This window comes from Amblyraja radiata, unplaced genomic scaffold, assembly GCF_010909765.2.
Source record: "Amblyraja radiata isolate CabotCenter1 unplaced genomic scaffold, sAmbRad1.1.pri S67, whole genome shotgun sequence".
In the NCBI taxonomy this organism is placed as follows: domain Eukaryota; kingdom Metazoa; phylum Chordata; class Chondrichthyes; order Rajiformes; family Rajidae; genus Amblyraja; species Amblyraja radiata.
In genome coordinates, this window is record NW_022630161.1 from 6,686 (window position 1) to 78,774 (window position 72,089).

At 46.0% G+C, this 72,089-nt stretch overlaps 1 long non-coding RNA gene across 1 annotated transcript; it reads right to left on the reverse strand.

Annotated features, from left to right (window-relative positions):
* Positions 1–9,394: 9,394 nt before the first annotated feature.
* Positions 9,395–12,303, reverse strand: LOC116969511. Its single transcript, XR_004410803.1, has 3 exons — positions 12,281–12,303; positions 12,064–12,182; positions 9,395–9,443 (listed from the first exon to the last, which is right to left on the reverse strand). It is a non-coding gene; the product is annotated as an uncharacterized LOC116969511 (long non-coding RNA).
* Positions 12,304–72,089: the final 59,786 nt, after the last annotated feature.

Genomic DNA, 72,089 nt, shown 5'->3' on the forward strand with positions numbered 1-72,089 from the left:
GAGAGGTGACGTTTTGGGTCGAGACTCTTCACTCAATCCGAAATGTCACCTATTGAGATTCTCCGGCGATGCTGCCTATTCAATTATTCAAATATTCCTTACACCAAGTAAAGCCTGATGCACCAATTAAGTCGTACAGTGTAGAAACAGGCCCTACAGCCCAACTTGCCCATCCCCACCAACATGCCCCGTCTACACTAGTCCCACCTGCCCCACATTTGGCCCATAAACCTCTAAACCTTTCCTGTCCATGAACCTTGTCCAAGTCAGTCAGTCAGTCAATTTTATTTGTATAGCACATTTAAAAACAACTCACGTTGACCAAAGTGCTTTACATCAGTGCAGGTACTAACGTGCTACATACAATGGTACACAGATCGAACAATACATACATAAACTGTTTACAGCGCTCCCTCAGAGGACCTCAAGAAACGCTAGGGATTAGAAATAGGTTTTGGGCCTCGACTTAAAACAGTCGATGGAGGAGGCAGTTCTGATGAGGAGAGGGATACTGTTCCACAGTCTAGGTGCTGCAACCGCAAACGCGCGGTAGCCCCTGAGCTTAAACCTGGACCGCGGGATAGTCAGTAGCCCCAAGTCGGCCGACCTGAGGGACCTGGAGGTAGAATGGTGGGTTAGAAGATTTTTGATATGGGGTGGGGGGTGGGGGGCGGGGGCGGGGAGGGACAAGCCCGTTAAGGGCTTTGTATACATATAGGAGGAGCTTGAAGTTGATTCTGTACCGTACTGGGAGCCAGTGGAGAGAGGACAGAATCGGGGTGATGTGGCCCCTTTTACGGGCAACCGTCAAAAGTCTCGCTGCGGTGTTTTGGACCAATTGCAGGCGGGACAGGGATGATTGGCTGATGCCAGTGTATAGGGAGTTGCAGTAATCAAGGCGGGAGGAGCTGAATGCTTGGATGATTTTTTCAAGGTCGTTGAATTGGTGGAATTGTTTTATTTTCGCTATTGTCCGAAGCTGGAAGAAGCTAGCTTTTACCACAGCATTGACTTGTTTGTCAAATTTCAACCCTGAGTCAAATATCACGCCAAGCCTTTTGACGTGCGGCTTGAGTAAGGAGTTTAGGCTTCCAAGGCTGCCTGTTTTGATGGAGTCCGAGGGGCCGAGTTGGATGACCTCAGACTTGCTCTCGTTTAGTTGGAGGAAGTTCTGCGCCATCCAACATTTTATATCCTCGAGGCAGTTCATGAGGCTGAGTAGATTTGATCGGTTGTTGGGTTTCAGGGGGAGATAGAGCTGTGTGTCGTCTGCATAGCAGTGGAAAGAAATGCCGTGCCTTTGAATGACTTGGCCGAGGGGTAGCATATACAGAGAGAAGAGAATGGGGCCTAGGATGGAGCCTTGTGGAACCCCGCAGAAAAGGTCAGCTGTGGAAGAGAAAGAGTTGCCTATGGTGGTAGAGAAACTCCTTTCTTTGTGGTGGGAAACGAACCAGCTCAGGGCAGCGCCATCAACACCAACCCCGTACCGGAGACGGTCAATTAGGATGGTGTGGTCCACTGTATCAAACGCTGCGCTGAGGTCGAGAAGGAGCAGGATTGCACAGTCGCCGGAGTTGATGGCAAGAAGCAGGTCGTTGTGTACCTTCAACAAGGCAGACTCTGCTGTGGTGGGCCCTGAAACCTGATTGGAAACTGTCCAGGATGGAATTTTGGTGTAGGTAAGGCATTAGTTGATTTTGAATTACCTTGTCAATGTCTTTTGAAAGGAAAGGCAGTTTGGAAACAGGCCTGTGGTTGCTAGGCAGGGTGGGGTCTAGGTTCGGTTTTTACAGGAGGGGCTGGACCACCGCATGATTGAAACAGGTTGGAACAGCGCCAGTGGCCAGAGAACTGTTGATGATAGAGAGGATGCTGGGACCGGCTATTGCAATGACATCTTCAGAAGGGCAGAGGGGGAAACGTCGAGGGGGCAGGTTGCAGGTTTCATAGTGGAGACCAGCTTTACAAGGGAGTGTAGAGTAACGGGTTGGAAACAGTCTAATTTAGAAGAACAGACCAATGAGACAGCTAGGTCACGGATGGGAGGGGAAATATTCATTCTAACTTTGCTGATGAAAAATGTAGTAAATTCTTCGCACTTAGCAGGGGACCCAGCTAAGCTGGTACTGGGGGCAGGACAAATGACAAATTGGCGTGGTCCAGTCTGAGCCACAGCCCACTGTTCCAATGCACATTATAAGCTCAACTCGTCGAACCCCTTAAGAATTTTGTACGTTTCTATCAGATCCCCCCCCCCCCCCCCCCCCCAATCTTCTAAATTCTGTGAGACCATTTCCTAGATCCTTTCATTGACTCTCTCCCTATTTGGATCCACAGCCCCGGAAGGCCATCCCAGCTGAGAAGGATGTGGTGAAGAGGCTTCTGCTGTTTCTGCTCTCCATTGTTGCTCTGCAGGTCTACCTCACGCCAGTGGCCCACCTGGATGAGTGATTGCCGGTCCCTGAGAGACAGGAGTTGGGACTGAAGTGCGAGAGCTTCCTCAACCCTTGGCCACTCTGGATGGACTATTCCACCACCAGCGGTTTGTGTAGCTCACCACAATGAGTCCAGGTGAATATTACCTGCCTGACCATCCACCCTTCCCACAGGTGTACCTGAAGGCCCAGTCCTGCAAGTGATCAACAGCAGGAAGAGTTGACTGTCATCTTCAGAATCTACTGCCCTCCTCCCATCACGGAGCAATCTTCACAGAGGGAACGTCTCATGGAAGACGGAATGGCTTTTTGGTTTTGTTTCGTTAATTATCACGTGTAACGAGGTGCCGAGAGAAACTATTATGTTGCGTGCTATCCAGTTGGCGGAAAGACAATACAAGATTACAATCGAGCTGTTTACAGATACATGATAAGGGAATCGTGTTTAGTGCAAAGTAAAGCCAGCAAACTCTGATCGAGGAGAGTCCAAGGGTCACCAATGAGGTAGACAATAGTTGAGGATGGCACCACATCCTGGTTGTGGTAGGATGATTCAGTTGCTTGATAACAGCTGGGAAGAAACTGTCCCTGAATCTGGAGGTGTGCGTTTTCACATCTATACTTTTGCGTGGTGGGAGAGGGGGGAAGAGGGAGTGGCCAGGGTGCGACTCGTCCTTGATTATGCTGCTGGCCTTGCCGAGGCAGCGGGAGGCTTTTGATGATTAAAGGGCCAGTCCCACTTGGGCGTCATTTGCACGTCATTTACGCAAAATCATTTATGCGTCACAAGGCACGACGTGCGCAAGGCGCATGGTGAGACGTGGTGGCGTAGGCAGTGACGTGTGGTAACGCGGCGCACCAGGACTTTGGGATTCTCAAAATCCTCGCACAGCATGTCTGAGACGCTACATCTTGAAGATATGAGAATCGTCTTAGCAGGAAAATCAGAGCAATTTTTAAAGACATGGTCTCCTTTAATTGATTCATTACAAGTATAGTATGGTGCAACACAACTCTGGAAATCAACCGATTCACGAACTGGGTGATGGGTGTGGTGAGATATAAAGCAGGTATATCCACACATAAGGGTCCCTTTTTTCTTCTTTGCTCCTTTCATTTTTTTCGCTTTTTAAAAATTATTTTATGGGTTTCCTTCTTTATTTTCCTATAGGCTATCACTTGCTGTCCCCTGGTCTGCACATCTGGCAGTCCAGAGGTTTACACATCTGGAAAGCACTGCAGAGGGTGGTGAAAATTGCCCAACGCATCACCGGTTCCTCACTCCCCTCCATTGAGTCTGTCCAGAGCAAGCGATGTCTGTGAAGGGCGCTCAGCATCGTCAAGGACTGCTCTCACCCCAGCCACAGACTGTTTACCCTCCTCCCATCCGGGAGGTGCTACAGGTCTCTCCATTGCCGAATCAGCAGGTCCAGGAACAGCTTCTTCCCTGCGGCTGTTACATTACTTAACTCTGTACCTCGGTGATTGCCAGTCACCCCCCCTCCCCCCCCCCCCCCCGGACACTCCTCCCCCCAGAAAAATTGCACTACTACGACTGTATGTACGTATATATATTTATTGCTCATTATTCTATGTTCGCTCTTCTGGGTGAGATGCGAACTGCATTTCGCTGTCTCTGTACTGTACACTGCACAATGACAATAAAGTTTGATTCTGAATCTGAATCTGAATCTGACATCACTACTTCCTTCACGCTTTCTCTTTCTCGTTCTTTCTTTCTCGTTCTATTTCTTTCTTGTTAAATTTAAAATAGAAGTTGTACACAAAATGTATTTTGTCGTATGCTGCGGTTTATACTACTTTAGATTGCTTCTAATAAAAATACAAAACAAAAAAAAAAATCCTTGGTTCTTGGTCCTCCAAAATATTCCAACTGGAATTTAAACTGGAGGTGGTGAAGGATGGGATTAAGCCAGAAAGGGTTATTCGGAAGAAAGAGCTACTTTAAATGTAGTTGCATCTGGTTGGGTAACTATAGTTGGGTGGAGATTATTCCATGCTTTAATTGTGCGGGGGAAGAACGAATTGCTGTACACATCTGTCTTTGTAGCTGGGATCACAAATTGGATCGAATATCCTCGTCTGCTCCTAATTGGTTTGGGTTTGGTGTAGGTCTTGTAATCTATGTCGAGCTGACCATTTAACATTTTGTAAAAACAGGTCAAACGGTGAGCTTCACGTCTGTCTTGTAGAGGGTTCCACCCCAGAAAATTCAGAAGTTTGGTGACACTCGCTTCTCTCTCATTGGTGTTAGTAACAAATCGAGCTGCCTGTCTTTGGACACGTTCGATGGAAGAAATGTTTGTATTTGTGTATGGGTCCCATGCTGCAACTGCATAGTCCAAATGAGGTCTAACGAGGGTGAAGTATAGCTTCTCCTTGACAGAAGTTGAACAATGATGAAAGTTGCGCCTCAGAAAGTTTAGGACACCTGTTCCTTTCACTTGCGTGACGCGCAAATGATGCCCAGGTGGGACAGGCCCTTAAGGGATTGGATCCAGCTTCATATCCCAAATAACTGCCTGTTACTTTGGATTTATTGCACTTGGATTTTCCTGAGCTGTGTGTCACATCATAGGTGGAGTGGGTTTGTTACACCCAAGGGTCTCACTGTTATCCTAACTGCTTTAAAATAAAAGCATTCAGCTGGACTTAAGAACAATGTTCGATGTTATTAAAAAAAACTTCACACAATGAAGATATTTGAGTACATAAAGCTGGAGAAACTCCGCGGGTCAGACAGCTTCTCTGGAGAAAAGGAATAGGTGATGTTTTGGGTCGAGACCCTTCTTCACACTGAGAGTCAGGGGAATAGAGGGAGTACAGAGAAGGTTCACCAGACTGATTCCTAGGAGGGCAGGGCTTTCATATGAAGAAAGACTGGATAGACTCGGCTTGTACACGCTAGAATTCAGAAGATTGAGGGGGGATCTTATAGAAACGTACAAAATTCTTAAGGGGTTGGACAGGCTAGATGCAGGAAGCTTGTTCCCGATGTTGGGGATGTCCAGAATTATGGGTCACAGTTTAACGATAAGAGGGAAGTCTTTTAGGACCGAGATGAGAAGATCATTTTTTATATAGAGAGTGGTGAATCTGTGGAATTCTCTGCCACAGAAGGTAGTTGAGGCCAGATCATTGGCTATATTTAAGAGGGAGTTAGATGTGGCCCTTGTGGCTAAAGGGATCAGGGGGTATGGAAAAAGGCAGGGATGGGATACTGAGTTGGATGATCAGCCATGATCATATCGAAGGGCCGAATGGCCTCCTCCTGCACCTATTTTCTATGTTTCTATGAAAGGGAAACAAGAGATATAGATGGCGATAGAGGAAGATATAAAACAAATGAATGAAAGATATGCAAAAAAATAACAATGATAAAGGGAACAGGCCGTGGTTAGAAAAAGGCTAAATGTTGGAAAAATGTTCCCGATGTTGGGGGAGTCCAGTGACAGGTGTCACAGTGTGATACTAAGTGGTAGTCCATTTAGAACTGAGATGAGGAAAAACTTTTTCACCCAGAGAGTTGTGAATCTGTGGAATTTTCTGCCATAGAAGGCAGTGGAGGCCAATTCACTGGATATATTCAAGAGGGAGTTAAATATAGCTCTTGCGGCTAGGAAAGAACTGCAGATGCTGGTTTAAATTGAAGGTAGACACAACATGCTGGAGTAACTTGGTGGCACAGGCAGCATCTCTGTAGAGAAGGAATTATTTCTCTCCAGAGGTGCTGCCTGACCCGCTGAGTTACTCCAGCATGTTGTGTCTACCTAGCTCTTCGGGCTAATGGAATCAAGGGATATGGGAAGAAAGCAGGAACGGGTTACTGATTTTAGATGATCAGCCATGATCATATTGAATGGCGGTGCTGGCTCGAAGGGCCTAATCGCCTACTCCTGCACATATTTTCAATGTTCTTGGTTCGTGCTTCTTGGTTTCTTGGTCCTCCAAAATATTCCCAATGGAATTTAAACTGGAGGTGGTGAAGGGAGGGCTTAAGCCAGAAAGGGTTATTGGGAAGAAATGTCCATGTTAGCTGCGGGCTGGATGCGAATGAGTTACAGACAATGAGACTCAACAAGACGGCTTTGAAGCTGGTAGAAGTACTTGTGTGGGGAATGGACAGAGAGAGAGGGGATGCAGAGGTTAGGGTGCTAGGGGAATCAATATTCATACCGCTGGGTTGTAAACTGGATTTTTTACTGTAATTTAAAAAATGGTTTGCATTTTACTGCCATCTAGTGTATTCATTTGACATTATTGTAAGGGATTGATAATGAAAATTCCTGGTACTATATTTGAAATTTCATAATTGTGTAAAAAATGTGTAGCATATTTAATTAATTTTGGTGTAATGCTTTTATTCACATTTGTTGTGCCATGTCTGGCCCTGGTTTTGTAATTTGTTTCATTTGGTTTAGAGATACAGCACGGATACAGGCCATTCGGCCAACTGAGCCCGTACCGACCAGCGTTCCCCGCACAACAACACTATCCTACACACACTATGCACAATTTACATTTATACCAAGCCAATTAACATACAGAACTGTACGTCTCTGGAGTGTTGGAGGAAACCGAAGATGTCGGAGAAAACCCATGTAGGAATGTACAAACCTCGCATAGACAAGTACCCGTAGTCAGGATTGAACCCGGGTCTCTGGCGCCGTAAGGCAGGTGATCTAACGCCAGTTTAGTTAGTTTAGTTTATTGTCACGTGTACCGAGGTACAGTGAACATCCTTTGTTGCGTGCTAACCAGTCAGCAGAAAGACAACACATGATTACAATTGATCCATTTACAGTGTACAGATACATGATAAGGGAATAACGTTTAGTGCAAGGTATAGCCAGCAAAATTCGATCAAGGGTCATCAAAGAGGTAGATAGTAGTTCAGGACTGCTCTCTGGTTGTGGTAGGATGATTTAGTTGCCTGATAACAGCTGGGAAGAAACTGTCCCTGAATCTGGTGGTGTATGTGTTCACTCTTTTCGCACTATGCCACAATTCTTTATAAAGTTATTTTATTTTTGCTCCAGCTAAATTATTATTATTATTTTTATTTTATTTTATTTTTATTTTATTTTAGAAGTAAAGTACATTACATTAATAAAAGCCAAATATAACTTATTACATTTCTTGTACCACTTCATTTTTTAAGCTTTAAAAAGAGAAAAAAGTAAAGAAAGTCGTGATTGTGTGAAAAAGTGATCAAGAAAAAAGACCCATTATGCGAAGTTAGAGAAAAAAGTTAAGAAATAGGCCGTAGAAAAGACAAAAGAGAAAATGAAACAAAAGCCCTATTAAGAAGACAGAGCAGAAAGGAATATACCAACTTCGTATTTTTCATCCCCCCTTACCAGATCCTGAAACCATTTCTTTTCAGAGTACTGTTGCACCTTATACTTGTAGTAAGTCGATAAATGCAGACCACGTCTTTTGGAAGTGGTCTAATTTGTCTGCAGGAAGGAGTCTCATATCTTCCAGGTGTAATGTTTCGAACATATTTGAAATCCACATATTTATTGTTGGTATAGGGGCGTTTTTCCATAATTTAAGCATAAGTTTTTTTCCCGTTATTAACCCGTCATTAAATAGATTCTTTTGAAACAGTTAGTTCAGGGCTGTCCTCCATTGTTCCAAAAAAAATAAATTCTGCTTTTGGCATCAATTTTATTTTAACTAATTTTGTGAAGATTTCAAAAATTTCAGTCCAAATTTTTGAATTTTTATACAAAAAACAAATGAGTGCGTACAGTTTTGCTCTCCTAATCTGAGGAAAGACATTATTGCCATAGAGGGAGTACAGAGAAGGTTCACCAGACTGATTCCTGGGATGGCAGGATTTTCATATGAAGAAAGACTGGACAGACTCGGCTTGTACACGCAGAAATTTAGAAGATTGAGGGGGGATGTGATAGAAACTTACAAAATTCTTAAGGGGTTGGACAGGCTAGATGCAGGAAGATTATTCCCGATGTTGGGGAAGTCCAGAACTAGGGGTCACAGTTTAAGGATAAGAGGGAAGTGTTTTAGGACCGAGATGAGAAAATCATTTTTTTACACAAAAGTGGTGAATCTGTGGATTTCTCTGCCACAGAAGGTAGTTAAGGCCAGTTCATTGGCTATATTTAAGAGGGAGTTAGATGTGGCACTTGTGGCTAAAGGGATCAGGGGATATGGAGAGAAGGCAGGGATGGGATTCTGAGATGGATGATCAGCCATGATCATATTGAATGGCGGTGCAGGGTTGAAGGGCCGAATGGCCTACTCCTGCAACTATTTTTCTATGTTTTCTCTGTTTTCTATAGTAGCTCCAGCAAATTATGGGGTGAAATGATTCTCGGAATAGTTTGCATGATCCGGTGTTGTGCAATGTGTTGGAGAATTGAGTAACGGACGGGGTGACGCCAGGTGGCAGCCTGTTCGAACTTCCTCATTTTTTTTACACACCCGGAGCGGAACCGGAGCAGATTCTCAGCCACTCGTTTAGACTCTCAGGCCAGAAGAGAGGATAAAGTTTCTCCGTGAATTTATTCCCAGTGAAGGTGTGGAGATGGGACTTGGTGTCCGCGTCGTGAAATGAAACAGTCCCGGACTCGTAACTGAGATAAACTCCCACCTTCCCGGGGATGGGACGGGCGGGGAGAGGGGATGGAGGGGAGGTGAATGCAACAAACCCGCCAACCCACCACCCCCGCCCGATGCTCCAGACTCCAGTCTCCGGGGTCAGGTCGACCCGTCTCTTCCTCTCCACAGACTCTGCGGCGACTCCCAGCCTCCACCACTGACTCCCCGCCACCTCCACCTCCCAGTAATGTCTCCCCGATGTGAATCCCTCTGATCCCAGCACACACTCCCAGCCTGTAAACCTCTTCCCGGTGTCAGGGAGACTCCTCACGGTCCCGGTCCATCTCACCCTCTTCCGATCCTCAGACACCTCGAGCTCCGGATGCGCTGTTTCCACATCCAGGGTGACGGAGACTGGGGGGAGAAGCAGAGAATCAGAGAGTCCCCGGGGGTCGGGGGGAGACTCGGGCAGCGCGGCCCCGGGACCGGGGGAGAAGCCGCTCGGCCTCAGGCACAGGCGGGCGGACAACTGGAACCGTGCCCGGGGTTTCACCCACAACCACATCCGGTGGACAACAGACATCTTTCCCACAGTTTTAATCCAGGGAAGCAGAGGGGAATTTCGCGAGGTGGGGGAGGGTGGACGGGGAGGACGAGTGCGGAGAGTGAGGAGGATTGCGAGATTGCGGTGGGGATGGAGGAATGAAGCGGGCTATTCAGAAATGGAGGCAGATCGGAGCAAGAGGATATTGAGGTGAGTGGTAGTTTTGAGGTTGTTAAAGAGGAGGTAGAGGTGTGGGGTGGAGTCGCCATGACCATAGTGAATGGGAGGGGGAGACATGAGGGGCCAGAGGACCGGCCCCTGTTTCTTTGAGTGGAGGGTGAGAGAGAGGGAGGGGTGGCTTGGACCATGGGAGGAAGCAGAGGTTGAATGATCGGGTGTTGGACAGAATATGTGGGGACTTGTGGTTGTAGGGTCGCTGACAGAGAGTGGATTCACGGGTGGATTTGATGGGTGTGTACAGCTAAGAAGACACTGATCTCATTGTGAACCAATATATGAACTTCACTGAGGGACTTGACAATGTTCCACATGTAACGCTGCTCCAGAAAGTGAAGGCAGATGGGATCCAAGGCGAGCTGGTGAAATGGATCCACAATTGGCTTGGTGGTTGGAGGTAGAAGGTAGCGGTAGAAGGATGATTTTTCTGCTTGGAGGTCTGTGACTGGTGGAGTGCAGCAGAGATCGGTGCTGCAGCAGGGATATCAGATCAAGAGTGCAGGTTTATCTTGAGAGCAAGGAATTTTAAAGTGGATCTGAGTAGGAAGTTTTCTTTACACTGAGAGTGGGTGATATCTGCAACATGCTACAGAGGAGGCGGTGGTGAGATCTAATCATTATATTTGAGGCACTTATCTAGGTGAGGTGCAGAAGAATACCAATGTAATCTGGGCAAATCGATTAGTAAAGATGGGAAATAGGTGGACATGGACATGATGGGCCAAACGGCCCGACGCTGTAATGTACAACCATGGCTCTCAGCTCCAAGAGCACTGAATGACTGAGTCTCCACAGCCACCTGTGCAGGGAATTCCAAAGGTTCCCCAGTCTCTGCGTGCAGTAATGTCTCCTTATCTCTGTCCTACATGTTGCAGCCCACATTCTGAGAGGGTGCCCGTTCTCCAGACCCCACAGACAGGGGAAACATCCTCCCTGCATCCAACCCACTGAGCCCTGTAAGAACTTTGTGTTTCACTGAGATCTCCTCCTATACACCCAAATTCTAGAGTACACAGGCCTAGTCTACTCAATCTCACCCCGCACAGCAAACTCATTGTCCCAGGAACAAGTATTGTTAATCTTTGCTTCAATTCCTCTGTGTCAAGTCTGTCAATTTATCGGTACACAGGAGCATAGGAACACAAGAAAACTGGAGCAGGATTAGAATCCGCTCCTCAGGCTTGCCCCTCCATTCAATGTGATCATGGCTGATCTAAGCTGGCACCAATTCCTCTTCTGTGTGAGTTCCCCATAATCTTAAATATTGGATCTATCAAATATTTATTTGTAGCCAAGTTGCACATATCCAATAACTCAGCTTTTCACCACCACCTTGGGCACAACATGCCAGATATTCACTGCCCTCTGAGAGATGCAACTTCTACACACCGCATGAGAGGCTGCTCTGGAAGGTTGGATCTCATGGAATCCGGGGTGAATTAGCCGATGGAATACAACATTTACCGGAAGGTCGCAGACAGAGGATGTTGGTAGAGGGTCGTGTTTCAGACTGGAGACAGAGTCCACTGTTGTTCCTTATTTATATACACAATTGGATGTGTATGTAGGTTGTACGGTTAGTCAGTTTGCAGATGGAACTAAAATTGGTAACATTGTGGAGAGTGAAGAAGGTTATCTGAGAGTAAATGGGATCCCTGTGAACTGGGCCAATGGGCTCAGGAACGGCAGGTGGGATTTATTCATGTGAAGGTGAGGTGATGCACTTTGCTGAGACAAACCAGGGCAGGACATGCACAGTAAACGGGGAACTTTATAGAACTGAGAGATCTCGGGCTGCAGGTACACAGTGCGATGGAAGATGCAACAGTGACAGGCAGGTGTGGTGAAGAATGTGTTTGTCACTCATGCTTTCATAGGTCAGGATATTAAATTTGACACAATATGGTTGTTAGTAAATTAGAGAGGGTGCAAAAGTATTTACGACAATTTCATCAGGTCTGAAGGGCTGGATTATAAGGAGATGTTGGCCAGGCAAGAACATTTGTCTTTGGAGCCCGTACAGGTGTCTTTATAGATGTGTATAAGATCTATATAAGGTACACAGATAGAGTGAATAGCCACAGTATTTCACCCAAAGCAGGAGAGTATGAACGTCTGACTGTGATGCTTCCCAGCTGATGGGTTTAGAGGTGGATCCAATTTCCCTTCAGTCCAAAAGACCATTAATGTTTTCATCTAGGAATTGCTTAAAGATATCAGAAACAAGAATAATGGTGAAGGTACAAGCTTTACCTCGTTTGAAGTCATCAGATGTATCTTTGAATACCGTGTTGAACGAAACAGGGCAATGAAACTTTTCAATCAGCAAGGCTTCATCTACCACCGACAGCGGTTTGGCTTCATCACGAACCCTGCAAATATTAAACAGCTGTTTATAAACTAAGCATTAGAAATGTTTTAAGGTGTTCCACAAAACACTTACAATGTTTCCGTCAAGACAATGTCCTACCTTCGCTTGCGACCAGCTTCCTCCTGAAAGAAATAAAACACAAATCTCAATTGACTGAGATGGACCGTCCTCATCCCGACAGCGGGAATTTCACCAAATTTCTACAACCCTCTGATAATTCCCATTTCCCAACTCTTATCACCACTGTCATGCAGAGCGAAAGCGGATATTGTCGCAGAGATGTAGAACGATGGGGGAAAGCACAAGGAATGTTCATGAGAATGATGCCATAACTGAGAGAATGGAACTTAATGAAAAGATTGGGCAGGTCATGGGATTTCATCTGTAGAAGTTTTCAGGAATGATGAGAGGGAATTTAATATTATCGGTGGATTTAAATGTGTGGGGATGAAATAATATCTCAAATTGAAGGGGAGACTAATAATCAAAGTTGAAATGTAACGCGGTCTTCAATAAATACCCAAAGGAATGCAGTCATGAGAACATGGACCTCACTTGCATTGGAGGGACTGAAGCCAACAGCAGAGATAAATTTAAATGCAAGCGGTGATAATTGCTCGGTTCTAAGCTTCCCCCCCAGTCTAGTTTCAGTAAAAGCACTGAATCAATTAATTGTATTCTACCAAAAGCACGTCACAGATCACACACTGTACCTATCCCACCGTGGGTTCGATCCCTGCGTCTATCTGTTCAAGCCCTCTAGGCCTCGCACAGACAGAGGCACTCAAGAAGGATACCTGATCCTGAGCGCTCTTCCAGATGATCGGCCCTGAGCCTCGTGACCAGGGACTTTTATCTGTCCCACAAACTCGAGGGGCCGAACCACATGGGGGTTGTCTCTTAATCACCCAATGACAAATATCGATTAACCCCATACATAACAGGCATTTCCCTAACCACGGGAGAGAGACATGTGGGTCACGCTAAGGAAGGGCAAGGGGCAGAGGCAGGAACGAGGGAGTACTCCAATGTCGGTACACCTTGCAAATAAGTACTCCTGTTTGAGTACGGATGGGGGTGACAGCCTACCCGGGTGTAGCGACAGCGGACAGGCCTCCAGCACAGAGACCGGCCCTGTTGCTCCGAAAGGTAGGGAAAAAAAGAAGAGGGCAATTGTAATTGGGGACTCTATTGTTAGGGGGTCGGATAGGCGTTTCTGTGGACGCAGTCGGGAGACCAGGATGGTGGTCTGCCTCCCTGGTGCCAAGGTCTCGGACGTGTCTCAACGCATCCAAGATATCCTGAAATCAGAGGGAGAGGAGCCTGAGGTCGTGGTTCATATTGGTACAAATGACATAGGTAAAAAAAGTGAAGAGGTCCTGAAGGGAGGATTTAGGGAGTTGGGAGGAGACTTAAGGAAAAGGACCAAAAAGGTAACAATCTCAGGATTACTGCCTGTACCACGCGACAGTGAGAGTAGGAATGGAGCGAGGTGGGGGATAAATGCGTGGCTGAAAGACTGGTGCAGAGGGCAGGGATTCAAGTTTCTGGATCATTGGGACTTCTTTTGGGGAAGGTGGGACCTGTACAGAAAGGATGGGTTGCACTTGAACCCGAGGGGGACCAATATCCTGGCGGGGAAATTTGCAAAGGTCATTGGGGAGACTTTAAACTAGAATGGTTGGGGCGAGGGACTCAAATAGAGAAAGCTAGTAGACAGAATGGGAGGCAGGAAGCAGAAAAGGGAAGCACTCGGACACAAGAGGAGAAAGAAAAAAAAGGAAATAAACAGAGGAAGAGACGGGGGGTTTCTTAAAAAATGTGCATATTTTAATGCTAGGAGCATTGTAAGAAAGGTGGATGAGCTTAGAGTCTGGATAGACACCTGGAAGTATGATGTTGTGGCGATCAGTGAAACATGGTTGCAGGAGGGCTGTGATTGGAAACTAAATATTCCAGGATTTCATAGCTTCAGGTGTGATAGAATTGGAGGGGCAAGAGGTGGAGGTGTTACATTGCTAGTCAGGGAAGATATTACAGCAGTGCTTTGGCAGGATAGATTGGAGGGCTCATCTAGGGAGGCTATTTGGGTGGAACTGAGAAGTGGGAAAGGTGTAGCAACACTTATAGGGGTGTATTATAGACCGACAAATGGGGAACGAGAATTGGAAGAGCAAATATGTAAGGAGATAGCAGATATTAGTAGTAAGCACAAGGTAGTGATTGTGGGAGATTTCAACTTTCCACACATAGACTGGGAAACACATTCTGTAAATGGGCTGGATGGTTTGGAGTTTGTAAAATGTGTGCAGGATAGTTTTTTGCAGCAATACATAGAGGTACCTACTAGAGGAGGGGCAGTGCTGGACCTCCTGTTAGGAAATGAGACAGGACAGGTGGCGGAGGTATGCGTTGGGGAGCACTTCGGGTCCAGTGATCACAATACCGTTAGTTTCAATATAATTATGGAGAAGGTCAGAACTGGACCTAGGGTTGAGATTTTTGATTGGAGAAAGGCTAACTTTGATGAGATGCGAGATGATTTAAAAGGAGTGAACTGGGACATTTTGTTTTATGGGAAAGATGTAGAAGAGAAATGGAGGACATTTAAAGGGGAAATTTTAAGAGTACAGAATCTTTATGTTCCTGTTCGGTTGAAAGGAAAGTAAAAATTGGAAAGAGCCCTGGTTTTCAAGGGAAATTGGACATCTTGTTCGGAAAAAGAGGGAGATCTACAATAATTATAGGCAGCATGAAGTAAATGAGGTGCTTGTGGAGTATAAGGAATGTAAAAAGAATCTTAAGAAAGAAATTAGAAAAGCTAAAAGAAGGTATGAGGTTGCTTTGGCAAGTCAGGTGAAAGTAAATCCAAAGGATTTCTACAGCTATATTAATAGCAAAAGGATAACGAGGGATAAAATTGGTCCATTGGAGAGACAGAGTGGGCAGCTATCTGCAGTGCCAAAAGAGATGGGGGAGATATTGAACAATTTCTTTTCCTTGGTATTCACCAAGGAGAAGGATATTGAATTATGTGAGGTAAGGGAAACGAGTAGTGTGGCTATGGATACTATGAGTTTCAAAGTAAAAGAAGTACTGACACTTTTGAAAAATATAAAAGTCAATAAGTCTCCAGGTCCTGACAGGATATTCCCTAGGACATTGAGGGAAGTTAGTGTAGAAATAGTCGGGGCTATGACAGAAATATTTCAAATGTCATTAGAAACGGGAATAGTCCCCGAGGATTGGTGTACTGCGCATGTTGTTCCATTGTTTAAAAAGGGTTCTAAGAGTAAACCTAGCAATTATAGACCTGTTAGTTTGACTTCAGTGTTCAAAAGGGAACTGCAGATGCTGGAATATCGAGGGTACACAAAATGCTGGGGAAACTCAGCGCGTGCAGCAGCATCTATGGTCTGAAGAAGGGTTTCGGCCCGAAACGTCGCCTATTTCCTTCGCTCCATAGATGCTGCTGCACCCGCTGAGTTTCCCCAGCATTTTGTGTACAGTTTGACTTCAGTGGTGGGCAAATTAATGGAAAAGATACTTAGAGATAATATATATAAGCATCTGGATAAACAGGGTCTGATTAGGAACAGGCAACATGGATTTGTGCCTGGAAGGTCACGTTTGACTAATCTTCTTGAATTTTTTGAAGAGGTTACTAGGGAAATTGACAGGGTAAAGCAGTGGATGTTGTCTATATGGACTTTTGTAAGGCCTTTGACAAGGTTCCTCATGGAAGGTTGGTTAAGAAGGTTAAACTGTTGGGTATAAATGCAGGAATAGCAAGATGGATTCAACAGTGGCTGAATGGGAGAAGCCAGAGGGTAATGGTGGATGGCTGTTTGTCGGGTTGGAGGCAGGTGACTAGTGGGGTGCCTCAGGTATCTGTGTTGGGTCCTTTGGTGTTTGTCATGTACATCAATGATCTGGATGAAGGGATGGTAAATTGGATTAGTAAGTATGCAGATGATACCAAGATAGGGGGTGTTGTGGATAATGAAGAGGATTTCCAAAGTCTACAGAGTGATTTAGGCCATTTGGAAAAATGGGCTGAAAGATGGCAGATGGAGTTTAATGCTGATAAATGTGAGGTGCTACACCTTGGCAGGACAAATCAAAATAGGACGCACATGGTAAATGGTAGGGAATTGAAGAATACAGTTGAACAGAGGGATCTGGGAATAACCGTGCATAGTTCCTTGAAGGTGGAATCTCATATAGATAGGGTGGTAAAGAAAGCTTTTGGTGTGCTAGACTTTATAAATCAGAGCATTGAGTATAGAAGCTGGGATGTAATGTTAAAATTGTACAAGGCATTGGTGAGACCAAATCTGGAGTATGGTGTACAATTTTGGTCGCCCAATTATAGGAAGGATGTCAACAAAATAGAGAGAGTACAGAGGAGATTTACTAGAATGTTGCCTGGGTTTCAACAACTAAGTTACAGAGAAAGGTTGAATAAGTTAGGTCTTTATTCTCTGGAGCGCAGAAGGTTAAGGGGGGACTTGATAGAGCTCTTTAAAATGATGAGAGGGATAGACAGAGTTGATGTGGACAAGCTTTTCCCTTTGAGAATAGGGAAGATTCAAACAAGAGGACATGACTTCAGAATTAAGGGACAGAAGTTTAGGGGTAACATGAGGGGGAACTTCTTTACTCAGAGAGTGGTAGCGGTGTGGAATGAGCTTCCAGTGGAAGTGGTGGCGGCAGGTTCGTTGGTATAATTTAAAAATAAATTGGATAGGCATATGGATGAGAAGGGAATGGAGGGTTATGGTATGAGTGCAGGCAGGTGGGACTAAGGGAAAAAAGTTGTTCGGCACGGACTTGTAGGGCCGAGATGGCCTGTTTCCGTGCTGTAATTGTTATATGTTATATGGTTAACCCAATGATACAACAATTCAATACATTGTATTCACAACCGACTTCAAGATGAAGTCAACTTGGAAACATTTACCCCGATGAACAGAACTCTCAGACAAGGCTCAACACCTCATCCAATCAACACTTAGCAGAGTCAGACTCTGCAACATTATGTACAAGCTATTTACAAGGTATACGTCTGGTTTGCAGCCATCCAATCCATTCTATGCATTTTGTACCAGATTGACAGGCTTTGCAAGGCTTCCCATTCTTTGCTTGCAAATTGTATCTAAGTTCCAGACTTCCTGGCATCTCTCGCAGCCAGTCCCAGAGAGCAATTCCAATTTGACCAAATCTCCCAGCAAACCCTGAAAATTAACCCCATTTTGAAGTCCTGGCTGGTCCAGTTTAGCCAGGATTAACAGTGGGGTAAACACATTAGGGCTCATGGAATTTGGGATATAGTTACCGGGTGTGAAGAATAGATAGGAGGGATGATGAGTGGAGCAGAAATCTTGACTGGATAGGATGGGCCAAATGGCCTGTCTATGATGTTAAATGGGATGTCATTCTATGGTGAAACAAGGTGGACAAAACAAACAGAGCGAATTCCCTCAAGGTGACCACCCACTGCCGATGGGAACTGGATATAGATGATGTGGGCGCCACATTTTAGATTTCAATGTTAATCCCCACAATGTGGTCATGGCTGATCTAGCCCAGGACTGAACTCCTCCTCTTTGCCCCATTCCCTTCAATTACAATCCCCCGAATTTTCAAAAATGTATCTGCCTCTGGTTTAAATACGTCTTACATAGAAGCATAGAAATTAGGTGCAGGAGTAGGCCTTCAGCCTGCACCGCCATTCAATATGATCATGGCTGATCATCCAACTCAGTATCCCGTACCTGCCTTCTCTCCATACCCTCTGATCCTTTTAGCCACAAGGGCCACATCTATCTCCCTCTTAAATATAGCCAATGAACTGGCCTCAACTACCCTCTGTGGCAGAGAGTTCCACAGAAAAAGTTTTTCTCATCTCGGTTTTAAAGGATTTCCCCCTTATCCTTAAGCTGTGACACCTCTCAGAGTATCTTGGTTGGAGAATCCCAGAGATTTACTGCCCTCTGTCCATTCGTGGTCCTTGGGATCAGATATAGGATCACCCGTCGTTGTTCCAAACGCTACAGAATACAAACACCTCTCTACATTCCGGCCAGGCATTCCTGAGATCCCATAGATTATACGGGAGGCCAATTAGTTTGGGAACAACAACAGCTGGAACAGATTAAACATTTACCCAGTTCTCAATTACTGGTAAATGCAGCATTTATTTCTGAAATGTCACCCACCATTTTGTGACTGCACTTTCACTTCACCAAACTGTAGTGTAACCCCTCACCTTCAGAAACACCACACTGTCTTTTTGATCCATCTGTTGCTGCAACTTTAAGAGTTCCTCCTGAATGGATTTTAAATTCTCTTGAATGTTTCCATGATTTGTCTCCATTGTATTTAGAATCTTCCTCTCTTCCTCCCGGATATCTGCCAGTGTGCGCTGCTCTTTCTCAGTGAGAATCTGGTGCAGTTCAGCATACTGGGATGTGATCTTGGACTGAAGGTTGTGTGACTGTTCCTATGAAATAAAAGGTGAAGATTAATATATAATGTCACTGGTTGTTTTTCCTCACGACTTTAACGGTGACATTTGGCCTGTGCATGTTTTATTTGCTTTGGCAATTCAATAGTTTGTCTAATGTAGACAAAAATGCTGGAGGAACTCAGCGGGTGATGCTTGAGACCCTTCTTCAGACTTCACGAAATGTCGTGAGGGTAATGTTATAACCCATCAATCCTCTACCCCCAATACAATTCCCTGCTGCCTGTTCCTTTTCACGTGCCCATTAATTCCCATTTATCCATCCACCACCCACTTTCCCAGGGATTATAACAGTCCCCGATTGACCATTGAACCAGCGTGTATTGGGGACGTGGAAGGAATCTGACGCGGTCACAGGGAGAAGGCATGAACCACACGGGCAGCACCCGAGGTCAGGATCGAACCCGCTCACCAGAACTAGGAGACAGCAGCACTACTTGTGTCACTGCGCTGCCCTATTATTACACGCATCACAGGGATCAAATCTACACAAGATCAGGAAATCGAAACTTAAAAGCCTCACCAGAACTCCAGAAATCTTCTGTTTCTGTTGCTGCTCCATTCGCTGGATCCCTGATTTCTTTTTTGTAAGAGACTGGATGGAAGATTTCGTCTGATCCTGGGATAGTGATTGAAAATCAGAGAATAAAAGTGTTAGATTATAAAGATGGAATTAAACAATGATGCGGCCAAAATCGGTTTGCTTTTACCTTGTAGGTTTCAACAGCTTCTTTAACCGGCATGAAGTTGTGAGACTTGTGTTCCCGCCCAGCTGCACAAATCACACATATCAGCTTCTTGTCCGTTTCACAAAACAGCTTCAGTTCTTCCTGATGTTCCTCGCACTGAAGTTTACTTTCCTTCTCTGTCCGATTCAGGCTCAGTGTTCGAGCTTTCTCAGACAGTCTCGCCAAGGCCCGACTCACCCTGAGGGTGCGGTCTGTAAACTCCTCTCTACATTCCGGGCAGGAGTTTCTCCCCTCCCTGTCCCAACTCTGTGTGATGCAGGAGCGGCAGAAGTAGTGCCCACACTCCAGTGCCACCGGATCGGTGAAGAAATCCAGGCAGATGGGACAAAGTATCTCCTCGGTTAAACTCTCGACCGGGTCTTTCGCAGCCATTTTAACCTCCACTTCCTGGTTCAAAACGCATTCCCATTCGCTGAAACTGCTGACGCCCTGCAGTAATTAATTGGAGCGCCGGAGGCTGAAGTTCATGGGATCAAGAGGTGAATGGATAGGGTGAATGCACAGTCTTTTACCCGGAGTAGTGGAGTCGAGAACTAGAGGACACAGGTTTGTGGTGAGAGGTGCAAGATTTAATCGGAACCTGGGGAACAATATTTCCACACAGAAGGTCGTGGGGAAATGGAACAAGCTGCCAGAGGAGGTAAGTCAGGCTGGACAACAACGTGTGGACGGGCTTTAGGACCCGGGGGAGCCCGGAGCTGTGGAACAATCAATGAAAGGGGCGGGGCAGGGCTGAGGGGAGGCGGAGCTCAGCCCCGTCAATCACAGCCCTGACCAGAAAGCCGATGTCATTTGTAATCAGCTTCGGGTAAATTTCATTCCCTTAAACTAAAGTTGTTCCAGTTAAATGGGTGATTGGAACATGAGTCTGACCATAAAATGCCAACAAAAATACAGAAAGCGTTGTCGGCATTCAGCAGGTCGGGCAGTGTACAGTATCTGGAGAGGGAAGGGTTAATATTTCTGAGGTAATATGGAGCAGCAGATTGAACCGCTGCCTCACGGGGCCAGAGACCCGGGTTCGATCCTGACCATGTTCACTGTTCGCAGCGTGCACATTCTCCCTGTGACCGCGTGGGTTTCCTCCGGGTGCTCCGGTTTTCTCCCACATTCAAAAGACATGCGGGTTTGTAGGGTAATTGGCCCTCTGTAAATTGCCCCAAATATGTTGGGAGTGAACGGGAAGGTGGGATAACAGAGACCAAGTGATTGGTGACTAATTGGTGATCGATGGTCGATGTGGACTCGGTGGGCCGAAGGGCCTACTTCCATGCTGTATCTCTAAAGTAAAGTAAGCTCCACTGGTCAGAAAATCAACCTTGCACTGCCGCTCAACAGAGAAAACAAGACGTCATTAATACTGCACAGGAACAGGCCCTTCAACACACAATGTCTAGCTTATGGAAGGATCATTCAGAAGCCTGATAACAGAGGGAAGGAGGCTGTTCCTGAGACTGGTAAGATTCTGTACCTTCTGCCCGACAAGAACAGTGAGAAGAAGGAATGGCCGGGGTAGAACAAGTATTTGATTATGTTGGTTGCTTTTCCATGATGAGGGATGATCTTAGAAGAGATGTAAAAAAATCATGAGAGGAACAGATCGGGTAGTCGCACAGAGCCCCTTGCCCAGAGGAGGGGCATCAAGTACCAGAGGACATAGGGTTAAGGTGAAGGTGGAAAGGTTTAATAGAAACCTGAGGGGTAACTTTGTTCACACAATGGGTGGTAGGTGTATGGAATGAGGTGCTGGAGGAGGTATATGAGGCGGGCATTATCGTAACGTTTCAGAAGCATTTAGACAGGTACATTGATAGGACAGGTTAGAGGTATGGGGGCCAAACGCAGGCAGTACAGGTCGGTTCAAGAATCTAATGGTTGTGGGTAAGGAGCTGAGAATGGGAGCTCTAATGAACCTGTCGGTGTTGTTGAGGGCCACATAGAACCAGAACAGTTCCTTCAGCCCACATCAGACTGAAATGCCTCCTCCGTATGTGCCTCGACCACCACTCCAGCGGCGCGTTCCAGGCACCCACCACCCTGTGTGATAAAACATGCCCCGCACATCTCCTTGAAAGATTCCCGTACTGTGCTAAAATCTATGGCGTCCCTTCATTGACTTTTCCACGCTGGGAAAATAGCCCTGAATCATTTCAAGCCGAGAGCAACCGGGCGGGGGCAGCCGAGAACAAAGGGGGAGCCGGCGCGGGTGGCACCTGCTGCCTGGTGCGGCGGGGCCTGGTTCACCGCTGCGGGGAAATATAGACTGTTCCATGAACTTCTCGCAACCTAGTCGGCGCCCACTTTACCGCCCAGGTCAGATCTGTATTTTACCGGATTGCTGGCAAAAACAAGGCATTTCACTGATCCGAGGTACATTGAACAATAGAGTATGATTGTTTGAGAAAGAACTGCAGATGCTGGAAAAATCGAAGGTAGACAAAAATGCTGGAGAAACTCAGCGGGTGAGGCAGCATCTCTGGAGAGAAGGAATGGTTGACGTTTAGGGTCGAGTCCCCTTCTTCATTACAGTGCCTGGTATTGAAGTGATGTTATTGTGTCTGGTATTGAAGTGATGTTATCACCATTCTTCAGACTGGTATGGGGGTGGGGGAGGGTGGGGTGGGAAGAAGAAAGGAAGAGGCGGAGACAATGGTATGTGAGAGAGCTTGGAAGGGGAGAGGCCAGCAAGGACTACCTGAAATTGGAGAAGTCAATGTTCATACCGCTGGGGTGCAAACTACGCAAGTGAAATATGAGGTGCTGCTCCTCCAATTTGCGGTGGGACTCACTCTGGCCATGGAGGAGGCGAGGTCTGTATTTTACCGGATTGCATTCAAAAGAAAATAATCCCACAGTCACGAGGTACACATGACAATAGAGTATAATTGAATCATTGAATTCAAGTTTACACATGAGATTATTAAATAAAAATCTAGCGTATAAGAAGGAACTGCAGATATACACAAAAAGCTGGAGTAACTCAGCGGGACAAGCATCATCTCTGGAGAGATGGAATGGGTGACGTTTCGGGACGAGGCCCCTTCTTCATTGCAGTGTCTGGTATTGAAGTGATGTTATTGTGCAGAGTCTGAGACCAAGCGTAGGCTTGGCGATCGTTTCGCCGACCACCTCGGCTCGGTCCGCTTTAACCAACCTGACCTCCCGGTGGCTCAGCACTTCAACTCCACCTCCTATTCCGTATCCGACCTCTCTGTCCTGGGTCTCCTCCATGGCCAGAGCGAGCACCAGCGGCAATTGGAGGAGCAGCACCTCATATTCCGCTTGGGGAGTCTGCATCCTGGGGGCATGAACATTGAATGCTCACAATTCTGTTAGCCCTTGCTGTCTCCTCCCCTTCCTATTTCTCCCTCAGCCTTCGGGCTCCTCCTCCTCCCTATTCCTTTCTTCTCCCCGCACCCCACCCACCATCAGAGTAAAGAAGGGTTTCGGCCCGAAACGTTGGCTATTTCCTTCGCTCATTAGAGATGCTGCTGCATCCGCTGAGTTTCTCCAGCTTTTTTGTGTACAGACAAATTACAACCTTTGCACGCGTTTTAACGTTTTCCCACGAGTACTCTCAGGAACGATAGGTGATGAATGTACAGAAGGTCTGAAGTCGCCGCATGATAAATAAACACTATTATATGTACATGATACTGACCATGTGTGAATAGCTTGCACGGTTGTTTGTTGTTTTGTCTGTCTCTGGGTCTATAGGGAGGTTGCACGAAAGGTCACTGGAGTCATAGGGCTCGACGCACGGAGCCGCCAAATCCACCTGGAAGACTATCGTCACTCCGGTATATGTTATATAATGCTAGAAACGCTACTTTCCTACCTGTTTAAAAACCGCCAAAAATGTTGAATTTTTGCGCTGAACAAAATTGTGGGATTTCGGGGTAAGTGTGTGGAACATGGTAACATGGAGAATATTGGGAATTATCGCGTTGTTGCTCACTGCATTTCATCAAGTAAGGCATTATTTGTGTTTTTTCTGATTCCTTTGGTATCTAAAAAATTCTCAGAAGTGATAAATCTGGCTGTAAATTTTTCTTCAGATGCGTTTTCATTTTGTATGTAAAAACCCACGAGAACCATGGGCGATTTTAAAAAAATTACAGCCAGTTTTATCACTTCTGAAACTTTTTAGATGCCAAAGGAATCAAGAAAAAAACACAAACAATGCCTTAGTTGATGAAATGCAGTGAGCAAACGGCCAATGTTCGCCAAGCACTCTGGCTGTTGTTGTACCTTCAGCTCCCGCTTCTATCTACCGTCATTGCTCCTCACTTTTGGAATTGTGAAGTTGGCTAAATGTCTCACACGCTTATCCCAATCACGCATCAGGGGGCGGGCTAATGTGGTCTGGCCCGACCAATCACGCATCAGGGGGCGGGCTATCGGTCTGGCCGGACCAATCACGCATCAGGGGGCAGGACATCGTGACCTGGGCCGACCAATCACGGATCAGGGGGCGGGCATGGTGATCTCGGCCAGCCAATCACACGTTAGTGGGCGCCCCATAGTTATCTGGACCCACCAATCACACTGAAGGGGGCGGGCATGATGATCTGGACTGACCAATCACCCGTCATTGGGCGGGTCATAGTAATCTGAAACGACCAATCACGCGTCAGTGGGCGGGCCGGTGAGGTCAGAGAGAACAAATGATTTTGTGAATGGAGCTTTAACTGTAGCGCGCTCATGAGTGACGGCAGGTTAACGAGGCAGTGTTTACGAGGCCTGTCCCACCTGCATGCGACTGACTCCATGCGGCAACAAACATCTTTGGTGAATGTTATTTGTTTAAGAAGGAACTGCAGACGCTGGAAAATCGAAGGTAGACAAAAATGCTGGAGAAACGCAGCGGGTGCAGCAGCAACTAGGCAGCGAAGGAAATGGGCAAGGTTTCAGGCCGAAACCCTTCTTCAGACTGGTGGGGGGCGGGGAGGAGAAAGGAAAAAGCAGGAGGAGACAGCCAGAAAGCTGAAGGAGAGGTAAGAATGGGAGGAGACAGCAAGGGCTAACAAAATTGGTAGAATTCAATGTGCGTGCCCCCATCTAGCAATGTTACAAATTTTTGAGATTTTAATAATCAAGTCTGCAATTTATCCCATCAGATAAAGCATAAAAAGAAATTTAATTTGTCACCTAATTCACTTTCATATCTTCAGTATTAAAAAAAATTATAGAAACATAGACGTAGAAACATAGAAAATAGGTGCAGGAGTAGGCCATTCGGCCCTTCGAGCCTGCACCACCATTCGATATGATCATGGCTGATTATCCAACTCAGTATCCCATCCCTGCCTTCTCTCCATACCCCCTGTTCCTTTTAGCCACAAGGGCCACATCTAACTCCCTCTTAAATATAGCCAATGAACTGGCCTCAACTACCTTCTGTGGCAGAGGATTCTACAGATTCACCACTCTCTGTAAAAAATGATTTTCTCATCTCGGTCCTAAAAGACTTCCCTCTTATCCTTATACTGTGACCCCCTAGTTCTGGACTTCCACAACATCGGGAATACTCTTCCTGCATCTAGCCTGTTCAACCACTTAAGAATTTTGTAAGTTTCTATAAGAATACTAGACTAAGTGGGACCCGTTGGGACCCAGCATCACACGGGAGGGCTGGGTCACCATACGCAATAGTTCCACTCTCCACCAATTCCAATAATGCTCGCCAGTGTGGGGTGGGGGGGGGGGGGGCTGTCTGTGCGCTAGTATGGGTGTTGAGGGCTGAAGGTACTGGTTCCATAGGGCTAGTATAGACATTGTGGGCCGTATGGATGCTTGGCAGGATCCAAACTGAAGCAACGCTTTTAAAAGCCAAGCCAAGGCAAACCATTGGGCTACAGCCACCCGACAACCAAAATTCATTTTGTGAACACAAACTTGTCAAAATGTACAGGCAACAATGGGCTGCAGACGCACCGACAAACAAAATTCATCTTGTGAACACAAACTTGTTAAAAAAAGCAAGGCAAAAAGTAGAGGCAAACAATGTCTGATCTTCAAACACTCTTCTCCTCAGACGGCCAAAGGTTGTGCAGGTACACTGAAGGTGCTGGTGAATTTCACCATCAATGTCTGCCTTCCTCTGGGAAAAGGAGCGCCGGCCACAGGACCAGAGGGTCACCATCGTTACGACCATTTTAAGGGAAGGAGACAAATCCACCCGCGGAAACTATGGAGGGTTGGGCAGGGAAGGATTTGTTAATTGAATCTATTGAACATTGGAAAATGATCACCAATGCGTTCACTATTTCTAGAGCCATCTCCCTGAGGACCATGGGATGCAGACCATCAGGCCCAGGGGATTTATCATCCTTCAGTCCATTTAGCCTACCCAATACTATTTCTCGCCTAGTGAATATGTCTTTCAGTTCCTCTACCCCCTTCGATCCTCTGTCCTCCAGTACACCTGGGAGATTGTTTGTGTCTTCCTTAGTGAAGACAGATCCGAAGTACCTATTCAACTCTTCTGCCATTTCTTTGTTGCCCATAATAATTTCACCCGTGTCTGCCTTCAAGGGACCCACATTTGAATTTGCTACTCTTTTTCCCCTTAATATATCTAAAGGGGCTTGCTTCTACAGAGGCCCGGGGAGCCGTTGGTGCGAGGAGGAGTTACCTGGAGCTGTGAGTTACCCAGATCTGCAATGTTCCATCTCACTTCCAGAGAAGGAGTCTGGTGGAAGCCTCTGATTGGTGAGAGCCGGACGAGGAAGCGCTGATTGGCTTGTATCCCGGTAAGGCTTTATTGTATTTGGTTATGGGGGAGAATGAGGGCCAGGGCAGTTTACTGTCTGGATGTCAGAGGTGGGAGGTCCATGGAGCGGAGTGCCCTCCAGAGTCCACATCTGCGCCAGGTGCGTCGAGATGGGGCTCCTAAGGGACCGTGTTAGGAACCTGGAGCAGGCAACTTCGATGACCTCTGTCTGCTCAGGGAGAGCGAGGAGGTCATAGAAAGGAGTTACAGGGAGGTGGTCACTCCAAGACCACGGGAGACAGAAAACTGGGTCACAGTTAGGAAGGGCAATGGGCAGAGACAGGGACTGGTGAGTACCCCAGTGGCTGTACACCTTGAAAATAAGTACTCTTGTTTGAGTAAGGGTGGGGGAGACAGCCTACCTGGGGGTAGCGACAGCGGCCTGGCCTCTGGCACAAAGACCGGTCCTGTTGCTCAGAAGGGTAAGGAAAAGAAGAGGAGGGCAATTGTAATAGGGGACTCTATAGTCAGGGGGTCGGATAGGCGATTCTGTGGACGCAGACAGGAGTCCCGGATGGTAGTTTGCCTCCCTGGTGCCAGGGTCAGGAATGTGTCTGAACGTGTCCATGAAATCCTGAAATGGGAGGGAGAGGAGCCTGAGGTTGTGGTACATATAGGTACCAACAACATAGGTAAAAAAAGAGAAGCGAGCCTGAAAGAAGAATTTAGGGAGTTAGGTAGAGAGTTAAGGAGAAGGACTGCAAAGGTAACAATCTCAGAATTACTGCCTGTGCCACGCTACAGTGAGAGTAGGAATGGAGCGAGGTGGAGAATAAATGAGTGGATGAGGGACTGGCACAGTGGGTATGGATTCAAGTTTCTGGATCATTGGGACCTCTTTTGGGGAAGGTGCGACCTGTACAGAAAGGACGGGTTGCACTTGAACTCGAGGGGGACCAATATCCTGGCGGGGAGATTTGCAAAGGCTACTGGGGAGACTTTAAACTAGGCAGAGAATGGTAGCACTCTGACTCAAAATGTAGGTGAGAGAGAAGAAAAAGACAATAAACAGAGAATAATAGATGGTGGGTTTCTTCAATGTGTATATTTTAATGCTAGGAGCATTGTAAGAAAGGTGGATGAACTTTGAGCCTGGATTGACACCTGGATGTATGATGTTGTGGCGATCAGTGAAACATGGTTGCAGGAGGGCTGTGATTGGAAACTAAATATTCCAGGATTTCGTTGCTTCAGGTGTGATAGAATTGGAGGGGCAAGAGGTGGAGGTGTTGCATTGCTTATCAGGGAAGATATTACAGCAGTGCTTTGGCAGGATAGATTAGAGGGCTCGTCTAAGGAGGCTATTTGGGTGGAACTGAGAAATGGGAAAGGTGTAGCAACACTTATAGGGGTGTATTATAGACCGCCAAATAGGGAGCGAGAATTGGAAGAGCAAATATGTAAGGAGATTGCAGATATTAGTAGTAAGCACAAGGTAGTGATTGTGGGAGATTTCAATTTTCCACACATAGACTGGGAAACACATTTTGTAAATGGGCTGGATGGGTTGGAGTTTGTAAAATGTGTGCAGGTTAGTTTTTTGCAGCAATACATAGAAGTACCTACTAGAGAAGGGGCGGTGCTGGACCTCCTGTTAGGAAATGAGACGGGTCAGGTGGCAGAGGTATGCGTTGGGGAGCAGTTCGGGACCAGTGATCACAATACCATTAGTTTCAATATAATTATGGAGAGGGTCAGAACTGGACCTAGGGTTAAGATTTTTGATTGGAGAAAGGCTAACTTTGAGGAGATGCGAAAGGATTTAAAAGAAGTAAATTGGGACAGTTTGTTTTATGGGAAAGATGTGGAAGAGAAATGGAGGACATATAAAGGTGAAATTTTAAGAGTACAGAATCTTTATGTCCCTGTTCGGTTGAAAGGAAATAGTACAAATTGGAAAGAGCCATGGTTTTCAAGGGAAATTGGACACTTGGTTTGGAAAAAGAGAGAGATCTACAATAATTATAGGCAGCATGGAGTAAATGAGGTGCTTGAGGAGTATAAAGAATGTAAAAAGAATCTTAAGAAAGAAATTAGAAAAGCTAAAAGAAGATATGAGGTTGCTTTGGCGAGTAAGGTGAAAGTAAATCCAAAGGGTTTCTACAGCTATATTAATAGCAAAAGGATAACGAGGGATAAAATTGGTCCATTAGAGAGACAGAGTGGACAGCTATCTGCAGAGCCAAAAGAGATGGGGGAGATATTGAACAATTTATTTTCTTCGGTATTCACCAAGGAGAAGGATATTGAATTATGTGAGGTAAGGGAAACAAGTAGAGTAGCTATGGAAACTATGAGATTCAAAGAAGAGGAAGTACTGACACTTTTGAGAAATATAAAAGTGGATAAGTCTCCAAGTCCGGACAGGATATTCCCTGGGACATTGAGGGAAGTTAGTGTAGAAATAGCCGGGGCTATGACAGAAATATTTCAAATGTCATTAGAAACTGGAATAGTGCCGGAGGATTGGCGTACTGCGCATGTTGTTCCATTGTTTAAAAAGGGTTCTAAGAGTAAACCTAGCAATTATAGACCTGTTAGTTTGACGTCAGTGGTGGGCAAATTAATGGAAAGGATACTTAGAGATAATATATATAAGCATCTGGATAAACAGGGTCTGATTAGGAACAGTCAACATGGATTTGTGCCCGGAAGGTCGTGTTTGACTAATCTTCTTGAATTTTTTTCAGAGGTTACTCGGGAAATTGATGAGGGTAAAGCAGTGGATGTTGTATATATGGACTTCAGTAAGGCCTTTGACAAGGTTCCTCACGGAAGGTTGGTTAAGAAGGTTCAATTGTTGGGTATTAATGGTGGAGTAGCAAGATGGATTCAACAGTGGCTGAATGGGAGATGCCAGAGAGTAATGGTGGATGGTTGTTTGTCAGGTTGGAGGCCAGTGACTAGTGGGGTGCCACAGGGATCTGTGTTGAGTCCACTGTTGTTTGTCATGTACATCAATGATCTGGATGATGGTATGGTAAATTGGATTAGTAAGTATGCAGATGATACTAAGATAGGTGGGGTTGTGGATAATGAAATAGATTTTCAGTCTACAGAGAGATTTATGCCAGTTGGAAGAGTGGGCTGAAAGATGGCAGATGGAGTTTAATGCTGATAAGTGTGAGGTGCTACATCTTGGCATGACAAATCAAAATAGGACGTACATGGTAAATGGTAGGGAATTGAAGAATGCAGGTGAACAGATGGATCTGGGAATAACTGTGCACAGTTCCCTGAAAGTGGAATCTCATGTAGATAGGGTGGTAAAGAAAGCTTTTGGTGTGCTGGCCTTTATAAATCAGAGCATTGAGTATAGAAGTTGGGATGTAATGTTAAAGTTGTACAAGGCATTGGTGAGGCCAATTCTGGAGTATGGTGTACAATTTTGGTCGCCTAATTATAGGAAGGACGTCAACAAAATAGAGAGAGTACAGAGGAGATTTACAAGAATGTTGCCTGTGTTTCAGCAACTAAGTTACAGAGAAAGGTTGAACAAGTTAGGGCTTTATTCTTTGGAGCGCAGAAGGTTAAGAGGGGAATTGATAGAGGTATTTAAAATGATGAGAGGGATAGACAGAGTTGACGTGGCTAAGCTTTTCCCACTGAGAGTAGGGAAGATTCAAACAAGGGGACATGACGAGAATTAAGGGACAGAAGTTTAGGGGTAACATGAGGGGGAACTTCTTTACTCAGAGAGTGGTAGCGGTGTGGAATGAGCTTCCAGTGGAAGTGGTGGAGGCAGGTTCATTTTTATCATTTAAAAATAAATTGGATAGTAATATGGACGGGAAAGGAATGGAAGGTTATGGTCTGAGCGCAGGTATATGGGACTAGGGGAGATTATGTGTTCGGCACGGACTAGAAGGGTCGAGATGGCCTGTTTCCGTGCTGTAATTGTTATATGGTTATATGGTTATAAAGAAGCTTTTACTGTCCTTCTTTATATTCCTGGCCAGGTTCCCTTCGTACTTCATCTTTTCAGCCTGTATTGCCCGATTTGTTTCCTTCTGTTGTCCTATGAAAGTTTCCCAATCCTCTGGCTTCCAGCTACTCTTTGCTGTGTTATACATCTTTTCTTCTAGTTTCATTCTATCCCTAACTTCTCTTGTCAGCCACGGTTGCCTCCTACTCCCCTTAGAATCTTTCTTCCTTTTTGGAATGAAATGATCCTGCGTCTTCCGGATTATGCCCAGAAATTCCTGCCATTGCTGTTCGACCGTCATTCCTGCTAGGATCCCTTTCCAGTCTACCTTGGCCAGCTCCCCTCTCATGCCTTCACAGCCCCCTTCTTATACTTCTTCTCCTTCTTCTCTTTATTTTTATACTGTTGAAAAAGCTACTTACTTAACTACTAAACCAGGTTCGCTTCTTAATAAACAGACACCACACAAACTGTTTGGTAGACCAGATCAAAACTTTACTTAACATCGGCCGATGGAAGGAGGGAGGATTCCAGTCAAGTGACCATTACAGACACTTGACTGTCCTCCGTTCACCTCCCTGAACAACAGAATTACATTACCTTAAATAGGGTTTTTTTGTCCCCTTAGCACATTTCAGACATTAGTCATGGTCAGAGGTACAGGAAAGGGTTTCCACAGAATGCATCACATCAAAGGCCTTTTGTTTACATAGTACAAGATAACATTGGCCATTTGGTTTACAACATTTTATCTTCACAGAGATCACCCTAGCTCTCGCTGCTTTCTCTCTGTCATTTGGTCCTTCATAAACATAGGCCATTTGGTTTATGGCATCTTACTTCAAAGATGTGACTAGCTGTTTCTTTCTGCTTGTCCCTTGGGAGACAATGCTATGGTGTTTATTATCCCACACACTGCAACCTGAGGCAAGCCTAATTTGACACTAAATATAAGCTATAAGCTAGCCCAGAAACCTATTTAATATCTTTTTATATTTTAACTAAAATTCAGCTTCATCATTCCATCCTTTTATCAAATTTTTGATAACAACTACAGTCCTTGCTGAGTACATACGAAAGACTCATCAGACAAATTAATAGTACACTAGTAACACAATCATTTCATAGTGGACAATCGTTCCACAAGTCCCTCCAAACATTTTAAATGGCCACCAACCTCCCCCGAACGTGACACTAAGATACTACCATAGGACAGGAAAAGGATCATAAAAATTGCTCAGCCTTTATTCGGCTTCGCTTGGAATTCCCCGTGTGCTGGTGTAACTGGTTCATGCTTCTCTTGTGTGGCACTGCATTTGCAACATAACAATGCCTGTCACAAATATACTGTTTCCTAAAAATACACCAGTGCCTTGGTTGTGGCAAAAACAGGTAGATTTAACTGGCCTTTGCAGACCTCTTACTGTCTGTAGTCAGGTATCTTTGCTGCGCTTGTCATGTTTGACTTCAATCTTGTTTAAAAGGAGGTGTGTACCATCCTTTAAATGTGGGTTAGTCTGCAAGCTTGCCAGCCTGAAGAAAGTTCAGTCCATGTGGGCTGGGCCACCCCAGAATAAAGGGAGCATCCATAGCCCATCGTCCTTGTTTCCACAAACTGTTCACTGTCAATCAAATGTATCCAGCGACGATGATCTTCAATCTTTACAGCAGTTCATGTTGTTAGCAACACTTGGTTGTTCTTTTCAATACAGTCTCAATTTCTTCTTGTCCCAGCACCATCATCGTATAGCTTTTATGGCCTTGGTCACTGGTTTCCAGCAAAAGCTCCTCCAACCTGGGAATGTAGATCTGGCAAGACATGGGTTAATTGCCGTCCATACATAATTAGTTAATTGCCCAGGGCCTGTAAGTGGCTTCCCCCCCCCCCTCTCCAGGGGGTGGACACCGCAGCTTTTCCTGTATCAATAAAAAGTTGTAAATCTTGTTCCCAGCTGAGTTTCTCCAGCACTTTTGTCTTCCTTTGATCCTCGTATCTCAGTTCCTTCTTAACACTTCCCTGTGAACTTATTCTTTAATTCGATTATATCCGAAGAGGCTCTCTCCACCTGAATATTCAATTCTCCAAATATGTTCTCTTCCCCAATCTACTTTATGTTCTTACCTTTCATCCCTCATTGTGAGTTCCCTCAAACCCCCTTTTGTAAGTCATAAGACAATTTTTCATCTACCTAATTTCCCTCACACAGCCCATGCTTCAACATCTTTTTGTTTGCTTGAAAACAGTAATCTTGCTTCATTTGCATTTTAAAAGACAACCTCTGTTATCATATCAAAACAATCTTTCCTAAAAGAACTCACTCAGAATCAGTAATCAATAATACATTTTCTTTTTCTCTGTAATTTTGACATTTCCAATCTCATTTAACACTTTAATCGGGATGAGTCTTTTTTAAACTTGGTTCAAAAGATTTATAATCAACCAACACATTTTATCATTCGAGTATAGCTCCGCCCCCCCATTCATGCCTGTTTCTTAACGGAGCACACCATAAACTGTCCATTTGCATTTTAAAGGACAAACTTCTTAAAGCGACACACAACTTTGCTCATTGCTTTGAATTTCACACATTCCACATACAAAAAACATTGCTTTACAATCAGTACATATACAAAAACATTGTTTTACCAGCAGTATATAATATTTCATCTTCAAAGACATCTCTTTGTAATTTACTTTCCCTTTTTCTGACAAGACTTCTGTTTACCAAAATCCTGGTTACCTAACCCTAATTGGACATTGATCCAGATCATGATTAGTCAGACTCCCCTTGACTTTTCAGTCTCCCTAGCTCTTTCCTCATTTCTCCATCAAATTTCCCTTCATCCCCAATTTTTTTTATAACATAGTTGCCTGTCAGAAAAAGGATTTACCTCCGGGGTAATTTTGTTTTGCAATCCCCATTGACTCTTTCCACCATCCCAGATGCCTGTAGGTGGTGTACACAGTGAAATTGCTGTTGAATCTTAAAATGTGCACATTTGTCCTTATTAACAGTGGTTAAAATAAGGACCATTGTCTGAGCTTATGACATTAGGTAGGCCAAACCTGGGAATAACTTCTCTTAACAACAATGTTACCATAGTTTCAGCAGTATTATTAGTGGTTGGTAGAGCTTCACTCCACCTGCTAAAATAAATCTAAAATCACTAAGCAATATTTATAACACTGGGCCCTTGGTATTTCAATAAAATCAATCTGTATACATTCAAACGATCGTGATGGCATTGGCGTCACCCCTGAGGGTATCTTAAAATGGTTTGCCTGGATTACTTTGTTGGCAAATTTTACATTCAGAGGCCTGCCACCACATTTCCTTTGTTATCCTATCATTCCCTCCTTACCAGCATGGGTAAGACGGGTAAAAATGTATCGAATACACCAACTTGTCCAAGCGGGGTGTGCTGTATCAATGGCACAGCCCTCTTGTTTCCATAGTTATATTATATATAAGAGGCGTCCCTCTGTAATGTACATACCTCCTTCATGTTTGGCAGGACCGTTCTATTTGCTAGCATCTGTTTCCGTGCTGTCACTATGCATTTGGATGTACAGGCTGCATTGTTTGGATACACTATCGGCAACGCATTGCCTTTTGCTATAGGGTCCCCAGCACCAGTGTGTGCAGTACATTTAACAATGACCAGCTGTTCTGGTAGCATCAATGCGTTAAACAAATTACGCACAGAAAGGCATTCCCGTGCTCCCAATCCTGGGGAGCTTTGTAAGGTCAGAACTTCGAGGTATATGGATATTACTGACGGAACTGTCCCAGGTAAAGATGCCATTGCTACTGGTAGGACATAGGGAGGTGGACATCTCCCAAGATTATCTAACTCCTCATCTTCATTACCAAATAGGGTCGTCGTGCCAGACATGAAGTCTCCTCCAGAGGATTTACCAGTACTGGGTTTATTTTTTACTAACCATCACCTGTTTCTCACCTCCTGTCTGTCTTTTAATTATTTCCTCTTGTTCCTCTGCCCACTGGCATTCTAGTTGCAATACGTTCCATCCTTTCCTAGTGCTTTCCTTGTTTCTTAACTCTATACCCTTCTTACATACAGTATCCATCTAACTTCGAACTCTACTTTCCTCATGCTTCTCCTCTGTTCCTGCTTTCCATGTTATAATTCCTTTCTTCCATTTCTTTCCTGTCTTCCTTTCCCATATAAATGTCTCTACATTCCATGTTCCCCCTACTGGCCAGGCTTCATCCCCTAACCGTTTGGTCAACTTGTAACTTAACATTCTAAATTTCTTATTATACTTAGGATTCAAATAACACATATGTTGGACTGTTATCCAGAGCATTCCCCATAGATAGATAGAAAGAAGAGAAAGAGAAAACAGACTTCTTAATTCCGAATCGTTCCAAATATATCAACCAGGCCGACTCGCTACTCGAGACCCCAGTTTCTCAATTTGGCTGACTTTTTAACTCTTTAATATACGACCCAAGTGTCTCAACGAAGCCGACTCGCTAACCAAGACCCCCCGTTTCTCAACCTGGCAGACGTCTTATCCCTTAAAATAAGCCCCAAGTGTCTCAACGAAGCAGACCCGCTATCCGTGACCCCCGTTTCTCAACCTGGCAGACTCCTTAACTCTTAAAATAAGCCCCAAGTGTCTCAACGAAGCAGACCCGCTATCCGTGACCCCCGTTTCTCAACCTGGCAGACTCCTTAACTCTTTAATATACAACGCCACTTATTTCTGAATCCGACATCTCTTCGGATGTCTCAATAAACCAGACGCACACCTCAACCCCCATTCAACCCGACAAATCACGGATGTCTCAACGAGGCCGATGAGCCCTTAGTAGAGATAGAGATAAAAAACAGAAAACAAAGAGAGATAGAAAGAGAAACCGCTCAAGTCCTTCTTAAAAATACCCAAGCCCTTCTTAAAAATACATGCACATTCTGTCTTAAAAATACATACACAATCCCTTCTTAAAAAAAACATATAAAGCCCAACTGGTCTTACCTTTGTCTGTTTCTAAGAACCTCGGCAGGGAACCAATTCAATGTCTGATGAAGGATCACAGATGTTCCCGGGAGTTTCTAGGGAGTCGGTCTGACAAGGGGGCCGATAGAGCTCAGTTATCTCCCTTCCAATCCCGGCAACCTCTGCAACCTCTTGCACAGTCAGCTGTTGATGTGGTCCCAGCGAGGCCTGCATAACTACGCCAATGAAAAAGCTACTTACTTAACTACTAAACCAGGTTCGCTTCTTAATAAACAGACACCACACAAACTGTTTGGTAGACCAGATCAAAACTTTACTTAACATCGGCCGATGGAAGGAGGGAGGATTCCAGTCAAGTGACCATTACAGACACTTGACTGTCCTCCGTTCACCTCCCTGAACAACAGAATTACATTGCCTTAAATAGGGTTTTTTTGTCCCCTTAGCACATTTCAGACATTAGTCATGGTCAGAGGTACAGGAAAGGGTTTCCACAGAATGCATCACATCAAAGGCCTTTTGTTTACATAGTACAAGATAACATTGGCCATTTGGTTTACAACATTTTATCTTCACAGAGATCACCCTAGCTCTCGCTGCTTTCTCTCTGTCATTTGGTCCTTCATAAACATAGGCCATTTGGTTTATGGCATCTTACTTCAAAGATGTGACTAGCTGTTTCTTTCTGCTTGTCCCTTGGGAGACAATGCTATGGTGTTTATTATCCCACACACTGCAACCTGAGGCAAGCCTAATTTGACACTAAATATAAGCTATAAGCTAGCCCAGAAACCTATTTAATATCTTTTTATATTTTAACTAAAATTCAGCTTCATCACTGTCCTTGACTTCCCTTATCAGTCCATTGCTCCCCTTCGAATCTCTCTTCCCCTTTGGAACATAGCTTTTAAGGCATATATTCGTGGACAAATTATTTCATACTACGCGGGATTTAAAAAACAACTAAAAATGAAATATGTACATTGGCTGATGAGATTAAAGAAATTGATTAAAAGCTATTCAATAGCTCCTAGTCTAGAGCTCTATAAGAATAGAGTTGAACTTCAACTGAGACATGATTTGGTATTAGTATCACCGATTGAGAATCAGCTACTTAAAACCAAAAGTCAATTTTATATACATGGCGATAAATCTGGCAAATTACTCGCCAATCAGTCGAAAGCTGTGTCAGCCAAACGTCAGATTATTAAAGTGAGTAAACGGGATGGTACATTGAATGTAGACCATGATGAAATTAATAAATCCTTCCAGGAATTTTATACCTCCCTATACCAATCAGAATTTCCTACTGAATCCAATATAATGCATGAGTTTTTTAACATAGAAACATAGAAATTAGGTGCAGGAGTAGGCCATTCAACCCTTCAAGCCTGCACCGCCATTCAATATGATCATGGCTGATCATCCAACACAGTATCCTGTACCTGCCTTCTCTTCATAACCCCTGATCCCTTTAGCCACAAGGGCCACATCTAACTCCCTCTTAAATATAGCCAATGAACTTGCCTCAACTACCTTCTGTAGCAGAGATTTCCAGAGATTTACCACTTTCTGTGTGAAAAATGTTTTTCTCATCTCAGTCCTAAACGATTTCCCCCTTATCCTTAAACTGTGACCACTTGTTCTGGACTTCCCCGACATCGGGAACAATCTTCCTGGATCTAGCCTGTCCAACCCCTTAAGAATTTTGTAAGTTTCTATAAGATCGCCCCTCAATCTTCTAAATTCTAGCGAGTACAAGCCGAGTCTATCCATTCTTTCTTCATATGAAAGTCCTGACATCCCAGGAATCAGTCTGGTGAACCTTCTCTGTACTCCCTCTATGGCAAGAATGTATTTTCTCAGATATGGAGACCAAAACTGTACGCAATACTCCAGGTGTGGTCTCCTGTACCACTGCAGTAGAACCTCCCTGCTCCTATACTCAAATCCTTTTGCTATGAATGCTAACATACCATTCGCTTTCTTCACTGCCTGCTGCACCTGCATGCCCATTTTCAATGACTGGTGTACCATGACACCCAGGTCTCGTTGCATCTCCCCTTTTCCTAATCGGCCACCATTCAGATAAAGAAACTGAACTTGCCAAATTTACCACATAATGAGTCTCTGTTGTTAGATGAACCCATCACGGAGGAAGAAATACAGAAAGCAATCCTTTCGATGAATTCTGGTAAAGCTCCCGGTCTGGATGGGGTTACAGTGGAATATATAAAGTATTTTTCGAGTTTACTGTCCCACTGGCTATGCACGTTTTTAAATAAGCCTTTTTAATGAATATATTACCACAATTCTTTTATGAAGCATCTATTTCTTTAATTCTTAAAAAAGATAAAGACCCTACTGAAGTGACATCATATAGACCTATATCACTGTTAAATGTAGATTCCAAAATTCTTTCAAAATATTAGCTATGTGATTGACTTTCATATGAAGAAAGACTGGATAGACTCGGCTTGTACAAGCTAGAATTTAGAAGATTGAGGGGGGATCTTATAGAAACTTACAAAATTCTTAAGGGGTTGGACAGGTTAGATGCAGGAAGATTGTTCCCGATGTTGGGGAAGTCCAGAACTAGGGGTCACAGTTTAAGGATAAGAGATGAGAAAATCATTTTTTACACAGAGAGTGGTGAATCTGTGGAATTCTCTGCCACAGATGGTAGTTGAGGCCAGTTCATTGGCTATATTTAAGAGGGAGTTAGATGTGGCCCTTGTGGCTAAAGGGATCAGGGGGTATGGAGAGAAGGCAGGGATGGGATACCGAGTTGGGTGATCATCCATGATCATATCGAATGGCGGTGCAGGCTCGAATGGCCCCACTCCTGCACCTATTTTCTATGTTTCTGTGATTAGAAAATATTTTACCGCAAATTATTTCTGAAGATCAGACAGGTTTTATTAAAAATCGTTACTCATACTTTAATGTTAGGAGATTAATGAATATTGTATATACAGCGTGAAATAAAACTCTAGAATGTGTCATTTCACTCAATGCTGAGAAGGCATTTGATAGATTAGTTTGGGAATATTTATTCAATACACTTGAAACATTTATGATTGGTCCAAAATGTATCTCTTGGATCAAGCTGATATATCATATACCTCAAGCTTCTGTACTTACCAGTAATCAGAATCCCCTTTTTTCGGGCTCTTTCGAGGTAATCGACGGGCTGTCCTTTATTGTTTGATATCACTTTGGAACCTTTGGCCACCGCTATTAGGGAATCCCACTAATATTTTGGTATTGGTTGGTGAGAATAAGACGCATAAACTATCTCTCTATGCAGATGATCTGTTATTATTTATCTCTAACCCGGAAAATCTATTCCTGCGATAGTAGCATTACTTAATCAAGTTAGTAGTTTTTCTGGTTATAAACTAAATCTAAGTAAGAGTGAGCTTTTTCCATTAAACAATCACATTTTGAATTATGGACAGTTTCCATTTAGATTGACTACCGACTGTTCTACTTATTTAGGCATTAAGATTACCAAGACACACAAGGATCTATTTAAAGCCAATGTTATGCCCCTAATTGACCACATCAGACAACAGTTTACTAAATGGTCACCAATGTCCTTGTATCTAATCGGCCGAATCAATGCTATTAAAATGTTTATCCTGCAAACATGCTTGTATTTATTTCAGACATTTATTTATTTTACTTTTCTTTACATCAGTTGGAAGCTGCATACTAAATCTCGTTGCACTGACGTGCAATGACAATAAAATATATTATTATTATACCTGTTATTAATGTAATCCTGATCCCTATGTATCAATATCACTGTGATGTTTATCATTATTGGTTTTTTTTGTGTTGTTTTGTTTTTGTTTTTGAAAAAAACTAATAAAAAGATTTTTTAAAAAAGAAAGGAACATAGCCGTGCTGTCCTCCACTTCTGTAGGCTGCGTCCAGTCCACGTGCTCGACCTCCTGGAACAGTGCCCGGTCCAGCCGGGCACCAGACTGCTGCGGGGCCTCCAGCGGCCCCCCCCCGTCAAGGCCTTTTAGCCCCTTCCACAGCCTGTCTGTGCACAGGCCCTCCCTCCCCTCCAGGCGGGTTTCCAGTCAGCAGTACCCTGTAGCTCTAGTCCAGAGGTCGGCAACCTTGTTCTGCATAGGGGCCAGGACGCATGTCTGTGAGCAGATGGCGGGCCACATGTAATCACGTGAACCCATGGATGGCAGGCATCAAATCACATGTACAAAGAAGGTAGACAAAAACGCTGGAGAAACTCAGCGGGTGAGGCAGCCTCATGCAATCCTTGCGTGTCTCACCCGCTGAGTTTCTCCAGCATTTTGTCTGCCTTCGATTTTTCCAGCATCTGCAGTTCTTTCATAGAAACACAGAAATTAGGTGCAGGAGTAGGGCATTCGGCCCTTCGAGCCTGCAGCGCCATTAAATATGATCATGGCTGATCATCCAACTCAGTATACTGTCCCTGCCTTCTCTCCATACCGCCTGATCCCTTTAGCCACAAGGGCCACATCTAACGCCCTCTTAAATATAGCCAATGAACTGGCCTCAACTACCTTCTGTGGCAGAGAATTCCAGAGAATGTTTTTCTCATCTCGGTCCTAAAAGATTTCCCCCTGATCCTTAAACTGTGACCCCTTGTTCTGGACTTCCCCAATATCGGGAACAATCTTCCTGCATCTAGCCTGTCCAACCGCTTAAGAATGTTGTACGTTTCTATAAGATCCCCCCTCAATCTTCTAAATTCTAGCGAGTACAAGCCGAGTCTATCCAGTCTTTCTCCATATGAAAGTCCTGACATCCCAGGAACCAGTCTGGTGAACCTTCTCTGTACTCCTTCTATGGCAAGAATGTATTTTCTCAGATTAGGAGACCAAAACTGTTCTTAGCCGAATGGCGTACCCCTGCACCTATTTTATAGGTTACCTCCTCCCCTCCCCTGCATTGATTGCAGCTTCTGCCTCCCCTCCCACTGCCCAGTCTTGAGTTCATCGTCTTTGGGACGCGAGGGGAAACCCACGCGGTCGCAGGGAGAATGTGCAAACGCCACATAGACAGCACCCAAAGTCAGGATCAAAGCCGTGTCTCTGACTCTGGGAGACGGCAGGTCTACTCGCTACATTGTGTGCTGCCCTAGAACCCTATTCCACAAGATGGTGCAGTGGAAGCTATATCCATCTCTCCCCCATCCTATTCTCCGACCAGCCTGACTGTCCCCCTGGTTATATTTTACTTTGTACGCCTCATTGTCACCTTCACCTCAGCCAACAATGACCCATTCTACATTTTCCTTGAACCTTGTCCCCTTTGATCTTGCGTTTCACACCTTACCCTTCCATATCTCCGTGTCTCACTCTCCCGACTCTCAGTTTGAAGAAGGGTCTCGACCCGAAACCTCACGCATTCCTTCTCTCCAGAGATGCTGCCTGTCGTGCTGAGTTACTCCAGCTTATTGTGTCCATCTTGGGGGAAACCTCCAGATGTGACGCCACCCCTTCCTGCCCCCACCACAGATGCCGCCTGACCCACGAGGCCCTCCAGCACTTTGTCCCTCCCCCCCCCCCCCCCCCCCGCCTGCAGATCTACCCTAACACACAACACAAGAAGATAAGACACAAAAAGGTGGAGTAACTCAGTGGGTCAGGCAGCATCTCTGAAGAAACAGAATAGAAACAGAGAGAATAGGTGTGACACATTCCCCTACCCTGCCACAATGTCACAGACTGAGTCTAGAAGTGTGAGGGGGGACCTCATTGAAACATACCGAACAGTGAAAGGTTCGGATAGAGTGGATGTGGAGAGGATGTTACATAGAAACTTAGAAAATAGATGCAGAAGTAGGCCATTCGGCTCTTCGAGCCAGCACCACCATTCAACATGATCATGGCTGATCATCCAGAATCAGTACCCCGTTCCTGCTTTTCCCCCATATCCCTTGATTCCGTTAGCCCCAAGAGCTAAATCTAACTCTCTCTTGAAAACATCTAGTGAATTGGCCTCCACTGCCTTCTGTGCCAGAGAATTCCATCGATTCACAACTTTCTGGGTGAAATTGTTTTTCCTCATCTCAGTCCTAAATGGCCTTCCCCTTATTATTAAACTGTGACTATTAAACTGTTCTGCCCCCCCCCCTCCCACCCCCACCCCCCCCCAAACATGGCAAATATTTTTCCTGTATCTAGCCTGTCCAATCCCATAAGGATTTTATATGTTTCTATAAGATTCTATCAGAATGGGTGACTTTTCGGGCCGAGACCCTTCTTCAGACAAGGACGAGGTGGGACAGATGGAGCCTGGTATCTCCCGTTTGGAAGTTTTTTGGTGAATTATTTAATCCCGATCGGCCTGACCTTTGTCCGGGTTTCTGTCTCCAGCCAGCACGTAAACAGGCCATTCGGCCCATCAGGCAACTGCCAGCCACCCCTCCACACCCATTAACCCACAAACCTGCATGCCTTTGAAGTGTGGGAGGAAACCCATGTAGTCACAGAGAGGACGTGCAAACTCCAAACAGACAGAGATACAGCGTGGAAACAGAACCTTCAGTCCACGCCGACCATTGAACACACTAGATATCCCACTTTCTCATCCACTCCCTACACACTAGGGGACAATTTATTAGTTTCCACTAGTGGGGGAGTCTAGGACTAGAAGTCATAGCCTCAGAATTAAAGGACATTCTTTTAGGACGGAGATGAGGAGAAATTTCATTTGTCAGAGGGTGGCCTGTGGAGTTAATCTGTAGAATCCGCCTGTGGAATTCTTTGCCACGGCAGGCCGTGGAGGCCATGTCAATGGATATATTTAAGACAGAGATACAATGCCTTCCATAATGTTTGGGACAAAGACACATCATTTATTTATTTGCCTCTGTACTCCACAATTTGAGATTTGTAATCGAAAAAAAATCACATGTGGTTAAAGTGCACATTGTCAGTATTATTTAAGGGTATTTTTATTCATTTTAGTTTCACCATGTAGAAATCACAGTTGTGTTTTTACAAAGTCCCCCCATTTCAGGGCACCATAATGTTTGGGACACGTGGCTTCACAGGTGTTTGTAATTGCTCAGGTGTGTTTAAATGACTCCTTAATGCAGGTATAAGAGAGCTCTCAGCACCTAGTCTTTCCTCCAGTCTTTCCATCACCTTTGGAAACTTTTATTGCTGTTTATCAACATGAGGATCAAAGTTGTGCCAATGAAAGTCAAAGAAGCCATTATGCGACTGAGAAACAAGAATAAAACTGTTAAGAGACATCAGCCAAACCTTAGGCTTACAAATCAACTGTTTGGAACATCATTAAGAAGAAAGGGAGCACTGGTGAGCTCACTAATCACAAAGTGACTGGCAGGCCAAGGAAGACCTCCACAGCTGATGACAGAAGAATTCTCTCTATAGTAAAGAAAAATCCCCAAACACCTGTCTGACAGATCAGAAACACTCTTCAGGAGTCAGGTGTGGATTTGTCAATGACCACTGTCCGCAGAAGACTTCATGAACAGAAATAGAGGCTACACTGCAAGATGCAAACCACTGGTTAGCCGCAAAAATCAGTTTGCCAAGAAGTACTTAAAAGAGTACCCACAGTTCTTGAAAAAGGTCTTGTGGACAGGTGAGACGAAGATTAACTTCTATCGGAGTGATGGCAAGAGCAAAGTATGGAGGAGAGAAGGAACTGCCGAAGATCCCAAGCATACCACCTCATCGGTGAAACACGATGGTGGTGGTGTTATGGCCTGGGCATGTATGGCTGCTGAAGGTACTGGCTCACTTATCTTCATTGATGACACAACTACTGAAGGGAGTAGCATGATGAATTCTGAAGTGTATAGACACATCTTATCTGCTCAAGTTCAAACAAATGCCTCAAAATTCATTGGCCGGTGGTTCATTCTACAGCAAGACAATGATCCTAAACATACTGTTAAAGCAACAAAGGAGTTTTTCAAGGCTATAAAATGCTCAATTCCTGAGTGGCCAAGTCAATCACCCAATTGGTGGCCTATGTATAAACACTCCTGTAATATCTACATGGTAAAACCAAAATGTGTAAAAATGGCCTTTATTAAAATCTGACAATGTGCACTTTAACCACATGTGATTTTTTTCTTTTACAAATCTCAAATTGTGGAGCAAATTGGCCATGGTCATATTAAATTACAGTGTGAGGACACAGGTGGCCTACTCTTACTCTTGTCCCTTTTGTGTTATGGTGTAAAGGGGTAGAGTGCTTTGGGATGTGATTCTAGAGCAGAGTAATTCTAGAGATAAGGTCCAAAATAGGAGATTAGTGGGCAAAATTAGGGCACATGGTATTGGGGGTAGAGTGCTGACATGGGAGAAGTGGTTGGCAGATAAGGAACAAACAGTTGGGATTAACGGGTCCCTTTCAGAATGGCAGGCAGTGACTAGTGGGGTACCGCAAGGCTCGGTGCTGGGACCCCAGCTATTTACAATATACATCAATGATTTGGATGAATAGTTTCAAAATAACATTAGCAAATTTGCAGATGACACAATGTTGGATGGCAGTGTGGACTGTGAGGAGGATGCTATGAGAATGCAGGGTGAATTGGACAGGTTGTGGGAGCGGGCAGATGCATGGCAGATGAAGTTTAATGCGGATAAATGTGAGGTTATCCACTTTGGTATCAGAAAAAGGAAGGCAGTTTACTATCTAAATGGCATCAAGTTGGGAAAAGGGGAAGTACAACGGGATCTGGGGGTCCTTGTACATCAGTCTATGAAAGTAAGTACAGAGCCCTAGTGAGACCACACCTGGAGTATTGTTTGCAGTTTTGGTCCCCTAATTTGATGAAGGACATTCTTGCTATTGAGGAAGTGCAGCATAGGTTTAGAAGGTTAATTCCCGGGATGGCGGGACTGTCATATGCTGAAAGAATGGAGCAGTTTTGCTTGTACACTCTGGAGTTTAGAAGGATGAGAGGAGATCTCATTGAAACATATAAGATTGTTAATTTGAGTATAGGAGCAGGAAGGTTCTACTGCAGTTGTACAGGGTCTTGGTGAGATCACACCTGGAGTATTGTGTACAGTTTTGGTCTCCTAATCTGAGGAAATACATTCTTGCCATAGAAGGAATACAGAGAAGGTTCACCAGACTGATTCCTGGGATGGCAGGACTTTCATATGAAGAAAGACTGGATAAACTCGGCTTGTACTCGCTAGAATTTAGAAGATTGAGGGGGGATCTTATAGAAACTTACAAAATTCTTAAGTGGTTGGACAGGCTAGATGCAGGAACATTGTTCCCGATGTTGGGGAAGTCCAGAACAAAGGGTCACAGTTGAAGGATAAGGGGGAAATATTTTAGGACCGAGATGAGAAAAACATTTTTCACACAGAGAGTGGAACTCTCTGCCACAGAAGGTAGTTGAGGCCAGTTCGTTGGCCATATTTAAGAGGGAGTTAGATGTGGCCCTTGTGGCTCAAGGGATCAGGGGGTATGGAGAGAAGGCAGGTATGGGATACTGAGTTGGATGATCAGCCATGATCATATTGAATGGCGGTGCAGGGTAAAAGGGCCGAATGGCCTACTCCTGCACCTATTTTCTATGTTTCTATGTTTCCCCGTCCGGAATGCCTTTGATGAAAATAATCCTTGTTACAACTCATTTAATTCTCAACTTCAATCCCAGAACCAAGACAAAAAGCCCATTCTGTAAGTACATTGAATAAAGGTCACACATGAGACCAGCAAAATACGTACATAGTTGAATAACAAGATACAGTTTTGCCAATTCCTCTCTACGCCGCATCTGCTCCCAGGATGAGGTGTTCCACACCAGGGCATCGCAAATGTCTTCATTCTTCAGGGAATGGGGGTTCCCCTCCCCTACTACAAATGATGCTCGCACCAGGGTCTCCTCCATACCCCGTAACACTGCTCTCTCTCCCCATCCCCCCACTCGCAACAAGGGCAGAGTCCCCCTAGTCCACACATTTCACCTCACTAGCCGTCACATACAACAAGTAATCCTCCGTCAGTTTCGCCACCTCCAACGTGACCCCACCACTCGCCTCATCTTCCCATATCCCCCCCCCCCCCCCCCGTCCACCTTCCGCAAAGACCGCTCCCTCCGTAACTCCCTTGTCAATTCTTCCCGACCCTCCCGCACCACCCCTTCCCCGGGCACTTTCCCTTGCAACCGCAAGAGATGCTACACTTGTCGCTTTACCTCCCCCCTCGACTCCATTCCACAGACTTACTACTCTAAGTGTGAAAATGTGTTTCCTCTCCTCCATTCTAATGCCTTACCTCTTATTGTTATTGGCCCTTGGTTCTGGATTCCTCCAACATCGGGAACATGTTTCCTGCCTCCTGCCTATTGTGTGCAGTTTTGGTCCCCTAATTTGAGGAAGGACATTCCTGCTATTGAGGGAGTGTAGCGTCGGTTTACAAGGTTAGTTCCCGGGATGCGGGACTGTCACATGCTGAGAGAATGGAGCAGCTGGGCTTGTACACTCTGGAGTTTAGAAGGATGAGAGGGCATCTCATTGAAACATATATGATTGTTAAGGGCTTGGACACGCTAGAGGCAGGAAACATGTTCCCGATGTTGGGGGAGTCCAGAACGAGGTTGGGGGTGTCCAGGGGCCACAGTTTAAGAATATTAAGAAAGGAGTAAGGCATTTAGAACGGAGACGAGGAAACGCTTTTTCTCACAGAGAGTTGTGAGTCTGTGGAATTCTCTGCCTCGGAGGGCAGTGGAGGCCGGTTCTCTGGATGAGCTAGATAGGGCTCTTAAAAATAGCGGAGTCAGGGGATATGGGGAGAAGGCATGAACGGGGTACCGATTATGGATGATCAGCCATGATCACATTAAATGGCGGTGCTGGCTCGAAGGGCCGAATGGCCTACTCCTGCACCTATTGTCTGTTTTCTATAGAGCAACCAGGTTTGGAGGTGAGATTTTAATGAGTCCGCTTTAATGTTTCCCTCTCACATTACCCTCTTGTGATTTTATAAACCTACATAAGGTCATCCCCTTACCTCCTTTGCTTTCACTTTTACAACTTTTCATATAACAAATGAATAAAGATAAAACGTCAATAATGCCTTACTTTTGATGAAATGCAGCGAGCAAACGCGATAATTCCTGATATTTTAGATCTTTATATCTCCACGGCGAATGTCCGCTAACCACTTCCGCTGTTGTTGCCCCTTCAGCTCCCTCTTGTATTTACCTTAGTTTTTCTTTATCTTCTGGACTGTAAAGTAAGATAACTGTGCCTCACGGTCACCCCGACTGGCACAGTTATTTACAGCTCAAAAACGGGCCATTTTCGCGGTTTTTAACGGGTGTGAAAGTGCGCGTTTCCAGCATCTATAACATGTACCGGAAGTGACGCTTGTACCCCAGTTGGATTTTGCGGTCACGTGGGTGAGGATCTATGATCCAGTGACCTTTCGTGAAATCACCCTATTCGGTAGGTATGTTGCAAAGGGTACCTGAAGCGTCGCTGAAAATCTGTCCCAGCCCGTGTGCGCGATTTTGGCGCCGTTTAGAGGGGGGCTGGTTTAAAACGCGATTTCCCCTAGGCTGTTCAAATCGAGGATGTTCAGCCTAGTTAATTATTCACGAAAAATCGCTGGATGATTCCGTCGCTTTAGCTATTATTACTTTTAAGGGCTTTATCTAATTGTTATAGTAGTGTAAAAATTAACCTCTAAACCCCCGACCGCCGGCAACGGGTCGGATCTCATACAGGGGACAACAGAAGGTACGCGGTTTATTTTTACATTAAAAAGGGCTTCTTAAGATCCCTTTATACAAAGTTTAATGTTGCGAGTCGCTAATTTTGGGCCCATTATATCCCGCAGTATTTTTCTGGGCATTTGGGGCACAAATCTACCGCAATGCGAACGTTCTAAACCAGCGCTTTCACAGGATCCCACTAGAAAGCTGATTATATGGACTTTAATTTACAGCAATTGAACACTAAATTCTTTCCATTTGGCCTATAAATTAATGTAAATGAGATTTAAAAATCATGTTTTATTGTGAATTATTTGTGAATATTATTTGGACACTTAGGCTATTTAAAAATGTTAATCATTTATTAAGAAATAGATAGATGTTTAGATCTAGTAATTGAAGTTTGGAATTAGCTACAATTGGGTAACTAACTAATTATATGCTTTAATTTCAGGTCATCCAAGTAAGATTGTTTTATATTTGTTTCAAAATGCTTCAATCTATGATAACTGAAAATTTCATTCAGTTCTCTTATTTTTAAGAAAGTTATGGGCTTTTGACTGTTCACGATCACAGCTTTTTGTTATGTCCATAGAAAATCAATAGGGAACAAGATGCTCATTTCCGAGTATGAAAATGGCCATAACTTTTTAAATACTTGAGATATGAAAGTGAATTAGGTGTCAAATTAAACTTATTTTTATGCTTTATCTGATGGGATAAATTGCAGACTTGATTTTTTAAATCTCAAAATGTTGTAACATTGCTACTAGTTTAGTTTAGAGATACAGAAACTGGCCCTTCGGCCCATCCAGTCCCTTCTGTTCCATCGGCCGGGATGGTCGGTTGCCCCCGCGGACCCAACCGTCCCGACCCACAGCCAGAGCACTGGCTGCACCCGCTGGCCACACCGTCCCGAGCCATAGCCGGGGTGCCCCCGACCCACAGCTGGAGCCGCCGTCGAACATGCTTGTGCACCTTCTGGTAGAAGGTGAGCGCGCTCTATCGCTTTTTCCCTGTGGGTTTACGAGTTTTGTCTGCCGCGTTTCATTGCCCTGCTCGTTTTCATTCCTTCACTTCTGGGGCGTCACCTGATGGTCAGACCACTTACAGTCGAGCCCACGTCAGTGGTTACAACAACTGTCACGTGACGTCATGGGTTAAGGCGAGTGTCCTGCTGCATCAACAGATCTTACCTTGAGATCACCAGTCTACAGGCAGCTGAGCTCAAGTCAACACCCTCGCTCAGCAGCAGCAGCAGCAGCAGCAGCAGCAGCAATGACTCAATATGTTAGAGAGTCCCAACGCACATGTATGTCAAACTTATCACACCAAATAAAGTAAATGTTTGACCACGAAGTTTGGACAGTGTTTTATTTTGGGAAGTCTAACGTGGGCAGGACCTACACAGTGAATGGTAGTGTTCTGGGTAGTGTTGTAGAGCAGAGGGATCAAGGTGTACAGGTACAGAGTCCCTGAACGTGGCCTCACAGGTAGATAAGGTGGTCAAGAAGGCTTTGGCACATTGGCCTTCATCGGTCGGGCTTTTGAGTAGGATCCAGAGGTGAGGGGGTTACAGAGAAAGTGAGGGGTGTTGGGGTCAGGGGGGGGGAGGGGGGGGAGGGGTTACAGACACGGGAGAGGGGGTGTAGGGGCCGGGTACGTTTGACAACTGGTACAAGAGTGAATCTTACTGCTAATTTTCGAGTCTGGTACAGAAACAGTTGTTACTCACTGCATTCGTCCCCACAGACAGCTGAGGAGCGGAGAAAAGTAGGAAGGAGTTTAGTTAATAACAAGTGATTCAAGGATCTAAACCCTCCCTCCCTCCTCAACGCTCCTCCCTCCCACTCTCCCTCCCTCCCTCCCTCCCACTCTCCCTCCCTCCTCAACGCTCCTCCCTCCCACTCTCCCTCCCTCCCTCCCGCAGTGCGGCGCTCCCTCCTCACTACAAGATGAAAGGAATACGGAAGATTGGGAAATATTTAGCCTCTGACCTGATTTTAATTTAACTTGGAGAAAGGCATGTAACATATCCAGGGGTTCATAATCTGTGGAGATAGAATGTACTAAATTCCAATCTTTAATCCAACTTACTTCATCTCCCCGGCTAATATCAGGTAATTCAGCTGAACCGTCCTCTCACCAACTAGAGAACAGTCCTGACCTCACATCTACCCCATTGGGGACCCTCGGACTATCTTTAATCGGACTTTACCTTGCACTAAACGTTATTCCCTTCATCCTGTATCTGTACACTGCGGACCATTGTAATCATATACAGTCTTTCTGCTGACTGTTTAGCACGCAACAAAAACGCTTCTCACTGTACCTCGGTACACGTGACAATAAACTAAACTAACTCAAGTTGAACTTAACTGAACTAAACTCAATTAATGAAAATTAAACTAAATTAAATTAATCTAAATTAAACTAAACTAAATTAAACTAAACTGAACTAAATTAATCTAAACTAAACTAAATTATGTAAGTTAAGTTAAATTAAATTACGTTAAGTTAAATTAAATTAAAGAAAACGAAACTCATTTCCCTCTCCCCTGACTCTCAGTCTCGACCCGAAAAATCACCCATTCCCTGTCTCCAGAGATGCTGCCTGACCCGCTGAGTTACTCCAGCACTTTGTGTCGAAACAAAACTAAATATCACAAAGTGATCAAACATGTCGGAACAGGCCCTTCGGCCCACAATGTCTGGGCCGAACATGATGCCAAATTATACTAATCTCCTTTGCCTGCAGGTGATCCATATCCCTCCATTCACTGCATATCGATATGCCTATCCAAAAGCCTCTTAAACACTACTATCGTATCTTCATTCACCACCATCATCAGCACGTTCCAGGGACCCACCACCCTCTGTGTAAAACACACCTGCCCTGCAAAAGGGCACGTTTCCTCGCTGTATCTCTATATGGCTCTAGGCTGGTTTACACCAAAAGATTCACACAGTGCTGGAGTAACTGGAGGAATCGGTTTTCACACCTTACCCTTCCATATCTCTAAGGAAGACAAAAATGCTGGCGAAACTCAGCGGGTGAGGCAACATCTATGGAGAGAAGGAATAGGCGATGTTTTGAGTCGAGATCCTTCTTCAGACGAATGTGGGGGTGGGGGTGGGGGGGCAGGAAAGAGAAAGGAAGAGGTTGAGACAGTGGGCTGGGAAGGGGAGGGGAAGGAGGGCGAAAGCTAGGACGACCTGAAATTGAAGAAGTCAATGTTCATACCGCTGGGATGTAAACTGCCCAAGCGAAATATGAGGTGTTCCTCCAATTTGCGCTGGGCCTCACTCTGACAATGGAGTGCCCCGGACAGAAAGGTCGGATTCGGAATGGGTTGGGGAGTTGAAGTGCTGAGCCACTGGGAGATCAGGTTGGTTATTGGGAACTGAGCGGAGGTGTTGGGCGAAGCGATCGCCAAGCATACGCTTGGTCTCACCGATGTAGGTCAGCTGACACTCAAAGCAGCAGATGCAATAGATGAGGTTGGAGGAGGTGCAGATAAACCTCTGCCACACCTGGAAAGACTGCTTGAGTTCTTGGATGGAGTCGAGGGGGGAGGTACAGCATTCCCTGCGGTTGCAAGGGAAAGTACCAGGGGAAGGGGTGGTTTGGGTGGGAAGGGACGAATTGACCAGGGAGTTATGGAGGGAGAGGTTTCTGCAGAAAGCCGAAAAGGGAGGAGATGGGAAGTTGTGGCCAGTAGTGGGTTCCTGTTGGAGGTGGCGAAAATGTTGAGAATTATCTGTTGTATGTGACTGCTGGTAGGGTGGAAGGTGAGGACAAGGGGATTCTGTCCTTCTTACGAGTGGGGGGGGGGGGGGGGGGGGGTGGGAGTGAGAGCGGAGCTACGAGATATAGAGGAGTGGTGAGAGTCTCATGTATAATTGAAGAGGGAACCCCGTTCCCTAAGACTGAGGACATCACCGATGCCCTGGTTTGTAACATGGTGTCCTTACAGGAAACTGGGAGGGAAGATGTGTAGTCCAGAGAGCCATGGGAGTCAGTGGGTTTGTAGTAGATGTCGGTCAGTAGTTTGTTACCTGTGATGGAGATAGTGAGGTCTAGAAACGGTAGGGAGATGTCGGAAATGGTCCAGGTGAACTTAAGTGCCGAATGGAAGTTAGTGGTGAAATGGATGGTCAGTGAGGTCTGCATGGGTGCACGAGGTAGCACCAATGCAGTTGCCAATGCAGCGGAGGTAGAGTTCGAGGATAGGGCTACCGTACTCCTCGAACAAGGATTGTTCCGAATCTGACCTTTCTGTCCTGGGCCTCCTCCGTGGCCAGAGTGAATGGAGGAGCAGCACCTCATATTTCGCGTGGGTAGTTACACACCAGCAGTATGAAATTGACTTCTCCAATTTCTGGTCGTCCCTGCTTTCTCCACCTCCCCTCCCCTTCCCAGCTTTCCCACAGCCCACTGTCTCCGCCTCTTCTTTCTTTTTCCCGCTCCCCCCCACGTCTGTATGAAGAAGTGTCTCGACCACGAAACGTCGCCTATGCTTCTTCTGCATAGGATGCTGCCTCACCCGCTGAGTTTCTCCAGCACTTTTGTCTACATTCGATTTTTCCAGCATCTCCAGTTTTTCTTAAATCTTCCATATCTCCAGACTCCTTCTCCCCTGAATCTCAATCTAAAGAAGGGTCTCGACCCAAGACAACACCCATTGCTTCGCTCCACAGATGCTGACTATCCCGCGAACATACTCCAGCACTTTGTACCTGTCCACGTTCTCCACAGAGATGCTGCCTGACCACTGAGTTACTCCAGCACTTTGTACCTGTCCACGTTCTCCACAGAGATGCTGCCTGACCCGCTGAGTTACTCCAGCACTTTGTGTCTAATGAAGGCAGTAAAGGCTTGTGTTTACTTACCAGTGAAAACATGAAGGGGTAAATCAAATCCATGTTCTTCTGAAAGGTATAAACCATAGCCTCTGTATAGACCAATGGAAGGGAGGGAGGGAGAGAGAGAGAGACAGTCAATGCTGATAAAGACGGGTGCGTGGGGTTATCTGAACACAATTAGCTTCTTCCCCACTAAACCCAACACGCCCACTCTCTCCAGCACATCCTGGCTATTCCCAGGGTACAATTATCTGTTTAATAACCCAATGCTCCCCTCCTCACCGCCTCACCCACCTCCTCTCCTCTTCCCTCCCTCCCTCCACTCTATCTAGCCCCTCCTTCTCTCCCTCCTTCCTTCCCTTTCTCCCTCCCTCCTCCTCTCTCTCCCTCCCTCCCGCAGTGCGGCACTCCCTCTCCATTTCCCCCTCTCAATTTCTCCCCTCTCTCACCCATGTTGAAGTCCTTGGTGTAAGTCCAGCTGAGAGGAACATTCGTCCTCAGAAGCCACGATCAGACAGCGGTTGATCAGGTCCAGGAAGTTGGACCAGAGCAGGCGGTCACAGTTGATACAAGCGCAGCCCCTGTGAGCCAACACGGCGAGAAGGAGAAACACAGAGGCCAGATTATTCTGGGACATCTTGACCTCGGCACTGGATGAAAAACATTCTCGCCTTGTGGGCGACATCGTCCGAGAACCTCCCCGACGCTCAACAAAGGTCTCCAGGATGTCCCTTCACAAAGACCAACCCACGCCCCGACACAAACATTGGAGACATAGAGTGCTGGAGTAACTCAGCGGGACAGGCAGCATCTCTGGAGGACACGGGTAGGGAGAGGGATGAGGGAGAGGGGGGAGGAGGGAAGAGATGGAGAGGAAGGGGAGAGGGAAGGAAGGGAGGGACAGATGATGAGAGGTAGGGTGAGAGGGGAGTGGAGGCTGATAGGAAGAGGGAGGGTAGAATGGGAGTGGTCGATAGAGTGGAGGGAAGGAGGGAGTGAGAGAGCGAGGGATTGAGGGAGGGAGGGAGATAGGGAAGGTGGAGGGAGGTGGGTGGAGGAGGGGGTGTCGTGAAGGAGGGGAGCATTGGATTATTAACCAGACACTTGTACCCTGGGAATAGTCAGGGTGTGCTGGAGAGAGCGGTCGTGTTTGGGTTTAGTGTGGAAGAAGCTAATTGTGTTCAGATATCCCCACGCTCCCGTCTTGATCAGCATTGACGGTCTCTCTCTACCTCCCTTAGCGTGTGTGGGGTGTGGTGGGGGTTTGCAGGGTGTGTGGTGGTGTGGGGGGGCAGGGGGTGGTGTGTGTGCGCGGTGTGGTGGGGGTTTGCAGGGTGTGTGGTGGTGTGGGGGGGGATTAGGTGTGTGGGGAATTAGTAGTGTGGAGTTAGGGTGGTGTGGGGGGGTTAGGAGTGTGGGGGTGGGGTGGTATGGGGTGGGGTGTGGGGGGGGGGGGTGGGTGTGGGGAGGAGGGGTGGGATGGGGTTGGGGTGTTGTGGGGTGTGGCGGAGGAGAGCTGGCATGGGGGGAGGGTGTCGTGGTGGGTGTGGGGGGGTGGGGTGGCGTGGGCGTAGGTGCCCTGAGCGGGGTGAGGTGGCGTGGTGTCGTGGGGCGGGGAAGGGAGCGGAGGGTGGTGGGGAGGGGGTGGTGTGGGGGTAGGCGGTGGAGTGTGGGGAGGAGTGAGGTTTGGGGAGGGGATGGTGTGGGGGAGGGTTGGCGTGGGGGGAGGGGGGTTGAGTAGTGGGGAAGCGGTGGCATGGGGGGAAGTGGCGGCATGGGGGATGGGTGTAGCGTGGGGGAGGGGTGACGTGTGAGGCGGGGACGTGTTTGGGGGTGTGGGGTGTGGGTGGGTGGTGTGGGGGGGTTGGTGGGTGGGGGATGTGTGGTGTCGTGGGGCAGGATGGGGTATTGGAGTGGGAAGGGAGTGGCGTGTGGGGGGGATGTGGTTGTGCGCGGTGGAGGGATTGTGTGTGGGGTGGAGGGGGTTGTGGGGTGGGAGTGGTGGTGGGGGGGGGGGGGGGGAGGGGTGAGTGGTGGTGTGGGGGGGTTGGAATGGGTGGGGGGGGTTGGGGGTGATGTGGGGGATGGTGTGGGGTGGGGTTGTGGTGTGTGGGGGGTGGTGTGGTGTGGGGGTGTGGGTTGGTGTGTGGGGGCTGGTTGATATGGTGTGGGTGTGGTGTGTGGGGGTGGGTGTGGTTGTGGGTGGGGTGGTGTGGGGTGTGGGTGGGTGTGTGGGGGCTGATTGTGTGGTGTGGGGTGGGGGTGGTGTGGTGTTGGTGGGAGAGTGTGGGGTGCTGTGTGGTTTGGGGGGTGGTATGTGGGGGTGGTGTGGTGTGGGGTGATGTGGGGGTGGGGTGGTGTGGGGGGGGGTGGTGGGTTGGGGTGGGGGCCGTGTGGCGCCATGAGGCGCGGAAGGGGTGGTGTGGGTTGGCGGCGTTGTGGTGTCGTGGGGCGGGGAAGGGGGTGGGTTGTGGGGGGTTGGGAGGGGGTGGTGGGGGCGGGAGGGGTGGTGTGGGGACGTGGGGTGGTAGAAACATAGACAATAGGTGCAGGAGTAGAGGCCATTCAGCCCTTCGAGCCTGCACCGGCATTCAATATGATCATGGCTGATCATCCAACTCAGTATCCTGTACCTGCCTTCTCTCCATACCCCGATCCCTTTAGCCACAAGGGCCACATCTAACTCCCTCTTAAATATAGCCAATGAACTGTGGCCTCAACTACCTTCTGTGGCAGAGAGTTCCACAGATTCACCACTTTCTGTGTGTGAAAAAAAATGTTTTCCTCATCTCGGTCCTAAAAGATTTCCCCTTATCCTTAAACTGTGACCCCTTGTTCTGGACTTCCCCAACATTAGGAACAATCTTCCTGCATCTAGCCTGTTCAACCCCTTAAGAATTTTGTAAGTTTCTATAAAACCCCCCTCAATCTTCTAAATTCTAGCGAGCACAAGCCGGGTGGTATGGGGTGCGAGGGAGGTTGTGGGTGGTATGGGGAGCGAGGGGGGATTTGGCGGGTGTGGTCTGAGGTTGGGAGGTTGGGGTGATGTGGGGGATTGGGGTAGTGTGGTGTTGGTGTGGGGGGGGGGGGGGGGGGTGTCCGGCGGCTTGTGGGCGGAGGTAGGCTTGTGTGGGCAGGGGGTGTGGGCGAGGGGAATGGGGCTGTGTGAGCGGGGTGGTTGTGGGGGCTGATCTACCTCTTGCACTCCTCCTCTGTCAGCAGCCAGGGGGCTGGAAGTGGTAGAGCATCCATCACTCGGCTATGTGAGCAGACAAGGCCCGCGGGACCCAGTCCGTGACAGACCGATGATGGTGGAGACAAGGGCAGGAACCCAGACAACACAAGGACAGCGGTACCCAGTCTGAACAGACACGGCCCACGGTACTCACTGGGCACCAACTCTGACAGGTGACCACACAGGGTGACACTGACTCTGAATGACCACCACATGGGGTGACACTGGGCACTAACTGACGACCCAGTCAGAGCCAGTGCCCAATGTCACCCTGTTTGGTCGTCATTCAAAGTCAGTGTCACCCCGTGTGGTCGTCAGTCAGAGACTGATACCTGAACACGTCTCTGACTGACGTCCACACGGGGTGGTCAGACCTGATACCTGGACACGTCTCTTCCTCTGGGGCTGTGGACGATGTCCCGCTGGGCTCTCCGCTTGTTGACTCTTTGTGTCCCTCACCTCCGTCACTCTGGGGCCTTGGAACAAGTGAAAAGACGGGAGAGTGAGAGTGGAATCACCAAAATACATCACCAGCATGTGACAGGAAATGGTAGAATGGAGAACTTCAAGGTCTAGAGAAACCTCAACCACTTGCTGACTGTCTCTTCCACTGACTATCCCTCCACAACCTCTGACACTGCCCGCAATCCAAGTGGGGACCAGCTTCAGGACTGACCATGGGGATCCGCGTTCCCATCAATGATCCCAGTGCTAATTCCTGAGGTGACAGACCCTGCTGGGGCGTTGGTCTAACTGGGACCAGGGTTTCCAGTTGTGGCTTCCTTGGGTGCCCAAGTGGTGTCAAACTATGGATCAGGCAGAGAATTGAGGAGTGCAGGGAAAAGGGAAAAGGCTGGGGAGATGGGAGGTGTCACCAAGACCAGAAACATCATCAGTGTCTACAGAAGGAACGTCCAACCCCAAACACACAATTAAAAGACTAAGACATAGGAGAAACATTGGGCCATTTAGCCCAACGGCCTTGCTCCACCATCATGGCATTTTCCCCTCTCATCGCCATTCCCCTGCAACATTACTAATCAAGAAGCTATCAAACTCTGTTTTAAAAATACCCAAGTGACTCCACCACCGTCTGTGCCAATGAATTCCAGTTTTACCATCCTCTAACTAAAGAAATTCTTCATGCTAGAGATACATCCTTTTATTCTCAGGATGTGCCCTCTGTTCCTAGCCTCCCCTCGACTGGACACATCTTCCCACTTGTTCCCTGTCTGGGCCTTTGGTTGGATTCAATGAGATCCCCCCTAGTAGTTTTAATCATCAGTGACTACATCCCAGTGCTGTCACACTCCTCATCCCTAATCATCCACGGGATCATTGATATAAACATATGGACCATCTCCAATACCAGCACATCCTTCCTCAGATATGGGGCTAAACAGTGCTCGCAATATTCCGCTGGTCTAACCAGCGCCTTATAAAGTTTGTATAATGTGTTTTATATACTGGCTGCCTCCGCCCACGGTCTGGGTTGTCTTTTATTTTTTATTATGTTTAGAGTGTTTTTTTAGTTATTTTCAGTGTTTTATGTGGGGGAAAGCGGGGAGGGTAAGGGGGGAAACCGTCCTTCAGTCGCTTCCTGGTGAGGAATGCGGCTATTATCCGCGTCGAAAAGCTGGCTGCAGGGACTGGCGATAATATGTGAGGGGGCTTGGGTACCTGAGGATGTGTCTCCCACTGGGACCGATGATGATTCATCCCTCCAAGATGGCGGCGGCGCGGGCACATCGCAACGCCCTGTGTCTCACGAGAATCAGCGAACTAGCAATAGTTTACTTACTTGTTTCAAGTCTGTTCACACGGAGCAGTCTTGCGTTCCTATCGTACAGCCGACAGGAACTTCTGGACATCGGTTCCTACAGCTGCAACACCATTTTGGTCTCGCTTCTGAACTAGCCAGAACAGCGGAGCAGCGGAGCGTACCAAGCCAGCTCGGCCGACCAGAAGCACCCATAGATGGCGACGCAAACACAAACACCACCGTGGTGGGTTAAAGGCTGGGTTAGGGTTAACCCCACACAGGCTATCGATTCCTAGCCTTTTCCTCTCCAACGTACGCTCACTGGCGAACAAAATGGATAAACTCCGGCTACGGATAACCTCCCACAACTGGATTAAAGATTGCAGCATCATGATCTTCACAGCAACATGGCTTAACATCGACGTTCCTGACAGCACCATCGAGCTAACGAGGCGTCATATACTCCGAGCGGACAGAACAACAGACTCAGGTACGACCAGAGATATAGGTCTGTGCATTTATGTAAATAAAGCTTGGTGCATGGACAATACCATCATCGAGAGTCACTGCTCAGCTAACCTCGAGTTTCTCATGGTTAAATGCAGACCATTCTTTCTTCCCAGAGAGTTTACTTCCACTGTTGTGACTGCAGCCTATACTCCTCCGGATGCTAATGCTAAGCTTGCAATGAAGGAACTGCATACTGCCATTAGCAAACAACAGACTCACAACCCCAAGGCAGCCTTCATTGTTGCGGGTGACTTAAATCACTCCAACTTGAAGACTGTACTCCCCAAATTCCACCAACATGTCTCCATCGCCACTAGAGAAGACAAGATACTGGACAAAGTTTACACAAACATGGCTGAAGCTTACAAAGCCATCCCCCTACCCCACCTTGGACAGTATGTCACCTCTCATTGTTCCTGCTCCCAAAGTACTCTCCACTAAACAGACGTGTTAAACCCACAGTGAGGACAGTTAAAGTTTGGTCAGAGGGAGCGGACTCCACACTTCAGCAGGGTTTTGGAAACACTGACTGGAATGTGTTTGCAGCTCAGGCCACCCTTGACTCCCACACGGACATTGACTCTTATACCTCCTCCGTTTTGGACTTTATAAACTCCACCATTAACAGTGTCACCTCCCTCAAACGGATTACCACATTCCCGAATCAGAAGCCATGGGTGAACAGTGAGGTCAGGCTACTGCTGAAGGCACGTGACAACGCTTTCAGGTCAGGCGATGCTCGAGCCTACAGTTCATCCAGGGCTAACCTGAAGAGGGGCATCAAGAAGGCCAAGCACAGCTACAAGCTAAGGATCGAGCAGCACTTCAAGAACAACTCCGACCCCCGACGCATGTGGCAAGGCATCCAGGCCATCACGGACTATAGACCCACCAACACCACCCCCACATCCAGCGACGCCTCCTTCCTTGAGGAGCTTAACCACTTTTATGGCCGCTTTGACAGGGACAATCTAGAGACAGCCATCAATGCTGTGCTACCTGCCGATCATCAACCCCTCACACTCACCCCCATCGACGTGTATGCAGTACTGAGTAGGATTAATGCACAAAATGCTGCTGTCCCTGACGGCATCCCCGGGCGCGTCCTCAGGGCCTGTGCTGCGCAGCTGACAGACGTCTGGACTGACATCTTCAACCTGTCACTTGCCCAAGCAGTTGTCCCCACGTGCCTTAAAACCACCTCCATTGTGCCGGTGCCAAAACACTCCACTGCGGTGACCCTCAACGACCCTCAACGCCCAGTTGCACTTACCCCCATCATCACCAAGTGCTTCGAGAGGCTTGTCCTGGCACATCTCAAAGGCTGCCTACCTCCCACACTGGACCCCTATCAGTTCGCCTACTGCAAGAACAGGAGTACGGAGGATGCCATCTCCACGGCACTTCACTCCGCCCTCTCCCACCTCGACAACAGAGACACCTACGTGAGAATGCTCAGCATTTAACACCATTATCCCGTCCAAACTGATCACCAAACTCATCGACCTGGGCATTGACCCCTCCCAGGGCTCTCACTTAATTATTTTTCTCTGTTGTCAGCAGGGCAACCGTGGCAGCTTTTTAAGTTGCCAAATGACAGTTTAGGTGGTCATTTAAGGCAGCTTGCATGGCGCGTGCGATAATGTGCTTGGACGAAGTGGGTAGTTACCAGTCGGAATTATGCTCAATGAAGCATTCACATATTATTTATGCTTCAAATAAAGTCACAAACTAAACATATTCACCAATCAAGACATGATATACACCACAATGACATGCAGCAAAATTATAATACAGTTTCTCAACTCTTTTTAAACGTTGCAATGAATTCGATTTCTATTATTTCTTTCCACTTCCAAACAAAAATGTGGTTGGATTATTCAGCGTATGATCAACCTCGGTGAGACCAAGCGCAGGCTTGGCGATCGCTTCGCACAACACCTCCACTCAGTTTGCAATAACCAACCTGATCTCCCGGTGGCTCAACACTTCAACTCCCCTTCCCATTCCGAATCCGACCTTTCTGTCCTGGGGTTCCTCCATGGCCAGAGTGAGTCCCACCGCATATTGGAGGGGCAACACCTCATATTTGCTTCGGTAGTTTACACCCCCGCGGTATGAACATTGACTTCTCTAATTGCTTTTTCCCTCCTTCCCCTCCCATTCCCAGCTCTCCCACAGCCTACTGTCACCGCCTCTTCCTTTCTTTTTCATGTCATCCCCCCCCCCCCCCCACCCACCGACATCAATCTGAAGAAGGGTCTCGACCCGAAACATCGTCTATTCCTTCGCTCCACAGATGCTGCCTTATCCGCGGATTTTCTCCAGCTTTTTTGTCTACCAATGGGATCCCACCACTGGCCACATCTTCCCATCTCCTTCCCTGTTGGTTTTCCGCAGAGACCGCTCCTTTCCATAACTCCCTGTTCAATTTGTCCCTTCCCACCCAAACCGCCCCCTCTCCTGGCACTTTCCATTGCAACCGCAGGGATGCTACACAGTGTAGATTGTACAACATTGAGGGTTGATCATGGAACATAGAAAAGCACAGCACAGGAACAGCCGCCTTGGCCCACAATTTCAATGCCAAAGAGGTTGGTGAGAGCGTAGCCACTGAATAAATCCCTGCCAGCTTAGTACAGGGCCAGTGACACTGACTGTGTATCTGGGAACTGGAGCAAAACATCTTATTAGTTCGCTGAGACAGGCCATTCAGCACCACTGGTCCATGCCGGGGTATTTATCTGATCTGCTCAGGCAGAGTGCAGGTACCATTACATTCGAGCTGCAGGCTCAACTTCCCACTACAAAAATCTGAACCTAAACATTAGAGCGACACGAAAGATGCAATTACGCCGGAAAGAGTGCAGAAAAGATTTACAAGAATGTTGCCAGGACTCGAGGGACTGAGTTATAGGGAGAGGTCGGGCTGCTGGGACTTTGTTCCTTGGAAGATTGTACAAGGTTGAGGTTTGACATGGAACATAGAAAAGTACAGCATAGGAACAGACACCTTGACCCACAATTTCTAAAAAGCCAAACATGATGCCAAGATAAATTAACCTCCTCTGCCTGCATATTAACTATATCTGCGCATCTCATAATTATTTTTATCGGTTTTGAAAGAAACAAGAAGAAGTATAAGGAGTAAAGTAGAGGAGCTTCAGGCTCAGTTAGAGCTTGGTAGATATAATAATAATAATAATAATAATAATAATAATAATAATAATAATAATAATAATAATAATAATAATAATAATAATAATAATAATTGCTTTGTAATAATAATACATTTATTTATGGGCGCATTTCAAGTCTCAAGGACACCTTACAAAAATTTAGCAAGTAGAGGAAAAACATGTAAGCGGAATGAAATAAATAGTAGAGACATGACTGGTACACAAATTAAAGACATAACTCAATTCAAAACACAATATGAGGCAATTCAAGCACAGATGAAAAGGGAGGGGGACGTGAGGCTAAGGATAGGCAGAGGTGAAGAGATGGGTCTTGAGGCGGGACTGGAAGATGGTGAGGGACACGGAATTGCGGATCAGTTGGGGGAGGGAGTTCCAGAGCCTGGGAGCTGCCCTGGAGAAGGCTCTGTCCCCAAAACTGCGGAGGTTGGATTTGTGGATGGAGAGGAGACCGGCTGATGTGGATTTGAGGGACCGTGAGGGTTGGTAGGGGGAGAGGAGGTCAGTGAGATATGGGGGGGGCCAGATGGTGGAGGGCTTTGTAGGTGAGGACCAGGATTTGATATGTGGATTTGATATGAGGATTTGAGGACCAGATATGACATTGTGAGGATTACTGAGACGTGGCTGCAGGAGGATCGGGCCTGGGAACTTAATATTCAGGGTTATACATCCTATAGAAAGGACAGGCAGGTGGGCAGAGGAGGGGGGGGGGGGGGGGTGGGTAGCTCTGCTGATGAGGGAGGGAATTCAGTCCCTTGCGAGGGAAGACATAGGGACTGACGAGGTAGAGTCACTGTGGATTGAGTTGAGGAATTGTAAAGGCAAGAAGACACTAATTGGTGTTATTTACAGACCACAAATAGTAACCCGGATGTAGGGTGTAAGTTGCAGCAGGAGTTAAAACTGGCATGTGACAAAGGTAATGCCCCTGTGGTGATGGGGGATTTCAATATGCAGGTAGACTGGGAAAATCAGGTTGGTTCAGGACCCCAAGAAAGAGAGTTTGTAGAATGCCTCCGAGATGGATTCTTCCAGCAGCTTGTAATGGAGCCGACCAGAGAAAAGGCAATTCTGGATTTAGTGTTGTCCAATGAACCAGATATGATAAGAGAACTCGAGGTGAAGGAGCCGCTTGGAGGTAGTGATCATAATATGATTAGTTTTAATTTGCAATTTTAGAATGAGAACGTTATTTCGGAAGTGGCAGTGATGCAGTTGAACAAAGGGGACTATGAAGGCATGAGAGGGGAGCTGGCCAAAGTAGACTGGAAAGGGATCCTAGCAGGAATGACGGTGGAACAGCAATCCGGAATCCAGAATCATTTCATTCCTAAAAGGAAGAAAGATTCTAAGGGGAGTAGGAGGCAACCGTGGCTGACAAGAGAAGTTTGGGGTAGAATAAAACTAAAAGAAAAGATGTATAACACAGCAAAGAGTAGCCGGAAGCCAGAGGATTGGGAAACTTTCATAGGACAACAGAAGGAAACAAAACGGGCAATATGGGCTGAAAAGATGAAGTATGAAGGGAAGCTGGCCAGGAATATAAAGAAGGACAGTAAAAGCTTCTTTAGATATGTTAAGGGAAAAAGAGTAGGAAACTCAAATGTGGGTCCCTTGAAGGCAGACACGGGTGAAATTATTATGAGCAACAAGGAAATGGCAGAAGAGTTGAATAGTACTTCGGATCTGTCTTCACTAAGGAAGACACAAACAATCTCCCAGATGTACTGGAGGACAGAGGATCTAAGGGGGTAGAGGAACTGAAAGAAATGTTCATTAGGCGAGAAATAGTATTGGGTAGGCTAATGGGACTGAAGGATGATAAATCCCCTGGGCCTGATGGTCTGCATCCCAGGGTCCTCAGGGAAGTGGCTCTAGAAATAGTGGATGCATTAGTGATTGTTTTCCAAAGTTCAATAGATTCAGGATCAGTCCCTGTGGATTGGAGGATAGCTAATGTTATCCCACTTTTCAAGTAAGGAGCGAGAGTGAAAACGGGGAATTACAGACCAGTTAGCCTGACTTTGGTGGTGGGAAAGATGCTGGAGTCAATTATTAAAGAGGTAATAATGGGGCATTTGGATAGCAGTAAAAGGATTAGTCCAAGTCAACATGGATTTATGAAAGGGAAATCATGCTTGACTAATCTTCTGCAATTTTTTGAGGATGTGACAAGTAAAATGGATGAAGGGGTGCCAGTGGATGTAGTGCATCTAGACTTTCAGAAAGCCTTTGATAATGTCCCGCATGGGAGACTGGTGACTAAAATTAGAGCACATGGTATTGGGGGTAGGGTGTTGACATGGATAGAAAATTGGTTGGCAGACCGGAAGCAAAAAAAGTAGGAGTGAACGGGTCCTTTTCAGAATGGCATGCAGTGGCGAGTGGAGTGCCGCAAGGCTCAGTGTTGGGGCCGCAACTGTTTACCATATATATTAATGATTTGGAAGAGGGAATTAGGAGCAACACTAGCAAGTTTGCAGATGACACAAAGCTTGGTGGCAGTGTGAACTGTGAAGAGGATGTTAAGAGGTTGCAGGGTGACCTGGACAGGTTGAGTGAGTGGGCAGATGCGTGGCAGATGCAGTATGATATAGATAAATGTGACGTTATCCACTTTGGCGGCAAAAACAAGGGGGCCGATTATTATCTCAACGGGGTTAGGTTAGGTAAGAGGGAGGAACAACGATACCTGGGTGTCCTTGTACACCGGTCACTGAAAGTTGTCGTGCATGTACAGCAGGCAGTGAAGAAAGCTAATGGAATGTTGGCCTTCATAACAAGAGGATTTCAGTATAGGAGTAAAGAGGTTCTTCTGCAGTTGTATAGGGCTCTGGTGAGACCACATCTGGAGTATTGTGTACAGTTTTGGTCCCCTAATTTAAGGAAGGACATCCTTGTGATTGAGGCAGTGCAGCGTAGGTTCACGTAATTGATCCCTGGGATGGCGGGACTGTCATATGAGGAAAGATTGAAAAGACTAGGCTTGTATTCACTGGAGTTTAGAAGGATGAGGGGGATCTTATAGAAACATATAAAATTATAAATGGACTGGTCACGCTAGATGCAAGAAAAATGTTCCCTATGTTGGGCGAGTCCAGAACCAGGGGCCACAGTCTTAGAATAAAGGGTAGGTCATTTAAGACTGAGGTGAGAAAAAACGTTTTCTCCTAGAGAGTTGTGAATTTATGGAATTCCCTGCCACAGAGGGCAGTGGAGGCCAAATCACTGGATGGATTTAAGAGAGAGTTAGATAGAGCTCTCGGTGCTAGTGGAGTCAAGGAATATGGGGAGAAGGCAGGCACGAGTTATTGATAGGGGACGATCAGCCATGATCACAATGAATGGCGGTGCTGGCTCGAAGGGTCGAATGGCCTCCTCCTGCACCTATTTTCTATGTTTCTATGTTTCTATTACATTCTCAAGGGGAGGGTGAGTGCTGTGCATGTTGGCACAAATGACATTAGGAAAAAGGAAGAGGTCCTGCAAAATGAATATACGTAGTTAGACAAAAGGTTGAAAAGCAGGACCTCCAGTACCATGTGATAATGAGGGTAGGTACAAGACATTTGGAGAGATAAATGTGTGGCTGAGGAGTTGTTGCAGGGGGTAGGGATTTAGATTTTTGAACCATTGGAATCTCCACTGGGGCAGAGGTGATCTATAAAAGAAGGCTGGGTTGGACTTGAACTGGAGACGAACCAATATCCTGGCAGGAACGTTTGCTGCTGATAGTCGGGGTGGGTTTAAATTACATTTGCTGGGTGCGGGGGGGGGGGGGGGGTCCACTGCAGAATAGAGGCAGGTGAGAGGCTGGAACTAGGTGTAGAAGGTGATAAAGAAAGCTCACTGGCGGGATAGGCAGGAGCAACGTTGGACTGAATTGAATCCATTTTGTGCGATGGGTGAGACTTAGATAGGTACATGCGACTGGGACATTTTAAACATTACATAAACATGGCTTAGAGAGTTACAGAACTAGCAGCTTAATGATCCAGGGTAGGTACAGGTGTGAGAGGTACAAGATAGAGGTGGGGGTAAAAGAGGAGGGGGAGTTGCTCGATTGATTAAGGAGAATGTCACAGCAGTAATCAGATGACATTTCTGAAGGCTCTTGCAATAAGGTTATAGGGGTGGAGCTGAGAAATAAAGAACAGATGATCAGCTTGTTGGGAGTGTACTATAGGCCTTTAAATAGTCAGTAGGAATTGCAAGAACAAATAAGCAAGGAGATTGCAGACATCTGACTAATGTGGTTACTATCATCGGGGATTTTAACTTTCCCAACATAGACTGGGACTGCCAGAGTGTCAAGGACTGAGATGGGACGAAATTTGTCAAATGAATTCAGGAAAGTTTCCTCAGGCAATATTTAGAGGCCACAATGCGGGAGAGCAAAGCCTGATATTCTCTTTGGAAATTGGGACAGGCAGTTGCATGAAATGTCAGTGGACGAGTGTTTTAGGACCAGTGACCACAGTTCTATTAGCTTTAAAATAGTTGTGGATAAAGGGAGGGTGGGCCCACAAGTTAAAATTCTAAATTGGGACTAGTGTAACTTTGATGGTATAAGATAGGAACATTCTCAAGTTGATTGGACAATAGACAATAGGTGCAGGAGTAGGCCATTCAACCCTTCAGGCCAGCACCGCCATTCAATGTGATCATGGCTGATCATCCCCAATCAGTACCCTGTCCCTGCCTTCTCCCCATATCCCCTGACTCCGCTAGTTGTAAGAGTCCTATCTAGGTCTCTCTTGAAAGCATTCAGAGAACCTGTCTCCACTGCCCTCTGAGGCAGAGAATTCCACAGACTCACCACTCTCGTGAGAAAAAGTGTTTCTTTGTCTCCGTTCTAAATTGCTTACTCCTTATTCTTAAACTGTGGCCCCTGGTTCTGGACTCCTCCAATATTGGGAACATATTTCCTGCCTCTAGCATGTCCAAACCCTTAACAATCTATATGTTTCAATGAGAATCCCTCTCCTCCTTGTAAACTTCAGAGTGTACAAGCCCAGCTGCTCCATTCTCTCAGCATATGGCAGTCCCGCCATCCCGGGAATTAACCTTTTAAACCTACGCTGCACATCCACATTAGCAAGAATGTCCTTCCTCAAATAAGGGGACAAAACTGCACACAATACTCCAGATGTGGTCTCACTAGGACTCTGTACAACTGCAGAAGAACCTCTTTGCTCCTATATTCGATTCCTCTTGTTATAAAGGCCAATACGCCATTCGTTTTCTTCACTGCCTGCTGTATCTGCATGCTTACTTTCATAGACTGATGTATAAGGACCCCCAGATCCCGTTGTACTTCCCCTTTTCCCAACTTGATGCCATTTTGATAGTAATCTGCCTTCCTGTTTTTGCTACCAAAGTGGATAACCTCACATTTATCTGCATTAAACTTCATCTGCCATGCATCTGCCCACTCCCCCAACCTGTCGAAGTCACCCTGCATTCTCATAGCATCCTCCTCACAGATCAAACTGCCACCCAGCTTTGTGTCATCTGCAAATTTGCTAATGTTACTTTGAATCCCTTCCTACAAATCATTGATGTATATTGTAAATAGTTGTGGTCCCAGCACTGAGCCTTGCGGTACCCCACTAGTCACTGCCTGCCATTCTGAAAGGGACCCGTTAATCCCTACTCTTTGTTTCTCTTGGAGTAGATTGTTTGCAGGCAAAGGAACATCCAGAAAATGGGATGCTTTTAAAAATGGGATGGCATGAACTCAGAGCATGCATGTTCCAATTCGAGCAAAGGGCAAGGCAGGTGGGAGTAAGGAAGCCTGCAAGATCAGAGAAATTGAGCATCTGGTCTGGAAAAATGAGGCATAGAACTTGCAGGCTTCTGAGAAGATTCGGGAAAAACAGGATGTCAAAAAATAGGGAAATAATATTAAGGAAAATCCAGATAACTTTTATGTACATTAAGATAAAGAGGGTAAATAGAGAGTGAATAGGGTCCTCCAGAAACCAAAATGTTTATCTCTGTGTGATGCAGGAGATGGGCAAGATCCTCGATAAGGACCAGTCTGTAATATGGTCGAAGAGGTGCTGGATGTCCCAAGGTAATTGAAAGTACATAAATGTGAGGTTATCCACATTGGTAGCAAAAACAGGAAGGCAGATTACTATCTAAATGGTGTCAAGTTGGGAAAAGGGGAAGTACAACGGGATCTGGGGGTCCTTGTACATCAGTCTATGAAAGTAAGCACGCTGGTACAGCAGGCAGTGAAGAAAGCGATTGGCATGTTGGCCTTGATAACAAGAGGAATCGAATATAGGAGCAAAGAGGTCCTTCTGCAGTGGTACAGTGCCCTAGTGAGACCACACCTGGAGTATTGTGTGCAGTTTTGGTCCCCTAATTTGAGGAAGGACATTCTTGCTATTGAGGGAGTGCAGCATAGGTTTACAAGGTTAGTTCCCGGGATGGCGGGACTGTCATATGCTGATAGAATGGAGCAGCTGGGCTTGTACACTCTGGAGTTTAGAAGGATGAGAGGAGATCTCATTGAAACATATATGATTGTTAAGGGCTTGGACACGCTAGAGGCAGGAAACATGTTCCCGATGTTGGTGAGTACAGAACGATGTTGGGGGAGTCCAGGGGCCACAGTTTAAGAATATTAAGAAAGGAATAAGGCATTTAGAACGGAGACGAGGAAACACTTTTTCTCACAGAGAGTTGTGAGTCTGTGGAATTCTCTGCCTCGGAGGGCAGTGGAGGCCGGTTATCTGGATGCTTTCAAGAGAGCTAGATAGGGCTCTTAAAATAGCAGAGTCAGGGGATATGGGGAGAAGGCAAGAATGGGGTACTGATTGGGGATGATCAGCCATGATCACATTGAATGGCGGTGCTGGCTCGAAAGGCCGAATGGCCTACTCCTGCACCTATTGTTTATTGCCTATAGAGGTGGAGCTGAGAAATAAACAACAGATGATCAGCTTGTTGGGAGTGTACTATAGGCCTTTAAATAGTCAGTGGGAATTACAAGAACAAATGAGCAAGGAGATTGCAGACATCTGACTAATGGGGTTACTATCATCGGGGATTTTCACTTTCCCAACATAGACTGGGACTGCCAGAGTGTCAAGGACTGAGATGGGATGAAATTTGTCAAATAAATTCAGGAAAGTTTCCTCAGGCAATATTTAGAGGCCACAATGCAGGAGAGCAAAGCCTGATATTCTCTTTGGAAATTGGGACAGGCAGTTGCATGAAATGTCAGTGGACGAGTGTTTAAGGACCAATGACCACAGTTCTATCAGCTTTAAAATAGTTATGGATAAAGGGAGGGTGGGCCCCACAAGTTAAAATTCTAAATTGGGACTAGTGTAACTTTGATGGTATAAGATAGAAACATTCTCAAGTTGATTGGACAATAGACAATAGGTGCACGAGTGGGCCATTCGGCCCTTTGGGCCAGCACCGCCATTCAATGTGATCATGGCTGATCATCCCCAATCAGTACCCTGTTCCTGCCTTCTCCCCATATCCCCTGACTTCGCTAGTTTTAAGAGTCCTATCCAGGTCTCTCTTGAAAGCATTCAGAGAACCTGCCTCCACTGCAGAGAATTCCACACACTCACCACTCTCTGTGAGAAAAAGTGTTTATTTGTCTCCATTCTAAATTGCTTACTCCTTATTCTTAAACTGTGGCCCCTGGTTCTGGACTCCCCCAATATCGGGAACATATTTCCTGCCTCTAGCGTGTCCAAACCATTAACAATCTATATGTTTCAATGAGAACCCCTCTCATCCTTCTAAATTCCAGCATGTACAAGCCCAGCTGCTCCATTCTCTCAGCATATGTCAGTCCCGCCATCCCGGGAATTAACATTGTAAACCTACGCTGCACTCCCACATTAGCAAGAATGTCCTTCCTCAAATTAGGGGACCAAAACTGCACACAATACTCCAGGTGTGGTCTCACTAGGACTCTGTACAACTGCAGAAGAACCTCTTTGCTCCTATATTCGATTCCTCTTGTTATAAAGGCAAATACGCCATTTGTTTTCTTCACTGCCTGCTGTATCTGCATGCTTACTTTCTTAGACTGATGTATAAGGACCCCCCAGATCCCGTTGTACTTCCCCTTTTCCCAACTTGATGCCATTTTGATAGTAATCTGCCTTCCTGTTTTTGCTACCAAAGTGGATAACCTCACATTTATCTGCATTAAACTTCATCTGCCATGCATCTGCCCACTCCCCCAACCTGTCGAAGTCACCCTGCATTTTCATAGCATCCTCCTCACAGATCAAACTGCCACCCAGCTTTGTGTCATCTGCAAATTTGCTAATGTTACCTTGAATCCCTTCCAACAAATCATTGATGTATATTGTAAATTGCTGCGGTCCCAGCACTGAGCCTTGCGGTACCCCACTAGTCACTGCCGGCCATTCTGAAAGGGACCCGTTAATCTCTACTCTTTGTTTCTCTTGGAGTAGATTGTTTGCAGGCAAAGGAACATCCGGAAAATGGGATGCTTTTAAAAATGTGATGGCATGAGCTCAGAGCATGCATGTTCCAATTCGAGCAAAGGGCAAGGCAGGTGGGAGTAAGGAAGCCTGCAAGATCAGAGAAATTGAGCCTCTGGTCTGGAAAAAGAAGGCACAGAACTTGCAGGCTTCTGAGAAGATTCGGGAAAAACAGGATGGCAAAAAATAGGGAAATAATATTGAGGAAAATCCAGATAACTTTTATATACATTAAGATAAAGAGGTAAATAGAGAGTGAATAGGGTCCTCCAGAAACCAAAATGTTTATCTCTGTGTGATGCAGGAGATGGGCAAGATCCTCGATTAGGACAAGTCTGTAATATGGTCGAAGAGGTGCTGGATGTCCCAAGGTAATTGAAAGTACATAAATCTCATGAACATGATCAGATATATCCGAGGATACCGTTGGTAGCTTGAGAAGAATTGCAGGATCCCCGGCTGAGATACAGGAATCATAATTCGGCATGGGTGAGGTACCGCAAGAGTGGAGGGTGGCTAATGTTTTGCCTTTATTTAAGAAGGGCTGCAAGGAAAAACCTTGGAACTATAGACCAGTAAGCCTAACATCTGTGGTAGGTAAATTGTAGATAGCAAAGATGGTTCACAAAATTTACAATAGGATCTTGATCAGCTGGGTAATTCAGTTGTGGAATGGTTAATGGAATTTAATGCAGATAAGTGCAAGGCATTGCATTTTAGAAAGTCAAACCAGGGTAGCATCTTCACAGTGAATGACAAGGCCCTGGGGAGTGTTGTCGAGCAGAGGGATATTGAAAGTGCAGATGCACAGTTCCCTGAAAGTGGCCTCACAGATAGATCTTGTGGTTAAGAAGCCTTTAGGCACATTAGCCTTCATCAGTCAAAGATTTGAGTATAAAAGTTGGAATGTTATGTTAACAGTTGTACAAGATGTTGGTGAGGCCAAATTTGAAGTGTTGTGTTCAGTTTTGGTCAGCCTGTTAGAGGAAGGATATCGTTAAGCTGGAAAGAATGCAAAGAAGATCGATGAGAATATTGCCAGGACATGAGGGCCTGAGCTCTTGGGGCAGCCGAGCAGGCTAGGGCTTTATTCCTTTGAGCTCAGGAGGCTAAGGGGTGATCACATGAAGTTGTAGATATTATCGTCCATATAGTCTGAGCATTTGACAGCACTGGGCCTCTATTCGCCGGAGTTTAGAAAGTTGAGGGGGACCTCATTGAAACTTACAGAATCCTGAAAGGCATAAATAGAGTGGATGTGGAAAGGATGTTTCCACCAGTTGGAAAGGTTAGGACCAGCGGTTATAGTCACAGAACTAAAGGGCACTTGTTTAGATACGAGGTGAGGAGGGACTTCTTTAGTCAGAGGGTAGTTAATCTGTGGAACTCATTGCCACAGAGGGCTGTGGAGGCTGCCAGTGGATATTTTTAAGGCAGAGAGACAAATCCTTGATTAGAACAGGTGTCAAGGGTTATAGGGTGAAGGCAGGAAAATTGAATTAGGAGGCAGAGATCAGCCATGATTGAATGGCGGAGTGGTCTCAATGGGCCAAATGGTCTAATTCTACTCGTGTAACGTGAACTTTTACCCTAAGAAGGGAAATCAGGAACAAGAGGACAAGTTTAATGTGAAAGGGAAAAGATTGAATCAAAATCTGAGGGCAGCATTTTCACACAGAGGGTAGGTAAATAGAACAAGCTGCACGAGGAGGTAGTTTAAGCTTCGATCACCCCGACGGCCTCGACCACGGGATAATAAGGAGGAAGATTAAACTTTATTGCCTTCCATTATAGTGAGGAGAGTGGGAAATCCGCTGTGGTGGATGTTCATGTTAATTTTTATGTAGCTGTGTGTCTTGTTGCTTTTTTTAGTATGGCTGTATGGTAATATGAGTTTCACTGGACCTTAATTGGTACATCTGACAATAAACAGACCTTTGAACATTGAACAGACATTTGGACAGGTACTTGGATAGGAAAGGCTTCCAGGGATATGGGCCACATACAGGCAGGTGGAACTAGCGTAGATAGGAAATCTGGTCTGTACAGGCTAGTTGGGCAGAAGAGCCTGTTTCCATGCAGTATGACTAGGTCTGATTAGAGATAGCCAGTGAGCAGGGCAGTTTATATGGACTTCAGAAGACCATTGACAAGTTGCCTTATGGTAGGCTAGTGTGGAAGGTTAGATCACATGGAATCCAAGACAAGCTACACAATTGGATTCAAGATTGGCTTGGAGGAAAGAGTCAGTGGGTAGTTTTGGAGCACAGTTTTTCTCACTGGAGGCCAGTGACCTGTGGAGTGATCCAGATGCCGGTGCTGTGTCCACTGTTGTTTGTTAGCTACATTAACAATTTGGATGACAGTGTCGTTAGCATTGTTAGTGAATTTGTAGACTATGGTAATAACACCATAATTGTTCAGTCACATTCAGGGAGAGCATGGTGACACTGGAATTCTCCACCCTGGAGGTTAGATTGTTGGTGATAGAAGTCATAGATCAGTTTTTCAAAGATAGGGAATGGGAAGCTGCATGCAGTTGGCACAGGAGAAGAGTTGTGGTGTGGAGTAAATTGGCCATGGTCATATTAAATTACAGTGTGAGGAGACAGGTGGCCTACTCTTACTCTTGTCCCTTTTGTGTTATGGTTTAAAGGGGCAGAGTGCTTTGGGATGTGATTCTAGAGCAGAGGGTCTCAGCAGCCAGGTCTGGAGGAGATAAGGGAGGAGGTGAGATTTTAATGAGTAAGGCAAAACAAAATATACACCCCCTTCCAGTCCCAGGTCCCTCTCTCACCTCAGCCTTCCATGCATTTGTTGCTCAAAGATTCCCTGTGGCCTTTCGCAGACCTTGCCTCTGTCTCTGACATGTAGAGCCCAGTGTTTTCAGTCCATCTGCCAACTGTAACAAATGTGACATCAGTCAGGGGTGCGATGGGGAAATAAAATTTGACTGTTAGAACTTTAATGGATGTTGGAATAAAATGGAGTCATGCAGCACCGCAAGTCAGCATTAATTTTCCCTCTCACATTCCCCTCTTGTGATTTTATAAACCTACATAAGGTCATCCCCTTAGCTCCTTTGCTCCATGGAAATCAATCCCAGCCTATCCAGCCTCTGCTTCTCACTCAAACCCTCCAATCCTGGTA